This window comes from Aotus nancymaae, unplaced genomic scaffold (assembly GCF_030222135.1).
Source record: "Aotus nancymaae isolate 86718 unplaced genomic scaffold, 86718_ANA_hifiasm-v0.15.2.pri h1tg000021l, whole genome shotgun sequence".
Classification (NCBI taxonomy): Eukaryota; Metazoa; Chordata; class Mammalia; order Primates; family Aotidae; genus Aotus; species Aotus nancymaae.
In genome coordinates this window covers 12549877-12607477 of record NW_026988433.1, presented here as the reverse complement: position 1 = coordinate 12607477, position 57601 = coordinate 12549877, and the positions used below count along the sequence as shown (strand labels likewise).

Genomic DNA, 57601 nt, shown 5'->3' with positions numbered 1-57601 from the left:
CAGCGGCTGGACCGTCGCAGCCCCCAGCCTCAGGTCAGTAGCCCCTTGGGCCACCATGTCTCCATTTTACAGTTGCTCAGAATTGACGGTGTGAGCATGAGATGGACTCCATAGCTTGGCCTTGAGTTTTTCCGAATCGGGGGAAGTAAGACTCATAATGACTATCACAGCGATCACTATAGAGTGCATCCAACTTCGCTTTTCATCCTCTCCCGGGAGGAGACTGAGGTCACAGAGAGGTCAGGATTGGAACCCAGAGCCATGCTCTTACCCTAAGTACCTAGTCCGTCGGAGCTCAGGTAGACACACCCCTTGGCATTTACTTTTCCACATTCACATCCCAGAGTGCGGAGCATTGAACCCAGGGACCTTACAGTGAGGCTTTGCACCAGAAGACCTTTTTTTTTTTTTTTTGATACAGGGTCTTACTCTGTTGCTCAGGCTGGAGTGCAGTGGCGCAAACACAGCTCACTACAGCCTTGATCTCGCTGGACTCAGGTGATTCTCCCACCTCGGAGCACTGTGAGGGGTCTACGCTGCGCCCGGCTAGTTTATTTTCTATTTTTTTTAAAGAGAGCCTGGTTTCGAACTCCTGGGCTCAAGTGATCCTCTAGCCTTGGCCTCCCAAAGTGTTGGATTACAGGCGTGAGCCCTGCACCCGGCTGGAAAACTCCTAATCTAAAGATTTTTCAGGCTGAGTGCGGTAGTTCATACCTGTAATCCCAGCACTTTAGGAGGCCAAGGTGGGCAGATCACTTGAGGTCAGGAGTTCAAGACCAGCCTGGCCAACATGGTGAAACCCCGTCTCTACTAAAAATACAAAAATTAGCCAGGCGTGGTGGTATGTTTCTATAATCCCAGCTACGTGGGAGGCTGAGGCAGGAGAATTGCTTGAACCGGGGACGCAGAGGTTTCAGTGAGCTGAAATCACGCCACTGCACTTCAGCCTGGGTGACAGAACGACAGAGTGAGACTGTCTCAAAAATAAATATTTTTCTTGTTAAAAATGAAACCTGAGGCCGGGCGCGGTGGCTCATGCCTATAATCCCAGCACTTTGGGAGGCCGAGGCGGGTGGATCACGAGGTCAAGAGATCGAGACCATCGTGGTCAACAAGGTGAAACGAAAACCCGTCTCTACTAAAAATAGAAAAATTAGCTGGGCATGGTGGCGCGCGCCTGTAGTCCCAGCTGCTCGGGAGGCTGAGGCAGGAGAATTGCTTGAACCCAGGAGGCAGAGGTTGCGGTGAGCCAAGATCGTGCCATTGCACTCCAGCCTGGGTAACGAGCAAAACTATGTCTCGAAAAAAAAAAAAAAAAAAATGAAACTTGGCCAGGTGTGGTGGCTCTAACCTGTAATCCCAGCACTTTGGGAGGCTGAGGTGGACGGATCACTTGAGGCCAGGAGTTTGAGACCAGTCTGGCCAACATGTTAAGACCCCCATCTCTACTAAAAATACATATATATATATACACACACACACACATACACGTATATATATAAAATTAGCCTCGCGTGGTGGCACACCTGTAGTCCCAGCTGCTTGGGAGGCTGAGGCACGAGAATCGCTTGAACCTGGGAGGAAGAAGTTGCAGTGAGCCACGATTCTAATACTGCACTCCAGCCTGGGCAACAGAGGGAGACTCTGTTTCCAAAACAAAACAAAACGAAACAAAAACAAACAAAAAGGGACTAAAACCAAGCATTTAATCAGAAGGTAGTTGATTATCATTATACCATCTGAGAGTTTTAAAATCAAAACAAACCAAAAATTAGACTCCCACATATGCTATGAATATATGTTCTTTTTGGAATTCAAGTTGATAGTATACATCAGGCTTTCATAATACACCTATACTCTTTGATCTTGTAATTCTGCTTATAGGATTTTTATCATATGGAAATAAGCAAGAGATTCTCACAAATTACATGTATATATTCGTCATTGCATTCTGTACAATTAAAAAAATTAAACTTGATAAGGGTGTGGCTCAACACATTAACAACATTGAATGTTACACAATTATTGTCTTTTTTTTAAATATGACATTCAGGATGTTAAAGTCACACTAGTTAAAGTGAATTGAAAGTGATGTTTAATGTATACACATATATAGTATATTTGCTGCTTGTAACAAAGAAAAAATAGAAGAGAAAAGCTTTCCAAATGTTGTGGAGATATCTCGATGGCAATGATTTCTATATTTTTACTTATGCTTTTCTGTATTTCTCAAATTGTAATTAGCATGTGATATTATATATAACTGGAATAAAACACAATAAATGATTCCTAAAATAAAACAATTAGAACTGTCTGTTGTATTCTGGATTGTGTAAAACTTCTAGCTGTTCTCTCCTGGGCTTCAGAAGGCAAGCAGGAAAGAGCCCTGGCCAAATATGTGATCTGAAATCTAAGTATGCAGCCTTATAGGAGCTAACATATCCTAAAGGCATCCGAAAGTCCAGATGCCACCTCATTTTGGGTAGTGTGCTTAGGTGGATTAATACCATTCTCTGAATCCTACCACTCCTATGTGATTGTTGCCTGGAAAGACAAAAGAGAAAAAAAAAAAAACCAGTGCTGTTGGAGACAATTGGGCAGTCTCCTAGGGAGAGAGAAATAGTCAGCTAAGTGACTCAGGACTGTAGGTGGAGGACTGCTTGCAAAATAATAGTAATTCAGCTTTAATTGTACACAGTCCTGCAGCATGCAATCTCCAAAGGAGTTCAGTTACCCAACCTAGAAAATGTTGAGCCCAGATATGGGGTTGTGGTAAGTACAGGCTTCTTGGATTAGACAGAGCACAGCTAAATCATTAGGAGGCATTTATGATCATCGATGAAAACCCCTTTATTCCTGTACTGACTTGGCAGAGTAGAACACAAATGAGGCCACAATTATGACTTCCTGCTCAAAGGATTCATACGTTGCATTCTCTGCTAAGGCCACTGATTCTAGGCAGGGACACCCTTATCAATTTGCTGCTTATCTAGATATTCAACATCATTTGTGATTTAGGTCCTGTTTGAGGCCCAGGACATGCAATAATGCAGCTCCATCCTCAAGCTGTATATATAAGTTGGTATTCAGTCATGTAGAGTACAGCTGTGATAAGGATAAGCTGCTTGAGACTACATTGGAGGGCCATCTATCACAGTCTTAGAGGTTCTAAGGAAGGCTTCTGGAAGGAGATGTTTAGATAGAGTCTTGAAGAACCAGTAGGAGTTAACCAGGGTGAAGAGGGAAGGGCATTTCAGACAAAAAGGAAGGCATGACTGCTAGGTGCAGTGGCAGTAATCCCAGTACTTTGGGAGGCTAAGACAAGAGGATGGCTTGAGTCCAGGAGTTGGAGACCAGTCTAGGCAACATAATGATACCTCTATCTCTACAAAAAATTTAAAAATTACCAGGCCCAGTGCCTCATACCTGTAATCCCAGCACTTTGGGAGGCCAAAGTGGGTGGATCACTTGAGGTCAGGAGTTTGAGACCAGCCTGGTCAACATGGCAAAACCCATCTCTACTAAAAACACAAAAATTAGCCAGGTGTGGTGGCACACACCTGTAATCCCAGCTATTCAGGAGGCTGAGGCAGGAGAATTGCTTGAATCCAGGAGGGAAAAGTTGCAGTGAGCTGAGACTGCACCACTGCACTCCAGCCTGGGCAACAGCAACACTCTGTCTCAAAAAAAAAAAATTAAAAAATTATCTAGGCGCCAGGCACGGTGGCTCACGCCTGTAATCCCAGCACTTTGGGAGGCCGAGGCGGGTGGATCATGAGGTCAAGAGATCGAGACCATCCTGGTCAACATGGTGAAACCCCGTCTCTACTAAAAATACAAAAAATTAGCTGGGCATGGTGGCACGTGCCTGTAATCCCAGCTACTCGGGAGGCTGAGGCAGGAGAATTACCTGAACCCAGGAGGCAGAGGTTGTGGTGAGCCGAGATTGCACCATTGCACTCCAGCCTGGGTAACAAGAGCGAAACTCCGTCTCAAAAAAAAAAAAAAAAAAATTATCTAGGCATGGTAGAGTATCTGTGGTCTCAGCTACTTGATCTCGAACTCCTGAGCTCAAGTGATCCACCCATCTCGGCCTCCCAAAGTGCTGGGATTACAGGCATGAGCCACTGCATCCGATGGCCCCAGCTATTAAGAGGCTGAGGTGGGAGGATTGCTTGAGCCTGGGAGGTTGAAGCTGTAGTTAGCCATGATTGCACCACTACACTCCAGCCTGGGCAACAGAGTGAGACTGTCTCAAAACATAAAAAAGGCCACCATGGGCCAGGCGTGGTAGCTCATGCCTGTAATCCTAGCACTTTGGGAGGCTGAGGCAGGTAGATCACAAGGTCAGGAGATCAAGACCATCCTGGCCAACATGGTAAAACCCCGTCTCTACTAAAAATACAAAAAAATTAGCTGAGCATGGTGGCGCACATCTGTAGTCCCAGCTACTCAGGAGGCTGAGGCAGGAGAATTGCTTGAACCCAGGAGGCGGAGATTGCAGTGAGCCGATATGGTGCCACTGCACTACAGCCTGGGTGACAGTGTGAGACTCGGTCTGAAAAAAAAAAAAAAAAAACCACCATGAGAGATCACCCAAATAGGAGAGAATGTGGCAGACCAGGGGATGTCCCTACCAGTGTGACTGGGGCAAGGAGTTCACATAGGGAAGAAAGAAGGAGCTGAGGCTGGGGTGAGTAAGGCCTAGTGGAGCATATTATGGAATTTAGACTCTACTGAGGGTTTTAGGAGTTATAATTGGCTGATACCCTCTCAGTTGGAACTAGAAGCAGAAAAGATTGGAGAAATGGGGTAGGAGAGGAGAAAGAGCTAATTTGACTAGAGGGCAGCTGCAGGATAGGGGAAGGAACTGGACTGAGGGAGAGATGTGGCAACAGATGCTATTGTCGGGGTAATTTGGGGAAAGGGGAGCCTCAACTAAAGGGACAGTGTAAGAAGTATCACTGTGTAATTGCAGTGTAAGCGTCCTTCTGTGACTTCACAGATCCTTTTATTAAAAATTTACATTATCCATGAGTGATTTTGGAGTTGAATTCTTATTGTTTCAAGGGAATGTGCCATTGTGCTCAGATTAGTCTAAAAATGAGTACAGGGTAAGGGCTAGCCCCACATGGCCCATTGACTAGCAGGCTACAGGGGAAAGGAATGGGGTCGTGGAAGGCACGGGAGTGAGTGCAGGAAGACCACTGAGAGACTGCCAGCCCACTGCCTGATGTAGGGTGATGAAGATGCAGAGACACTGAGGAGATAAGAGATCCCAAGGAGATGAAATCACAGGACTTGGAGGTGGATTGGACGTGGGAGCTGAGGAAGGAGGAAGAGTCCATGTTGATCCCAGGTTCCCGCCCTGAGGAACTGGTTGGTCAATAGTATCAGTCTGAGATATAAAGCAGAAGAACTGACCTGCAGGGGATGGACAATGATGAGTTCAGCTGCCTGTCGACTTAAGAAGGAAGGACAGGATGTACGATGGCCCTAGCTCTATGTACCTTCTCCACTGAAAACAGAACTCTAGGTGCATGACGTGATGAGGTAAATCTGCATTGCAGTCCTCAGCTCCTTGGGACAGGACTGCCTTTGCTATGAGGAGAAGCTTTCACTTAAAATACATAGAAGCTCAATAATATTCATCCTTATATGATTATAAGAAAGGCACAACCAGCCGGGGCAACATGTCAAAACCCTGTCTCTACAAAAAATACAAAAATTAGCTGGGCGTGGTGGTACACACCCATTGTCCCAGCTACTTGGGAGGCTGAGATGGAAGAATCACTTAAGCCCGAGAGGCAGGGGTTGCAGTGAGCTGAAATTGCGCCACTGTACTCCAGCCTGGACGACAAAGTGAGATCCTGTCACAGAAATGAGCTTGTCCTTCTTTTCACCAAATCGAAAAGAAACCTTTGATGTTGGCAGACTATTAAGAATTAATGCAGTTCCCACACCAAGCCATTTATTCTCCACTAGAGAGTAGCACAGTGCCCAGATGAAAAAAAACACCCCCCTCAAAAAAAAAACCCCAAACCAACAACAGCTTGGGTGATGGGTGCACCAAAATCTCAGAAATCACTACTAAAGAACTTAAAGAACTTATCCATGTAACCAAACTACCTGTTCCCCAAAAACCTACTGAAATAAAACTTTAAAACAAACAAAACCAACAATGCCAGGCATAAAACATGCTGCAAACCTGCCCATCTGGTTTTCTCCTTTTCCCTATGACATCAGTCCCCTCTGGCATCCCAGCAAAATATTTTCCTCTCTGTCAGGCTCAGTCATGAGCTCCTCCCAGACGCTGGCCCTAGGTATCAGTGGGCAGAGAGGAAGTGATGGGGGAGTAGACCATCCGTGAGAAAATGAGGAACTGGTCCAGCCTGGCAGGAGAGCTATGGGTTGAGTCACTGGAAACATGTTCATGGTCACAGCACCCTGGGAGCTTTCTCTCTGTCATTCTCTACCACTGTACTTGTGTGATGGAGTAAAATAAAACATATTCTGGAAAGCTACATAATAAAGAACTGAGCCATGCAGGGGAGGAAGAGAAACAGCAGCAGAACTAGGAGGCTGGAAGAGAGTTTGGAATGGGGGTGAGCCTTAGGAAAGCAAGTGTCAAGTGTGGGAGGATGAGAAGAGAAAGATGGGAAAGATAATTCAAGATGTGCAGTGTACTGTGAATATAATTCCCCTCTAGTGTTTTTTTTTTTCAGAGATTGCAGAAAATCTTCAACATTATTTTTCAATTACTTTCGGATAATGAACTGGTGTTTTCTTTGAATACGGCCAAACAGGTGGGACAAGGGCCTGATTTTACATGAAATTACTTAAAGTGAGCATACCGTATTTGTAGCAGCTCGGTTGCTGTGTTTTTACTAACTTGTTAAATTCTGAGATGGAGTCTTCAAACAGCTGTTTATATCATGGCTTCCTTTTCTTGGACTAATGGGCTTCTGGACTTAGTAACTACTGCCTCCCTGCACACTCATCCTCCACCTTCTGACCCTGATCCTGCAAAGTTGTAACAGTTGTATGCAAAACATTGTATGTGAGCAGAAAAGTGTTTTTATTCTGGAAAGAACATCCATGCAGCACTGTCCCACAGAACTTTCTAGGATGATGAAAACATTCTATATTTGAGTTCTACTTGGTAGCCATTGGTTACATGTAGCTACTGAGCACTTAAAATGTGGCTACTGCAACTGAGAAACTGAATTTTAAAATTATGTTTAACAATAATTAATTTTAATTATAATAGCCAAATGTGGCTAGTGGCTCCCATACAGGGCAGCGTAGACGTTTATCATTCTCAAAAGTCTGTAAGCCATACCCCCACTTTCTCCCCAAAAAGGCCAAGAATCACTGAAACCAATCACTTCCCTTTACAGCCCTACAGTACTGGCACATAGTAAGTGCTTAATAAATACCTGTTGATTTTATTAACTAGTATATAAAGAAGAGTTACTCTAGCTCCAGAAAAGTGGAACTGAAGTACAAAATGGCAAATAAGCTCATCAGGTTCACCAAATTTCACTTCCTAAGCCCTAAATTTTTTACCCTCAACCCAGAACTTTGTCCAAAATGTTTTCCACTGTAACATACCTTGAAACTTTATTTATAGCAGAGTAAATCAGAAACATAAGCAAAGGGTAGGGAGGTATGAAAAGATTAATTTAAACAGTCTTTTTCAATGCAACAAAAAAGGACATATTTATTTAGTAGACTCTTAAACATTTTAGACCTAAGTCAGTTTTATAGTAAGAAGATTTTTAATGAACTGTGTTAATATAATTCAGTAATGGCACCTCCAAGGCAAGTACATTCCTTAAAGGTAAAAAACAAATATGGAAATTATCTGGAGATTTTTTTTCTTTTTCTGAGATATAGTTTCCCTCTTGTTGCCCAGGCTAGAGTGCAGTGGCATGACCTCAGGTCACTGCAACCTCCGCCTCTCAGGTTGAAGCGATTCTCCTGCTTCAGCTGCCTCAGTAGCTGGGATTATAGGCACACACCACCGCGCCCAGATAATTTTTGTATTTTTAGTAGAGATGGGGTTTCAGCATGTTGGTCAGGCTGGTCTCGAACTCCTGACTTTGTGATCTGCCCACCTTGGCCTCCCAAAGTGCTGGAATTACAGGCATGAGCCACTGCACCAGTCTATTTGAGATTTTTTTTTTAAGTTAAAACAAAAATTAACTGAGCCGGGAAGCTTCTAGGCTATACATCCCCCCATGCTAACACATACACAGTGGCTGAACTTCTTTCTGTCTGCCTGAGGCTGGCTCTCCCCCTCAGCCAGCACATGTGCAGGGCTTCTGTGAATGTCACACTGACAGACATTCCTTGCTAGGCAGCTGAGGACCAGTTTCTTTTGTAATTTCATCCTTCTTGTGGGCTGCCAGTTTGTCTTGTTGTGGCACACTCCTTGAAAGTGCTAGAAGGACAGCAGATTTTGGGGTTTTTTTTTTTTTTGAGATGGAGTCTCGCTCTGTTGCCCAGGCTGGAGGGCAGTGGTGTGATCTTGGCTCACTGCAACCTCTGTCTCCCAGGTTCAAGCAATTCTGCCTCAACATCCCAAGTAACGGAATTATAGGCGCCCACCACCACACCTGGCTAATTTTGTATTTTTAGTAGAGACAGGGTTTCACCATGTTGGCCAAGCTGGTCTTGAACTCCTGACCTTAAGTGATCCACCTGCCTCGCTCGGCCTCCCAAAGTGTTGATATTACAGGTGTGAGCCACTGCGCCCGGCCAAGAGCAGTTTTTTTGTTTTGTTTTGTTTTTTTAAAGATGGGGTTTCACCACAATGGCCAGGCTGGTCTTGAACTCCTGACCTCAGGTGATCCACCCACCTCAGCCTCCCAAAGTGCTAGGATTACAGGCGTGAGCCACCACGCCCAGCCAAGCAGTTTTTTTTTTTTATCTGGAGGTATGCTTGGACCCCATCTCTGAAAAATAAAATATTTTTTTTTCTGAGATAGAGTTTCGCTCTTGTTGCCCAGGCTGGAGTGCAATGGCGCGATCTCGGCTCACCGCAACCTCCGCCTCCTGGGTTCAGGCAATTCTCCTGCCTCAGCCTCCCGAGTAGCTGGGATTACAGGCACGCGCCACCATGCCCAGCTAATTTTTTGTATTTTTAGTAGAGACAGGGTTTCACCATGTTGACCAGGATGGTCTCGATCTCTTGACCTCGTGATCCACCCGCCTCGGCCTCCCAAAGTGCTGGGATTACAGGCGTGAGCCACCGCGCCCGGCCTTTTTTTGTATTTTTAGTAGAGATGGGGTTTCACCATGTTGGCCAGGCTGGTCTTGAACTCCTGACCTCAGGTGATCCGCCCACCTCAGCCTCCCAAAGTGGGGGGATGACAGGCGTGAGCCACCACACCCAGCCATTTTTTTTTTAAACAGAGACAGGGTCTCACTACATTGCCCAGGCTGGTCTCAAACTCCTGAGCTCAAGTGATCCTCCTGCTTCAGCCTCCCAAAGTGCTAGTATTACAGGCATTAAGCCACCATGCCTGGCCTGAAAAATAAAAAGGCAATTACAGGCTGGGCGCATGCCTGTAATCCCAGCACTTAGGGAGGCTGAGATGGGCAGATCACCTGAGGTCAGGAGTTCAAGACCAGCCTGGCCAAACCATGTCTCTTTTCTTTTGTTTGGGAGAGTTTTGCTCTGTTGCCCAGGCTGGAGTTTAATGGCACAATCCTGCTCTCTGCAACATCCACATCCCGAATTCAAGCGATTCTCCTGCCTCAGCCTCCCGAGTAGCTGGTATTACAGGCGCCAGCCACCACGACCAGCTGATTTTTGTATTTTTAGTAGAGATGGGATTTCACCATGTTGGCCAGGCTGGTCTTGAACTGCCAACCTCAAGTGATCCACCCACCTCGGCCTCCCAAAGTGCTGGAATTATAGGTGTGAGCCACTGCGCCCAGCTGCGAAACTGTATCTCTACTAAAAATACAAAAATTAAGGCCAGGCACAGTGGCTCATACCTGTAATTAATCACAGCACTGTGGGAGGCCGAGGCAGCCAGATCACCTGACGTTGGGAGTTCGACACCAGCCTGACCAACATGGAGAAACACCATCTCTACTAAAAATACAAAATTAGCTGGGTGTGGTGGCACATGCCTGTAATCCCGGCTAATCAGGAGGCTGAGGCAGAAGAACAGCTTGAACCCAGGAGGTGGAAGTTGCAGTGAGCCAAGATTGTGCCACTGTACTCCAGACTGGGCAACAAGAGCAGAAAAAAAAATTAGCTGGGCATGGTGGCATGCACCTGTAGTCCCAGGTACTTTGGATGCTAAGGCAGGAGAATTGCTTGAACCTGGGAGGCAGAGGTTGCAGAGTCTGGAGATCACGCCACTGCACAGCAGCCTGGGTGATGGAGCAAGACTCCGTCTAAAAAATTATAGCAATAAAGTAAAAAAAAAAAATTTTTTAATTTAAACAGGCAATTATAACAAAATGAGATATGTGCTATAAGAAATTCAGGCTGCTCCTGTAGCTCTTAACTCAGGCTGGAGGGGACTGTTCAGGGAAGACTTCCTGGAGGGAGTGGCTTCTAAACTGAGACCCGAAGGACCAGATGGTGCTAGGCAGGTAAATGAGAGAAGAAGAAAAGCATTCCAGACAGAAGGAAAGCACTGCAAAGAAAGCTGGGAGGACAGAGGCGAGCTTGAGGCTTTCAGGAAGCTAAATAGTTCAGCACAGTTAGAGCACGGGGTGGAGGTGAGGGCTGTTCTTCCTTGCACTAGAGCCACAAGCTACTTACAGTGAGATGCCCTAATGTAAATCAGAGCCTGGCTGGGTTAGATTACACATGTCAGTCCTAAGTATTTCAGATGCTCAGTGGCAATCGGTATGAGTTGCCTTTATCATACAAATGTTTATTGTATATCCCTGAATAGGATGATTGTAAAGGGGTGGCATGACCAGTCCGAGGGCAGGGGCCCTGAGGGGAGTATGGTCTCACAGTGCCCAAAGGAGAGCTGTGAATAGCAAAAGGGTACTTGTTTGGAAGGCAGAGGAAGAGCAGAATGGGACAAAGCAAAACTATTATCATCCCTCCTCATGTGAGGAAGATGGGCCTCAGCGGGAGCGGGATTCAAAATGTGAGGATGTTTATTAATACCTATGATTTCCCCCCAAAATTAGAGGTTGGTCTCAAACTCCCAACCTCAGGTGATCTGGCCGTCTCAATCTGCACCTAGAGGGGGCTGGTTAAGCAGGAAATGTGCAGTTCTAGTTCTGAATACTAAGCAGACATTAGAAAAACCAAATCCATATGCGCACATATGAAAAGATCTCCAAGATATTGACATCTACAGTGTGTACTGTGCTAGATGCTAGGGACACAGCAGAGGGGATGGAGTGTCTGCCCCCTGGAGACAGCACCATCTCCACACACTTACCTTGGCCTTCAGGATGTGCCTGCAGCAGCTTCTCCTCCTCTCCCGCTACTCCTGGCAGCTTCTCTAGCATCTGCAGTCTGGAAGCCTGTGCCGCTTTCTTTTCTCCAGGTCTTTGCATGGGCTGCCTCCTCTCCTTGGACACTGTTTCGCTCCATCCACCTCTGCCTCCAGTCTTTGCCCCACCAAGCCTTCCTCGGCCTTCAGGTCCTTGTTAGTAAGGTGCCCAGACCTGTGTGAACCAATCTAGAACTTTCCTTTGAGTTTATACCTCTGAAAGGCCTCGTTGTCTCCCATTACTTCTTTTGTTCCTCCTCAAAGCATTTTTCTCTAGAAACATTCTAGAATCATTTTGTCAAGTTCTGTATGGCATCCTGTAGTATTTTCATTGGAATCGTGTTACATCTCTAAATTTACATGGGAATTTAAAAAATTTTTCTCTGTTTGGCCTTCCCATCCAGAAGCTTATCACTTTTCATCTATTCACATATTTTTAAATTTCTTTTTTCCTATTTGTAGTTTATGATTCTTATATTTTTTGAAATCTGTATATGTAACACTGTGCTAATACCCAGTGACTTCCTGTGATGTCTTGTCTTTGACAGTATTTCTGACACCGAATGTGTGGTCTTTTTCTCTGACACCAGATACGTGTTATTTTTCCACATCAATTATTCAATTCTCTGATATCAACTGGGCCTCTGAAAATTTGATTCAGGCCGGGCGTGGTGGCTCATGCCTGTAATCCAAGCACTTTGGAGGCCAAGGCAGGCGGATCACCTGAGGTTGGGAGTTCAGGACCAGCCTGACCAACATGGTGAAACCCCGTCTTGAAAAAAAAAAAAGAAAGAAAATTTGATTTAGTTCTGACACTAACTACCCAGAGTTAGCACAGACCCCGAACGAAGGTTAAGAACTGAATCCCGCAAGACCGCCCCCACTTCAGATGCCTGCACAAACGAGGTACCCCAGCCACCCGCATTTTTGTTGGGCCAACTACAAATTCAGAGGTTCTCACACCCCCTTCAGGTTCAGTAATTTACTAGAGTGACTCACAGAACTCAGGACATTACCTTTTTTACATTTTCCAGTTTATTATAAAGGATACTAATAAACAAATTTCCACCATAAGAGCAGCAAAAAAAAAAAAAAAAAGAAGAAGAAGAAGAAGAAAATAAAAGGATACAACTCAGGATCAGCCAAATGGAAGCGATGCATAGGGCAAGGCATGGGGCAGGGCACAGTGGGAGGAGGTGGGAACAGAGCTTCCGTGTCCTTTCCAGGTGCACCTCCTTCCCAACACATCAATGTGTTCATCATTCCAGACTCTCTGAACCTCCTGTTCAAGAGTGTTTGGAACTCAGTCTCTAGCTCCACTCCCCTGCCTGGAGGTTGGGGGACAGAGCTGAAAGTTCCCATCTCTAATAATGTGGATGGTCTTTCTGGTGAACTCCCATATGCATGTTAATAAAATAAATGATTTTCTCTTTTCTTCTTTTTGTTTGTTTTAGAGACAGGGGTGTTGCTCTGTTGCCCAGGAGGCAGTACAGTGGCATGATCCTAGCTTATTGCAGCCTCGACCTCCTGGACTCAAGTGATCCTCCTGCCCCAGCCTCCCAAAGTGTTGGGATTACAGGTGTGAGCCACCATGCCTGGCCTTTTCTTGTTAATATATCTTTTCTCTGTTTTTTTTTTTTTTTTTCAGAGGGAGCAGAGGCCTTTATTGGGGGCCATGGGCTGGCTGGTTTCAGTCAAAGGCCACACACTTGATCTTGAAGTCACTGTCAGCTGCCATGTAGTTGATGGCCTCCAGGTTGAGGTGGTTGGGGAACTTGAATTCATATCCATCTGGCAGCTTGATGGTCAGGTCTGCCTGGTCGAAGCTGATACACACCTCTGCGACACTCCCAGGCTGGAAGGGAAGGGCAGCCTCCCGCTGCTCGGCCCCCCAGGCGCCGCCGTCCTCGCTGTTGCACACGATGGTGTTGGCGTCCCCGTGGGCGTTGAAGCGAGGGTTGAAGTGTAGGCACAAGTTGTTGCTGTCTTTGCCCAGGTTCAGCACGAAGCTCTTGGCGTCAGGGGCCACCTCACCCCGCACTCGGAGGCACTCCCCAGGTTTGAGATTCAGGTTGCTGGCCTCGAGACCACAAGCCATGATTGAGGGCAGGAGGATGTTCGCAGGACAGGCGCACCAGCTATCTGAAGGCTCCACCGGAGAGAGAATCTTTTCTCTGTTTAATTCACAGGCCCCCAAAGACTACACCTGAGGGTAGGTAAAAAGTGCTTCCTCCCAGACACTGTCCACAAACTGATTCTAAAATTTACACAGAAGCCATGGCACTGTGTTGTACACCTGTAGTCCCAGTTGCACACTCGGGAGCTACTTGGGAGGCTGAGGCAGGAAGATCAGTGGAGGCCAGGATTTTGAGGCTATCATATACCACGATCATGCCTATGAGTAGCCAGTGCACTCCAGCCTGGGCAACAGAGAAAGGCAAAGGTACTAGATTCACCAAAACAATTCTGGAAAAAAAAATAGAGGACTCACATACTCACATTACCCAACTTCAAGACTCACTATAAAGTTACAGTATTGAAAAAAAAAAAAAGTTACAGTATTCAGCCTGGAAAATAGAGCAAGCCTCATCTCTTAAAGCTGCTCACTGCAACTTCTGCCTCCTAGATTCAAGCGATTCTCGTGCCTCAGCCTCCCAAGTAGCTGGGATTACAGGCACCCGCCACCACGCCTGGCTAATGTTTTTTTCTATTTTCAGTAGAGACAGGGTTTCACCATGTTGGCCAGCTGGTCTCCAACTCCTGGCCTCAGGTGATCCACCTACCTCAGCCGCCCAAAGTGCTGGGATTATAGGCGTGAGCCACCATGCCCAACCTTACTTGAGTTTTTTAATTTATCTTTTGTTTGACTGGAATTTTAAAAAGCTTGCTATGGTCACTTGGTGAAGAATAGTCTGTAGCCCAGCAAAGGTGGACACAGAAAGACCCATTGGATGCTACTGCAATTGTCTATATGGAAAACAACAGTAGCTTGAACTAAAATGAGAAGAGTGGCCAGGCGAGGTGGCTCATGCCTGTAATCCTAGCACTTTGGGAGGCTGAGGCAGGTGGATCACTTGAGGTCAGGAGTTTGAGACCAGCCTGGCCAACATGGCAAACTCTGTCTTTACTAAAAATAAAAATATTAGCTGAGTGTGGTGATACATGCCTGTAATACCAACTACTCGGGAGGCCAAGGCAGGAGAATTGCTTGAACCTGGGAGGCGGAGGTTGCAGTGAGCTGAGATTGTGCCACTGTACTCCAGCCTCGATGACAGAGCGAAACTCTTGTTTCAAAAAACAGATCAGCAAGAAAAGACAAACAAAAAAAAGACCAGCAGAGTGAAGGTAGTGAGATATGTTTTCAAGATTAAGCTTAAAGAATTTGTTGGCCGGGTGCGGTGGCTCACACCTGTAATCCCAGCACTTTGGGAGGCCTAGATGGGCGGATCATGAGGTCAGGAGTTCGAGACCAGCCTGGCCAACATGGTGAAACTCCGTCTGTAAATTAAAAAAAAAAAAAAAAAAAAAAAAGAATTTGTTGATGGATTAGATGTGAGGTGTAAGGAATATACACAAGTCAAGGAAAACTTCTAGATCTTTCTCCTGAGCACCTGGAAAAATGCAGTGGCTATTTATAGTGATGAGGAAGCCTGCAGGATAGGCAGGCAGGTTTGGGAGTAAAGCAGGTCTGTCGTGGATGTGTTAGGTTTGAGACAGGTGCCTGTTAGACATCCTAGAGCTATTTCAAGTAGGACTTAGAGATATGGGATGGGCATTCAGGGGCAAAGTTTGGGGTGAAAATACAAATTTGGGAGTTGTGAGCACAGAGATGGTATTTAAAGCCATGAAAATGGAGACTCCCAAAGGAGTTTAAATAGAGAAGTGGCCCAATAGAGAAGGCCTGGGTCACTCCTTCCTTCAGACATCAGGGAGAAAAAGAGAAACAGAGGAGCCTGAGGTGGAGCAGCCAATGAGACGGGAGGAGAGCTGAGAGAGTGTGGGGTCCTGGAAGCCAAGGGAGGACTCAGAGGAAGAGAGCAACTGTGACAAGTATGGCCATGAAGGCACTGAGAATTGGCCACTGCGTTTAGCAGCATGGTGGTCACCGGTGACCTTGGTGAGCTGTCTCGGTGCAGTCGATTAAAGAGAGAATGGGAGGCAAGGAATCCGAGACAGAGAGTACAGACGACTCTTGGAGGAGAGCCAAGATGGGGTGGTCGCTAGAGGAGAATGTGTAGGCAAGGGAAGCATTTTTAAAAGAATATTACAGCATGTTTGCATGCTGATGAATAATCCAGCAGACAGGGAAAAGCAATGATGCAGGAGAGGGAGAAGAGACCATCATAGGAATGAGAGGAGAGGGCCTCAGATAGGAGCATGAACGGTTCACACAGGGTAATGGCAAGGGAGGCAGAATGTGTGTATACAGATGTGGGTGGGCGGGTGGGGACAGGTGGTGGAAACGTATGGAAGTTTATGAAAAGAATAAAGTAGATTTATATATCATGACAGGGAAAACTCAGAATCATTCCATTTTGGTAAAAAGGAAAAAAGCCTGTTATATGCAGGGGAAAAAAATCAAATTTTAACATTACCTTTGAGTTGTAAGAGCACAAATCTTACAAAGGAACTGTCTTTTTCAGATTCTAAATTTCTACAGTGTTTCACTTTCATACAATGAGTTCCTATTACTTCTGAAAGTAGAATTTAAAAGATTATTTTTATCTTTGAAAGATACTCATCAGAACAAAGCACTGTTACAATACTGAAAAACTGGAGGCCAGACGTCGAGGCTCACGCCTTTAATCCCAGCACTTTTGGAGGCCAAGACGGGAGGATCACCTCAGGTTGGGAGTTTGAGACCAGCCTGACCAACCTGGAGAAACCCCGTCTCTACTAAAAATAAAAAATTAGCTGGGCATCGTGGCGCACACCTGTAATCCCAGCTACTCAGGAGGCTGAGGCAGGAGAATCACTTGAACCCGGGAGGCGGAGGTTGCAGTGAACAGAGATCAAACCACTACACGCCATCTGGAGTGCAGTGGCGTGACCTCGGCTCACTGCAACCTCCGACTCCCAGGTTCAAGCAATTCTCCTGCCTCAGCCTCCCGAGTAGCTGGGACTACAGGAACGCGCCACCACGCCCATCTACTTTTTTTGTATTTTTAGTAGAGACGGGGTTTCACCATGTTGGCCAGGATGGTCTCGATCTCTTGACCTCGTGATCCACCCGCCTCGGCCTCCCAAAGTGCTGGGATTACAGGCGTGAGCCACCGTGCCCGGCCTTTTTTTGTATTTTTAATAGAGACGAGGTTTCTCCAAGTTGGTCAGGCTGGTCTCGAACTCCTGACCTCAGATGATCCACCCACTTCAGCCTCCCAAGGTAGCTGGGATTACAAAAAGCAGGTAACAAAAATGATACATTGGTCGGGTTCAGTGGCTCATGCCTATAATACCAGCACTTTGGGAGGCTAAGGCAGGAGGATTACTTGAGCCCAGGAGTTTGAAACCAGCCTGGGCAACATAGTGATACCTCATCCCTACTAAAAATCAAAAGAATTAGCCAGGTGTGGTGCTGTGCACCTGTGATCCCAGCTACTTGGGAGAGGCAGTTGGATCACTTGAGCCTGGGAGGTTGAGGCTGTAGTTAGCTATGATTGCCTCTCTGCACTCCAGCCTATTTGACAGAGCAAGACTCCATCTCAAAAAAAAAGATACATATAGTGTGATAGGTATCATGTGATACGAATGTGTATTTATATGTAGAAAAAAGACTAGGCCGGGCATGGTGGCTCATGCCTGTAATCCAAGCACTTTGGAGGCCAAGGTGGGAGGATCACCTGGGGTCGGGAGTTCAAGACCAGCCTGACCAATATGGTGAAACCCCGTCTTTAAAAAAGAAAAAAAATTAAAAAACAAAAAGACTAGATGTATTTAGGACAAAATATTGACAATGGTTATCTCTGTACAGTTAACATAATTTATTCCTTGTGTTCTTCTGTATCTTCTACCAGGTGCATTTATTATTTTTGTAACTTTTAATAAAAAATGGGTGTCAGGAAAGAAAACTGATTAAAACCACTATAAATATTTCACATGTGTAATGGCCGTGACACTGAGTTTGAGAACAGCTGCAGTTGGCTGCACTAATTACATTATTTTACTTTATAGCTTGGCAGTAAAGGACCCATAAATTCAGGTAGGCTGATTTATATGAGCTGAAATGGAATATGGTCATAGAGAAAAGAGTTGCAGAGGCTCTGGCCAAAACTACCTGGCACCCCTGCTGATGAAATAATACCTTTGGAGCTTCTTGGGGGAAGTGGCTCGTATAATAAACAAATTTTTATGTACAGCCTTAAGCTCTGGCTTTGTGATCCCCAGATGATAAGTTTGGGGAACCAAGGGTTCTGCTCTTACTGACAGAGAACAACAGCCTTTTTGTATCCCCCTCTCTGTCCCCTGAGAGAACCAGAGCTTTGCAAACAGATGTTTCTGTTTTTGTTTTTGAGACAAGGTCTCGCTCTGTTGCCCAGGGTGAAGTGCAGTGGTGCAATCATAGCTCACTGTACCCTTGAACACTTGGGCTCAAGTGATCTTTCCGCCTCAGCCTCCTGAGTAGCTCCAAGTACAGGCACACCCCACTATACTAGCTAATTTTTTGTTTTATTTTTTTGTAGAGATGGGGTCTTGCCATATTGCCCGGGCTGGTCTCCAACTCCTGGGTAAGCCATCCTCCTGCCTTAGCCGAAACCAAGAGCCTAAAGCAAAGAGGCAACAATTAGTAACTTTCTCACTGGTGTCCTGGCTGCTCCACTAACCCACCTACCTCAGTGGCCCTCTGATCATGTGAATCCCTACCACTACCTTTCAGAGCTACTAGTGGCCACAGAATACAGTCCAGTGTCTTAAGCAGGCTCACAAGACTCCAAAGGTCCGGCTGCTGCCCACCCCTACTCCTTGACTTGTCTCTCCCACACTCCCCCAACAGCTTCTCTGGAGGCAAGTCAGCCTCTTTCCAGATTCAGGCCTTAGAACATGCTGTTCCTTCCACCTAAAAAGCTCCCTGCACTTCCCCCAGCCCAGTTCCCTGCTTGGATAGATTGTTCTTCTAATGTGACTCCTGGAAATGCCTTCCTTGCCTCCCAGGCTAGAGCAGAGCCCCCATTAACAGCTCTCACACCAGCCTATCTTTCTCCTCCACTGCATTTGTCACATCCTGTGTGTGCATCCTGTTCAATGTCTGCCTCCACACATAAAATGTAAACTCCAAGAGGATAGGAACTGTGTCTGACTCGCTTCCTTTCATGTCCCTCGTGCCTAGATGGGGGCCTTGTATCAAACAGGTGCTCAACAAATGTCTGTTGAAAAAATGAGGCCAGCGGCGGTGGCTCACACCTGTAATCCCAGCACTTTGGGTGGCCAAGGTGGGTGGATCTCCTGGGGTCAGGAGTTCGAGACCAACTTGAGCAACATGGAGAAACCCTACCTCTAGTAACAATTAAAAAATTGGCCAGGCACGGTGACTCTTGCCTGTAATCCCAGCACTTTTGAAGGCCAAGGCGGGTGGATCACGAAGTCAGGATATCAAAACCATCCTGGACAACATGGTGGAACTCCGTCTCTACTAAAATACAGAAAATTAGCCGGGCATGGTGGCGCGTGCCTGTAGTCCCAGTTACTTGAGAGGCTGAGGCAGGAGAATCATTTAAACCCAGGAGGTGGAGGTTGAGGTGAGCTGAGGTTGTGCCATTGCTCTTCAGCCAGGGTGACAAGAGCGAAACTCCATCTCAAAGAAGAAGAAATGAATAAGTGACTAAGAGGCGGGGTAGGAACTCAAGGCTCATCCTCTACATGGCCAAAGCACTTAGGCAGGAAAAATTAAGTAAGTAATAGAGTTTCTTTTGGGCAGGTGCCAAGGGAAGTCCATCTCTGTACCTAGCACCTAGCTCAGGGCCTGGACCATGGTAAATGCTCAGAGAATGTTGCTAGCTGAATAAGCATTACTTCCACATACACGTACTCTGCCCTCAGTGGTGATCTCATCCAGTCCCATGGCTTTAAATGTCATCTATAAGCTGATGACTCTCCAAATTATAGCTCAAGACTGGCCCTCTTCCCAGACTCATATATCCAACTGCATATTTGACATCTCCACTTGGAATATCTAATGGGCATCTCAAACTTCACATGGCCACAACCGAATTTTTGTTTCCTCTGCCAGACTCCCCCATCTCAGTCTATTCTTCTCATTGTTCACCCACAAGTCCGGAGTCATCCTTGACTGCCCCTGGCTTCCTCCTAGTCTGCATCCAATTCCTCAGCAAATCTCAACTCTACCTTCAGATTACATCTGGAATCTGGCCATCTCTGCCCCGTTTCTGCCACTACCTCCTTGTCCAAGCCATCATTCCTTCTTACCTGGACTGCTGTAATAGCCTCTAACTGCTCCTACCTCTCTTCTTGTTCCCATCAGCTTCTCCACATTCCATCCTCCATGCGAGAGCCAGGTCTTCAAGTCTTGGCTCAAACGGTCCCTTCTCAGAGAGGTCTTCCCAGAAAACTCTTTAAAACAAGACCCCTCGGGCCGGATGTGGTGGCTTATGCTTGTAATCCGAGCACTTTGGGAGGCTGAGGTGGGCGGATCACCTGAGGTCGGGAGTTCAAGACCAGCCTGACCAACATAGAGAAACTCTGTCTCTACTAAAAGTACAAAAAATTAGCTGGGCATGGTGCACATGCCTGTAATCCCAGCTACTCTGGAGGCTGAGTCAGCAGAATCACATGAACCCAGGAGGCGGAGGTTGTGGTGAGCCAAGATTGTGCCATTGTACTCCAGCACCTAGGCAACAAGAGTAAAACTCTGTCTTAAAAAAAAGAAAAAGAGGCCGGGCGCGGTGGCTCACGCCTGTAATCCCAGCACTTTGGGAAGCCGAGGCGGGTGGATCACGAGGTCAAGAGATCGAGACCATCCTGGTCAACAAGGTGAAACCCCATCTCTACTAAAGATACAAAAATTAGCTGGGCATGGTGGTGCATGCCTGTAATCCCAGCTACTCGGGAGGCTGAGGCAGGAGAATTGCCTGAACCCAGGAGGCGGAGGTTGCGGTGAGCCGAGATCGCGCCATTGCACTCCAGCCTGGGTAACAAGAGCGAAACTCCGTCTCAAAAAAAAAAAAAAAGAAAAGAAAGAAAGAAAAGCAAACACAAGACCCCTCGCCTAGTCTAGTCATGCTTTGGTTCTCTTATTCTACTTTTCTTTTTTTTTTTTTTGAGAAAGTCTCGCTCTGTTGCCCAGGCTAAAGTGCAGTGGCACGATCCACAACCTCCACCTCCCAGGTTCAAGCAATTCTTCTGCCTCAGCCTCTCAAGTAGCTGAGACTATAGGCACACGCTGCCACACCCGTCTAATTTTTTGTATTTTAGTATAGATGGGGTTTTACTGTGTTGCCTGGGCTGGTCTCGAACTCCTGAACTCATGCAATCCACCTATTTCGGCTTCCCAAAGTGCTAGAATTGCAGGCGTGAGCCACCATTCCTGGCCTATTCTACTTTATTTTTATCCATTGCCTTTATCAGGCTCTAAGTATTTTTGCTTGTTTTTATCTTTTTTCTCCTGTTAGAAGTTCCATAAAGAAGAACCTTTGCCTATTATTTTTTCTTCTTTTTCAGGAGAGAGCTGGAGTAGAACCTTTGCCTATTTTGTTCTCTTGTGCATCCCCAGCACCTAGAAAAGGGCCTGACACCTAATTCTCGCTCAGAAATCTCCTCATAGTCATAAACAAAGGGCTAAATGAACTCTAAAAGAGTTTTGGAGAGTCAGATATTCTCCCAGTGAATCAGAATCCAGGTGCCAAAAATCAGATACCAACTACCTATTCTCTTGCTTGGAGCCCTAGAATAATTGAGAGTTAACTCAAGACCACTTTGCATATAATTAAAGAGTGACACTGAGGTCACCTATTGAGTCACAGAGGCCTTGTTAGCTCTTAGACCAGACTACAGATCCTGCCTTTTAGTCTACAGGGGAGCTAGCCAGCTTGACCTGTAATTGTTGCTCTTTCCAATCCTTCATCTGTAAGTAGGCCAGCCTGCCTTGTGGCCTTTACATGGAACTGTGAGCTTGGGATCTGTGACATTCAAACTCAGTCCAGACTGTTTAGGGTGGTGGTTTTCAACTGCTGGGGAGTGATTTCACCCTCCAGAAGACATTCGGCACCATCTGCAGACATTTGTGGTTGTTGAAACTGGGGGTGTAGTGTGATTGGCATCTAGTGGGTAGAGGCCAGGGGTGCTGTCAAACATCCTCAAATGCATAGGACAGCTCCCCACAACAAAAAACCTTTCCGGCCCAAAAGGTGAATAGTGCCAAGGTTAAGAAGTTCTGGTCTATAGGAACACTAATGATAAGTGGTAGCTGGCCGGGTGCGGTGGCTCAAGCCTGTAATCCCAGCACTTTGGGAGGCTGAGGCGGGTGGATCACGAGGTCAAGAGATCAAGACCATCCTGGTCAACATGGTGAAACCCCGTCTCTACTAAAAATACAAAAAATTAGCTGGGCGTGGTGGCACGTGCCTGTAATCCCAGCTACTCAGGAGGCTGAGGCAGGAGAATTGCCTGAACTCAGGAGGCGGAGGTTGCGGTGAGCCGAGATCGCACCATTGCACTCCAGCCTGGGTAACAAGAGTGAAACTCCGTCTCAAAAAAAAAAAAAAAAATGATAAGTGGTAGCTAGCATCATTGATCTTTGCCATGTGCCCAGTACTGAACTACATTCTCAATATGCACCATCTCACTTAATCTGCACACTGTCCCTGAGAAACAAGGACTCTTACAATCCCCATTTTACAGATGAGGAACCTGAGGCTCAGTAAGGTGGACTCACTTGCCTGATGTCACATGCCTTAGTAGGGACAGATGTACATCCAAGGTGCCTAACCTCAATGTCCGTTCTGGATTGCTCTGCCCACTGACTAGGAGCTGAGGGGGCCTGTTAGTCCTCTCTGGATGTGTCTTTTATCTGCTGCCCCTGTGGACAGGAGTGTCAGTCCACTTGGGAGATGCTTGGCTATTAGCCAGAAGGGAGGTTTTCCTTCCCTGAGTTGTCTGAGCCTGTCTGGCTTCACTCTCCCTGCACTGCAGTACAGTCCTTGGCTCCAAAGCTTAGCTCTCCTGCCAGCCCCAGGCTGATGCCAGCCCTTCTCCATGGGGCAGAAGCTTCCAGATTCAGACCTAGGCCTTGCATTCCCTCCTACAGGGTGCCTCCTTTCTGGATGGGGGTCTTCAATCAACTCTGGGGCCTGCAAGGTCACCTCACACTTCCTTTCAGATAAGGGAGGGTTAGAGCTGCTAGGATGGTCACAGGACTCATGGTCCAAGAAACTACTCAAGGTCCCAGAAATCTAGACAAGTGATTGCTGGACTGGGCTGGGAACAGAATGATCCTGGGGTAGCAGTGAGGCACAGGCCACTGTCCTATTTGTGGATGAGGTGAGGAGAGCTACAGGCCCTGCAAGGGATCCCTCAGTCTGCCTGTGAATAACAACTCTGAAGGGCTTTCTGAGGGCCCTTGGAAAGTCTGATGACTGGAGTTGAAAGATGATTCTGTCCAAGGAAGATCACGACAGTCAAGGACCAATCTAGGGTCAAGTTTGAGGTATTTGTTGTTGAGGAATCAATGCTGAATTAGTCTGAACTATACATCCTTTCTTCTATCCATCCATCCATCCATCCACCCACCTAACATATATTTAGGGAGCTCCTGCCGGGGGCCGAGGATGCTTAGCGTCTCCAGGCACGTCACTTTGTTCTGAGGCATCGGGTCCCTTTGTTTAGGGTATAGCTCAGAGGTTCCATCTACCATGTGGGACTGTGGAGTCAGACAGATCAAGATTCAAATCCCAGCTCTGTCACTTCCTATAACTGTGACTTTAGGTAAGGGACTTTATCTCTTTGAACCTCATTTGCTTCATCTGTGTAATAAAGAGACGAACAGTTCTTACCTTGTAGAATTGTTATGAGAAGCCAATGAGATAATGTGTCCAAAATGTCTGGCACATGGTAGAGTCTCAATATATAGTGACAATAGCTACCAATTATTATACCATGGCTAGGTCTTCAGATGCATTATTTAATATAATCCCGCCACCAACCTATAACGAAGATGTGATCTCCATTTAAAAATCAGGAACTAGGCCGGGCATGGTGGCTCACGCCTGTAATCCAAGCACTTTGGAAGCCAAGGCAGGTGGATCACCTGAGGTTGGGAGTTCAAGACCAGCCTGACCAACATGGTGAAACCCCATCTTTATTTATTAAAAAAAAAAAAAAAATCAGGAACTAAAGAGGTGGGTGGATCACCTGAGGTCTGGAGTTTGAGGCCAGCCTGGCCAACATGGTGAAACTCTGTCTCTACTAAAAATATGAAAATTAGCCAGGCATGGTGGTGTGTGCCTGTAATCCTAGCTACTCGGGAGGCTGAGGCAGGAGAATGCCTTGAACCCGAGAGGCAGAGGTTGTAGTGAGCCGAGATCGCACCACTGCACTCCAGCCTGGGTGACAAGAGTGAGATTCCATCTCAAAAATAAATAAATAAATAAATAAATAAATTTAATTAAATAAAAATAAAAATAAAAAATAAAAATCAGGAACCCGTACCTTGGAGAGGTTAATTAATTTGAAGGAGCTCATAGCTTAGGTTGATTCCAAAGTCTGCGCTCTTAGAAACATTAACAAGCCCTAGTTATAATTTCCTGTGGCAAGAATGAGAAATGCAGGTTTTCAGGCTTAGAAGGATTTTTAAGCAAGTTTACCAGGCAGGAGTAGATAGTGTAAGTTGCCAAAATGTGTGATGCTACAGAACCCCATATGGGCCACTTCAGGGGGAAGGAATCTCACATTCATTCTAGGAGTTTGGGTTATCCTAGAACAGTTTTTTTTTTTTTTTTTTTTTTTTTAATCCTCCTTAGGTTCTGAATCCCTTTGTGAATTTGATGGACGCGAAGGATCCTCTGTTTGGAAAAATGCCCGTAAGCACTACATACATTTTTGTGCACAAATGCAGAGGGCTTGTGAAACCTTTGAAATCCAGCCGTGGATACCTAAAGAACCCTCCTTTAGGGCAGCATTTTCCAAGTGCAGGACACAGATCACTAGTAGTGTCCAAGATCAGTTTAACAATGCAAAGACCAATGTTTTATACTCTAATATTTATATTTTATAGTTACCTTCTATTTATGGCAAATGAGACTGGCTTTCCATTTATGGTAATGATATAAATTTGTCTTTTAAAAGCATACTTATTAGGCTGGGAGCGATGGCTCACGCCTGTAATCCCAGAACTTTGGGAGGCCAAGGCAGGTGGATCAGGAGTTCAAGACTAGCCCGGCCAACATGGTGAGACCCCGTCTCTACAAAAATAGAAAAATTAGCTGGGCATGGTGGCATGAGCCTGTATCCCAGCTACTCAGTAGGCCAAGGCAGGAGAGTTGCTTGAACCTGGATCACGCCACTGCACTCCAATCCGAGTGACAGAGCGAGACTCCATCTCAAAAAAATAAAATAAAATAAAAAGTATACTTATTTAAAAAATAGCTGGGAGGGGTGGCTCATGCCTGTATTCCCATCACTTTGGGAGGCCAAAGCAGGTGGATTACCTGAGGTCAGGAGTTCAAGACCAGCCTGACCAACATGGAGAAACCCTGTCTCTGCTAAAAATACAATAAATAAATAAAGGGATTTCAAAGAAAAATATTAAACAATATATTCTATAAAGTATTATTAGTGAACAATTATGCTATTATATATAATGGTATCCTATATAGAGAGTGGAATCCTATATTATATACAATAGTATCCTATATAGAGAGAGGTATCCTATATATAATGATAGTTTTTTTTTGTTTTTTTTTTTTGTTTTTTTTTGAGACAGTCTCGCCCTATTGCCCAGGCTGGAGTGCAATGGCACGATCTTGGCTCACTGCAACCTCTGCCTCCCGGGTTCAAGAGATTCTCCTGCCTCAGCCTCCCGAGTAGCTGGGATTATAGGGGTGTGCCACCATGCCCCGCTAATTTTTTGTATCTTTAGTAGAGACAGGGTTTCACCATGTTGGCCAGGCTGGTCTCGAACTCCTGACCTCGACCCACCTGCCTCAGCCTCCTAAAGTGCTGGGATTACAGCCATAAGCCACTGTGCCCGGCCTCTAATTTTTTGTATTTTTAGTAGAGATGGGGTTTCACTGTGTCAGCCAGGATGGTCTTGATCTCCTGACCTCCTGATCTGCCTGCCTTGGCCTCCCAAAGTGCTGGGATTACAGGCATGAGCCACCACGCCCAGCCAATGATAATAAAAATTAAATAAATAATAATAGAGGTAGTGTAGACGTGGAAAAAAAAACACATGAGGATGATTTAGGAAATTTCTTTGGGGTTTCTACCTAGTGGAGTCACCGTGGCTTTACTTTAGTGTCATCTGCATTTCTAGGGTCCTCACTTGTCGTTATCCTACTTCTTCCTCAAGAGAGATACTATATAGGAATATTATAACTCTTAAAACCCCAAATCTCACCATTAGAAATATGGAATTGGAAAAAGCTGTTGACTTAATTGATATGCATAGGTTGAACCTGAAGAGGTTCTAATTATTCCCATTTTTTTCTTTTTTTTTTTTTTTTTTTTTTTTGAGACAGAGTCTTACTCTTTCACCCAGGCTGGAGTGCACGGGCACGATCTCAGAATCTCCACCTCCTGGATTCAAGCAGTTCTCCTGCCTCAGCCTCCTGAGTAGGTGAGATTACAGGCATGCACCACCGTGCCCAGCTAACTTTTTGTATTTTTAGTAGACACGGGGCTTCACCATGCTGGCCAGGCTGGTCTTGAACTCCTCACCTCAAGATACTCCCACCTCGGCCTGCTAAAGTGCTGGGGTTACAGGTGTGAGCCAGCGTGCCTGGCCTATTCCCATCTTTTTCTTTCTGGAGTTGTGTACCTCTGCTCAAATTGTTTTATTTTTATTTTTTGAGATGGGGTTTAGCCATGTTGCCCAGGCTGGTCTCCAACTCCTGAGCTCAAGCAATTCCCTCGACTCAGCTTCCCAAAGTGCTTAGATTACAGGTGTGAGCCACCATGCCCAGCCACAAATTGTTTAAAGGGGTAATGAGAGTAGGGGGTCAAGAGGAAAATGCAGAAATGTAAATAGGAAGCTTCCAGTTACATGATTAACCTGATAACTTATTTATGCAGATTCAAAAATAATTATAGGCATTTCAGAGTTGGTTGTTCAAAACCTTGCTGTGGCCTGTGGGATAGTTCTACAAACTGACAATTATTAATTATTGATAAGATTCATTGATCATTTACTATGTGCCACGCATTGTGCTGAGAACTTCAAATGTTTAACACTCCTAACATGCATATGAAGTGGTTTCCTTTTACAATTAGTCCCCCTTTAATTAAATAAAGACGACGTTCAAATAGCTAGTAAATGACAGTGCTGGGATTTAAATCCAGATCTGATTCGTCCCTCAACTCCCCCAAGATCTTGCTTTTTTAACCAATTCGTGTCTCCTCCCTAAGCTGGAGGGGACATCATCTCTCTTAATAGTCGCTTTTTCGTCCGTTAGAATACCTCCTCCTCTGAGATAAAACCCAACCAAGAATCTCTGCCTCACCTGAGCAACAAGCCTCACCCTGGACAAAAACCCCAGGGCTCAACACTCCCCAATCCACCCGGATCCCCATCCCCACCCGCTTAAAGGATTTCTACATTGCTTGGCTGAGACCCCACTCTTGGGGATAATCCCTTAATTCTTAAGGAAACATCCTCCCTCCTTGAAGCCCTCACTCAATCCTGAGGATGTTCTCTCCCAAATATTTCAGAGCGGGACCGACTACAAATGGGGCCCTATGCAAAATGAAACCGTAAGGGCCCCTCCTGTGCAACTGCCCTGTTGGTTTGCCCACGAAGCCGGCCCTGCTTCACAGATACCCTTTCCGTAAAGGGAGAGGCCACCTTTGTCATAATCCTGCTGACCTAGAGTGGGAGATCTTGCGACCTGACGTGGGGGCGGGGGGGTGGGGCAGTGGTAGCCACCAACTTCTAGAGACTTTCGTTCGAGAGCACACCCTAGGACAACCTCCGTGAATTTGGGATCACTTCCCTTGGCCCCGGCAGAAGCTCCCTTCCTACCTCTCCAGACAGCTGGGTGGTCCTCGCAACCGGGCCGGGGCTCCACCTTCTGGGTGTGTGGGCCTCGCCGCGTGGGGCCTATTGCCTGGGCAACCGACGCCGTGAGAGGTGCATTGTGGTCTGCAACAAAATGCTGGAGAAAGATCCTGAGGGAACCATGGAGTCCATGGACCAATGGAAGAATGCCGTGGACTGCGTCAAGCCAATAGGGACGAGCGGCGAGGGGCGGGGTCGGCGGGAGCAGGGCGGGGCCTGAGCACTAGGCGGCGGCGACTGGCGTGGGGCGGCTTAGATGCGCCACGGCTTCGGTAGCGACAGCAGCTCAATCTCTGAGCAGTGCTAGCACCTCCTCCAGGAGACTGTTGCTGTCAGCCAGCCCCCTTCTCCACGGTGAGAAACTCTAGGGGCCGGGGGTGTCCTCGCTGCCTCATTTCGCTCCCTCCGGACTTAGCCCGCCGCGTAGCCCGCGCTTCCTGAGAAGTGGGGTGGGGGGCGTCGTCCCGTGGTGGCGCGGGCCGCGGGGAGGGTGCGCAGCTAGTGCCTGGGGGGCGCGGCCCAACTCCTCCACCCCTTACCCGGGGCCTTGCCCACTAGGTAACCATGTGCGACCGAAAGGCCGTGATCAAAAATGCGGACATGTCGGAAGAGATGCAACAGGACTCGGTGGAGTGCGCTACTCAGGCGCTGGAGAAATACAACATAGAGAAGGACATTGCGGCTCATATCAAGAAGGTGAGGACGGGCACGGGGGCCGAGGCGCAGCCGGGAGCAGGGGGTTCCTTCCCCTTCCCCGATCCTGCGTTCTTAGGGCGCCTGACAGGTCCCGGGAGCACCCCGGGCGTCTCGGGGCGTAGAAGCTTCCAGAAAGGACGCAGATGCGTTTTGCGCTCCTCCGGAGAAGACCAGACCCTAGGCGTCCGAAGTTTTTTTTTTTTTTTTTTTTTTTTTTTTAATTACCCAGCTCGGCGGGGGGAAAGCGCCACCTAGCAACGGTATCTAAGATCAGGGAGCAGCGGTTCCCCCTTCTGTGTGGTTCCTGCGCCGAGGATCCATCTGGGTGTTCCGGAGGGGGGAGCTGCGTGGGTGTTTCCAGCCGGGCCGGGAGGAGATCTTGCCAGCCTTCCAGTAGGGAGTTAGTCGGCAGTTGAGGGAAAGTGGGTGGTGGCGGGGCTGGGGACTGGGGTGGGGGCTTGGTAAATGGCAGTCTGTAGAAAGCTGGCAGGACTGCCAACTTCTCTAGCAATGTTTGCTGGAAGGGAAGAAAGCTGGCAGCCTAAGCCGTGGGAGGGTTCCAGTCGAGAATGGAAGGATGAAAGACTTTAGATGGAACAGAAATAAATGCCTTTTTTGACAAACGCAGCAGTGCGTGCGTCTAGCTTGCAAGAGCGTTACTCCTCTTCATATCTTTAAAAGAGGTTTTCGCACTGCGTGCAGTTAGAGTAGCTAAATCTTGTGTGACTCTCCGCAAACATTTGTAAGAATTTTGTAGAGAAAGATTACCTTTGCTGCCCTCTGCCCCCCACAGGCATTCTACTCCCAGTACCTCTTAGGGTGGGGGAAATAGTAAAGAGTTGTTCCTACAACTTGCTAACCTAATGGACAGGGTAGTAGGTTAGCATCATCCGGATAGTTGTGGAGAGGACGGCTGTTTGGATAATAATTAAGGATAAAATTGAGCCAGTTGACTGTCAGATTCTGTTTACAGCAATGGTGGAGTGCTTAAGTATTGTGTCCCTGAAAATTCAATTTTGATCTGCAATCATTTAGTATACAATGCTGTTTGAAGTTTTATCCTTTTGGAAGTCTTGTTTGAGTGTTGCAGGGGTGCAGTTAAGATCTTTGTGATGAGGAATTGGAAGGGCTAATTTTTTTTTTTTTTTTTTTTTTTAACCATTTTCTTGGATGGTGGGGCATGGCAAATACAGTAGATAGTTTAGTTCTTTACACGGAACATGATAAACTACACCTGTTGATGTCACCTTCTGTCAATGAGTAAGAATACTATAGAAGGTATGAAGGTGTAATTACTGGAATAACAAAGCATTCCGTCTTTAAGGCTGACCTTTCTTCCTTTGACCTCCTCAGCCTCCATTCCCATCTTAGCTCAGACTGCAAGTATGTTTGTATTAATGCACTATGTAGGCGACTTGGAGCTGCGGAACATTCTTTCATTAGAAGAATTTGCAGATGCTAACGTTCTTCCTTTCTGCCCCTACAGGCTCTGGCTTATCCGGGAGGCAAACACCTCTGGTAATTAAAATTCTACTTTTTTTCTTTTTTTCCCCCAGGAATTTGATAAGAAGTACAATCCTACCTGGCATTGCATCGTGGGGAGGAACTTCGGTAGTTACGTGACACATGAAACCAAACACTTCATCTACTTCTACCTGGGCCAGGTGGCCATTCTTCTATTCAAATCTGGTTAAAAGCATGGACTGAAAAGGCTGGGCGTGGTGGCTCACGCCTGTAATCCCAGCACTTTGGGAGGCCGAGGTGGGTGGATCACCTGAGGTCAGGCGTTCAAGACCAGCCTGGCCAACATGGTGAAACCCCATCTCTACTAAAAATACAAAAATTAGCCGGGCGTGGTGGTGCACACCTGTAATCCCAGCTACTCGGGAGGCTGAGGCAGGAGAATCACTTGAACCTGGGAGGTGGAGGTTGCATTGAGCTGAGATCAGGCCATTGTACTCCAACCTGGGCAACAGAGTGAGACTCCATCTCATTTAAAAAAAAAAGCATGGACTGTTGTGCCACACACCCAGTGATCCATCCAAAAACAAGGACTGCAGCCTAAATTCCAAATACCAGAGACTGAAATTTTCAGCCTTGCTAAGGGAACACCTTGATGTTTGAACCTTTGTGTTTTGTACAGGGCATTCTCTGTACTAGTTTGTTGTGGTTATAAAACAATTAGCAAAATGCCTACATTTGTATTTATTTTCTATTCCATATTTCTGCGCCACATTGTTTTCTCTCAAAATCCATTCCTTTTAAAAAATAAATGTTGCAGATGTGTATGTGTGTGAATTACAATTTTTTCAAATAACATAGTGTTGAAGATGGTCACTTGATGAGATCTCCAGGTTGGTTGGGATGAGTCCGTCCTTACAGAAGTAAGTTTCTGTGGGGTATTTCAGTACTCTTAGTCACATTCTCACCCATCCTGCAACTGTTGTGCATGTTGAGAAATGCAATGCATGGCAGAGAAACATTTAAATCTTAGTCCTAATCTGAAAAAAATCAGTGTTTAAGGATATTTGTTAAGACATTGCTACAGAATGTTCTGGGCCTTTGGGCTTGGGTGGTGGTGATGGATGTGTAGTAGTACTTTAAGCTTTCTATGGCTATAAAATGGAAGTAAACTCAAAGTTGGAATAATGAAATGGATTCAAGGACCCTTGGCTAGTCCCCTCCCCTGCCTAGAAAGAAGGGGGCCTTAAAAGGGAAAGTGAATGTTTTTGAGCAGCAGTCTTCATGCTCTCTCTTCTAATAAAGTCTTGGCAGGAATTTATCTAAACAGCGTGCTGTGCTTTGCTTTGCTGTGGTCAGGAACAAGTGTGAATTGATGCCTTTTCCTGAAAAGACCCAATTAAGCTGGGGACACGTAGCCATCAAAGGTTTTCTGCTATCAATTTTAGAGGACTACAGTTTTAGAAAAGCAAATAGGGCGGACCTATAGGTAGAAAGGAAATACGACAGGCTGAAACAACCCACACCCATCTTGGGAAACCGTTCCCATGGATCTCTAAGATGCCATTGGGATTTTTCAGCAGCCAGGCAACTGCTATACGGAAGAGGGCAACAGATTGGAGTTGATGGGTGGTAACTCCCATCGTAAGAGCATTAGGTCAGTAACCTCTTTGGAAGTTTATTTTTCTTCAGAATGTGTGGCTTTAAGAATCCTAGTGAAGTTGTGCTACTTTAGGACTGGAAGGGTTTCAGGGTAGAGGTGCAAAATTTTGAGAGTGTGTGTGTGTGTGATGGAGTTTCACTCTTGTTGCCCAGGCTGGAGTGCAATGGTGCAATCTTGGCTCACCGCAACCTCCACCTCCCAGATTCAAACAATTCTGCCTCAGCCTCCCAGGTAGCTGGGATTGCAGGCATGCGCCACCACACCCAGCTAATTTTGTATTTTTAGTAGAGATGGGGTTTTTCCATGTTGGTCAGGCTGGTCTCGAACTCCCAACCTCAGGTGATCTGCCTGCCTCAGCCTCCCAAAGTACTGGGATTGCAGGTATGAGACACCACGCCTGGCAATTTTGACTTATTTATTGTAGCAGTTTTTTCCCTGCTGTCTGCAAAAAAGGATGAGGTACTATGGAATAAACAGGAGATTGCAATTGGGGTAATTTATGTTTGTTCTTACATAAACAACTGAAAATGTTCCCGTAATTCCATCTTTTTTCTAACTTTCATTTTTTTTTTTGAGACAAGGTCACCTGTTGCCCAGGCTAGAGTGCAGTGTGCAATCACAGCCCACTGCAGCTTCGACCTCCTGGGCCCAAGTGATCCTGTCACCTTAGTTTCCAAAGTAACTGGGACTACAAGTGTGTGCCACCATGCCCAGCTAACTTTTGAATTTTTTGTAGAGCTGGAGTCTCCCTGTGTTGCCCAGGCTGGGTTCAAGCGATCCTCCCAAGGTGTTGGGATTACAGGTATGAGCCACCACACCTGGTTTAATTCATATCTTTTCTATCCCTTTTCCCTCTTTAGTGACCTGGCTCTATTTCTGTTTGAAGCCCACAAATTCCACAAGGAATTTGGCCTCCAAAGCTTTAGCTTGTCCAGTTAAGCCCTAGTCTGAACAGATGATCTGTCTCTAGCTATAGACCCAAAAGCTGATTCAAGACGGATAGTGGGTTTCACCATGTTGGCCAGGCTGGTCTTGAACTCCTGACCTCAGGTGAGCCGCCAAAAAAAAAAAAGACTGCTAGCTAGACATTGACAGTTTTAGTTGAATTTGATCTGTCCCATATTTACTGTCAAGAAGTTGGCAGCTTTTTTGTTTTTTTATTCAGATGTGAGAAAACCACGTTGCTATGGAGATAAGACAGGGTTGATGGTTTATGAAGTTCCTTCCAATGCCTGTTCCTTCCTGTTAATTTCAAAAGCCAATAGGCTCCAGCTGGCTGAAAAGCAAATGTAAGCTGAGTTTTTCTAAGCATTTATCAAATGCTCTTAGCTGCTGTTCTTTGAGAGAGTTGTATATAGCTAGCTGTATCTGGAAGCTTTTCAGTGACAGGGCAAGATCTTGTAAGTGAAGGTACATAAATGATCCTAACTGTGCTGGGCCAGGAAGCAACATATCTGAAGCCCTTTCCCATACCTTTGAACTAAGTTACCCACAAACTGTTAGCCAAGTCACAAACTGATTTTTCTTTTTTGAGACAGGGTCTCATCTCACTCTGTCACCAAGACTAGAGTGCAGTGGCATGATCTTGGCTCACTGCAACCTCTGCCTCCTGGGCTCAGGTGATCCTCCCACCTCAGCCTTCCAAATAGCTGGGACCACAGGTGTGCACCACCACACCTGGCTAATTTTTTAAAATTTTTTGTAGAGATGGGGTTTCACCATCTTGCCCAGGGTGGTCTCAAACTCCTGGATTCAAGCAATCTGCCCTCCTTGGCCTCCCAAAGTGCTGGGATTACAGGTGTAGGCCACTGTGCCGGGCTGATTTCTGCAGTTTCTTAGCAAGGCCCCTTTAAAACCTTAAGATTCATCCACACTCAAAATAGTTAATGGCTGGGTGCAGTGGCTCATGTCTTTAATCCCAGCAATTTGGGAGGCCAAGGTGGGAGGATCACTTGAGCCCAGGAGTTAGCCTGGGCAACACAGGGAGACCCTGTCTCTATAAAGAAAAAAAAGTTATAGCAGCCAGGTACAGTGGCTCACACCTGTAATCCCAACACTTTGGGAGGCTGAAGTGGGCGGATCACCTGACATCAGGATTTCAAGACCAGCCTGACCAACATGGTGAAACCCCATTTCTACTAAACATACAAAAATGAGCCGGGCGTGGTGGTAGGTGCCTGTAATCCCAGCTACGTGGGAGGCCGAGGCAGGAGAATCGCTTGAGCCTGGGAGGCAGAGGTTGCAGTGAGTTGAGATCGCACCACTGCACTCCAGCCTAGATGACAGAGGGAGACCCAGTCTCAAAATAAATAAATAAATTAATTAATTAAAATTAAAATAAAAAAATTAACCAGGCACTATGGTGTAACCCAGCTATTTTGAGAGGCTGAGGTGGGAGGATTGCTTGAGCCCAGGAGTTTAGGCTGCAGTGGGCCATGATCTTGGAGTGATCACAAGTGATCTTGGCTCACTCCAGCCTGAGTGACAGAGCAAGACTCTGTCTCTTAAAAAAATTTATGGCCTCGGCTGGACGTGGTGGCTCATGCCTGTAATCCTAGCACTTTGGGAGGCTGAGGTGGGTGGATCACCTGAGGTCAGGAGTTCAAGACCTGCCTGGCCAACATGGTGAAACCCCATCTTTAAAAAAAAAAAAATTTATGGCCTCATTTTAACATCAGTGGACTGCATTCATGGAGAAGTTTGAAAAATGACAAAAAATGAAAAAGAAAACAGTGGACTATAATGAGACAAGAAGTCATCCCAGCTCCACCTCTGAGTACTGAAGGAGGTTAGCTTATACAGTTTTCAAACTTTTTTTTTGCTATAAAACAAGCTTATGCTTACAAAAAATTTCCTATAAGAGTTTGCTGGTACATTTATTTTCCAACAAGAACTTAGTGAACAGTTTTCTTTCTTTCTTTTTTTTTTTTTTTGAGACAAGTCTCCCTCTGTTGCCCAGGCTGGAGTGCAGTGGCACGATCTTGGCTCACTGTAACCTCTGCCTCCCAGGCTCAAGCAAATCTCCTGCCTCAGCCTCCCAAGTAGCTGGGATTACAGGCACCTACCACCATGCCCAGCTATTTTTGTATTTTTAGTAGAAATGGGGTTTCACCATGTTGGCCAGGCTGGGATTACAGGTGTGAGCCACCGTGCCCAGCCTAGTGAACAGTTTTCTATATGACAAGTACTGGGTCGCATAATAGCTTTTCTTTTTGAGACGGAGGCTTGCTATATTGCCCAGGCTGAAGTGCAGTGGCATGATCTTGGCTCACTGCAACCACTGCCTCCCAGATTCAAGTGATTCCCCTGCCTCAGCCTCCCAAGTAGCTGGGATTTATAAGCCCATGCCACAACGCCCAGCTAATTTTTGTATCCTTTCAGAGATGGGGTTTTTCCATGTTGGACAGGTTGGTCTTGAATTCCTGACCTCAAGTGATCCACCTGCCTCAGCCTGCCAAAGTGCTGGGATTACAGGTGTGAGCCACCACACCCAACCCACAGAGTAGCTTTTTGTGGAGGAGGACTGAAAGAATAATGAAAAATATATTTTCCTTACCCCCTTCAAGAAAAAATGACAAGTATCATCAAAAGGCAAATTCCTTTACTGGTTCAGCACACAACTGTCATGATCATTAGTCCTCTGACTTGGGCCTAGACTCAGTCCTAGTAGGCTGAAAGGTTGATTCAGGTACAATTAAGTTTTCTGGTTAAAGTCATCATTGGGTTCAAATGATCTATCACCCACTCTGGAAGGCAGCACCAGCAGAGAAGCTATAAATACACTTCAAAACTGAGCCTTAGTGCTGGTTGTACCTTAACCACACACTCTACAGCCAAGAGAAATTAGCGGTTGAGCAAAAATACAGACCAAATGCCTCTGGGAGATGGACTGAAGCAACTCCAAAGAAACCTGTAAAAAAGTGACAGGAATTTGTTCTTCTACTTGGAGAGTGTTTGATTCAAACATGATTCCAAGGTATGTATCCTTAAGAGGAGATGCTCTGCTGTTGTCTCATTTGCCAGAATATCCTTCAGTTCCAGGCTTTCAACAGGGTGTGATTGGTTCATGCTCCATGATAGGAAAGGAATTAAAGTTTGAAGGCAGAATGAATGGCCACTATGCCTGACGTTAGACCTTCATAAGTGACCTTGTGAAAGCCTGCATCTTCTATCATCTCCTTGAACTCTTCCTAAAACACAAGGAAAGATACAGCCAGGGTAGCTTGGATTTCAACTGTAGGGCCTTTGTTTTAAGCTAGAGAAGTTTCATACCTGAGATGGGAACCTTCGGATACTCTCTACAAGGTACTGATAGGACTTCCAGTCTCCAGCAATGACCTCTCCCAGGACAGGGATGACCTGGAAGCTATATAGATCATAAAGCCTAAGCAAACAAAAAGGTCAAAGATTAAGATTAGAACATTCCCCTCATTTCTTCCCGAGATAAGAAGAAGGAAGGACTAAACCTGGGGTCACAAACTCAAATGCCTATAGGGATCAAGAAGAACCTGAATTAAGTGGGCCAGGTACGAGACGAGTAGGAGTAGTGACAGGTACAGTTAGAAAGTACTATAAAGTGGAGAAGGGACACTTACTACCCAGCCTTTTCTGTGGCATGTGGGGTTATGGGCCTACCCAGGGCTGCCATGTATCTAATTTCTCAAGTGAAGCTGGAAATCCAGATTTTTATATAAAATTTAAATTCGTTTTTGTTTGTTTGTTTGTAGAGATACGGTCTCACTGTGTTGCACAGGCTGGTCTTGAACTCCTGGGCTCAAGCGATCCTCCCCGCTCAGGCTCCCAAAGTGCTGGGATTACAAGCATGAGCCACTGCACTTGGCCCAAATTTCCTGATTTTCTTTTTAAGCCAGTCAAATTTAGCAGTGGGGGTTCAGTAGCAACGTGAGTGCTAGTAGTAAGTTCTGATAACCCACTACCATTGGACCAGCCATTTCCTGATTTTTAAATATGGGCCTCTAAGTCAATTTCTTAAAATATATATGTAAGTCAACTTGGATCTAGGTTGAGACCCTTCTGGCCTAGGTATAGTCATTCAGAACTGGCTGATCTCTGGTACTCTGAACTACAAAGTTCATGCTTATAGCTTACTGGCTATTTTCAATCCATTTTGGGGTGGGAAACCTGGGCTATCCAATGAAGATAAAGTCCTGTTAACAATGCCAACCTGGATATGAGGGGATTGTTCACTTGGCTAAATTCCAGACACAGAAACCGTCCTCCTGGTTTCAGCACCCGATGGGCTTCCTGGAGTGCCTGAGCAAGACAAGGAACAACAGGACACACTCCTCAGTAGACTCACTCAGTTCCATGAGGCCAAGACAGCTTTAGCTTCTGTAGGCATTACAAAAGGTATCATGGCCCACACACCTCGTTTGTTCTCACTTGGGAAGCTGTAACAGCAGCAATAACCCCACATATCCCAAATACTACAGGCATTCTGCTGCCCGTGACTATACAAAGTTAGCTGGGGTCATCTACACTGACTACAGATTGGTACAACTCCATGAAAGGCAAGTTTAGAGTTACCTATCAAAATTGCAATGGATATTCTCTCTGATAAAGCAATTTTACTTCAAGGAAACTATCTTACAGAAATGCTTCTACTGTGGAAATGACATGTATGTGGGTTATTCACTTTTATTTTATTTTTTTTGAGATGGTGTCTTGCTCTGTCACCCAGAGTGGTGGGCAGTGCCATGATCTTGGCTCACTGCAACCTCCGCCTCCCAGGTTCAAGTGATTCTCCTGCTTCAGGCTCCCAAGTAGCTGAACTATAGATGTCTGCCACCAGGCCCAGCTAATTTTTTTTTTTTTGAGACGGAGTTTTGCTCTTGTTGCCCAGGCTGGCTAATTTTTTGTTTTGTTTTGTTTTGTTTTTAGATGGAGTTTCGCTCTTGTTGCCTACGCTGGAGTCCAATGGCACAATTTCAGCTCACTGCAACCTCCATCTCCCAGGTTTAAGCACTTCTCCTGCCTCACCCTCCCAAGTAGCTGGGATTACAGGCATGCACCACCAAGCCCAACTAATTTTATAGTTTTAGTAGAGACGGGGTTTCACCATGTTAGCCAGGATGGTCTCAATCTCCTGACCTCAAGTGATCCACTCACCTCGGCCTCCCAACGTGCTGGGTCTACTGGTGTGAGCCACTGCACCTAGCTGGTTATTCACTTGTTTTTTTCTCTTTTTTCTTTTCTATTGGAACAGACAAGTGCTGCACTGCTGTTCCAGGTTATTCACTCTTAAATAAAATTATAGGAAGCCATTGTTTTGGACTAAGTTTCTGCACTGGGTTCCAACAGACCAGACTAAGCATCAAAATGGAGTCACCGTCTTGTGACTCCACAAGTTCCATGCCACCAAACCCAAACTAAGCTGTCAGCTGACCTTCTGAGAGATCAGGAGAAAGAGATACAGCCAATTTCTCTAACACTCCTGTTTAAATTTGTAATTCACATGGTAATGAAGTTCCTTCCGCTTTAATCCTTACACAAAAAAGATGCCTGAGGTAGCCTGATAAAAATAAAAAACTACTTCATTTTTTATTTTTATTTTTTAGAGACAAGGTCTCCCTGTTATGTTGCCCAGCTTGGAGTATAGTGGCTATTCACAGGTGTGATCATACTACAGCCTTGAACTCCTGGGCTCAAGCAGTCCTTCCGCCTCAGCCTCCCATGTAGCTCAGACTACAGGCATGTGCCACTGAACTTGATCAATCACTTATCTATCTATCTATCTATCTATCTATTTGAGGTGGGGTCTCATGTTGCCCAGGCTGTTCTCTGACTCCTGGGCTCAGGTAGTCCTCCTGCCCCAGCCTCCCAAAGTGCTGGAATTATAGGCAACAGCCATCAAACCTGACCCCATCAGTTACTTATTTATTTATTTTATATATTTACTTATTTTTGAGACAGAGTATCACTCTGTCACCCAGGCTGGAGTGCAGTGGCATGATCTCTGCTCACTGCAACCTCTGCACCAGGTCAAAAAAAAATTTTTTTAATTCAATGAAATAATAAATGGCTACTGACATAGGAAAGGTGACACAAACAAAACTGAAGAACACCATAAAGAACATACCACATGGCCAAGCTCAGTGGCTCACGCCTGTAATCCTAGCACTTTGGGAGGCCAAGGCGGATGGATCACAAGGTCAGGAGTTTGAGACCAGCCTGCCAACGTGGTGAAACCCCGTCTCTACTAAAAATACAAAAATTAGCTGGGCATAGTAGCGCACGCCTATAATCCCAACTACTAGGGAGGCTGAGGCAGGCGAATCGCTTGAATTTGGGAAGCAAAGGTTGCAGTGAGCCAAAATCACACTACTGCACTCCAGCTTGGGCAACAGAGCGAGACTCTGTCAAAAAAAAAAAAAAAAAACCATACCACTCAACCAGAGGACCCAGGCAGCTGGAGACCACGTTGCTGAAATGAAACTCTTTGCCTTGCACATGGTCTTCAAGTGTTTTGAACAGAAGATATTAAAGTTGGAATAAAGGCCAGGCATAGTGGCTCAAGCCTGTAATCCCAGCATTTTGGGAGGCTGAGGCGAGAGGATTGCTTGAGCTCAGGAGTTTGACATCAGCCAAGGCAACATGGTGAAAAAAAATAAAAATCAAAAATTAAGTAGGAACAGTGGCCCAGTGTGGTGGCTCACGCCTGTAAACCCAACACTTTGGGAGGCCCAGGCAGGCAGATCATGAGGTAAGGAGTTCGAGACAAGCCTGACCAACATGGTGAAACCCTGTCTCTACTAAAAACACAAAAATTAGCCAGGCAAGGTGGTGAGCGCCTGTAATCCCAGCTACTCAGGAGGCTGAGGCAAGAGAATCGCTTGCACCTGGGAGGCAAAGGTTGCAGTGAGCCGAGATCGCCACTGCACTCCAGCCTGGGCGACAGATTGAGACTCCGTCTCCAAAAACACAAAAACCAAACAAAAATAGAGTAGGAACAAAGAAGAGCTCCATCAGATTAAGAGCTGAACATTCCCCTTTTCCTGTAGAAAAGCCATGAATCCAGCTCTCTTTTGTCAAAATAGTGTTTGAGGGCCCTTGTCTTTGTCAGCCTCTGACAGTCTCTGATCTTCTGCAAATTCACAGGGTCAGAGAGCTTCACAAGTATGAGGAAATACACAAAAGGCCAGAGCATGACTAGAAATCCCAAAGACGTGAATACCAATCCAAGACAGACAGACTTCTCTGGAGATCAGCTGTGTGGTGTTAGTCTCTCACTGGGTGGTGTGGTGGTGGGTATCTGTAATCCCAGTTACTTGGCAGGCAGATGTGGAAGGACTGCTTGAGCCCAGGAGATTGAGACCAGCCTGGGCAACACAGCAAGACCCCATCTTAAAAAATAAAACTTGGCCAGGCGTGGTGGCTCATGCCTGTAGTCCCAGCACTTTGGAGGGCCAAGGCGGGTAGATCACGAGGTCAAGAGATCGAGACCATCCTGGCCAACATAGTGAAACCCTGTCTCTACTAAAAATACAAAAATTAGCTGGGCATGGTAGCGGGTACCTGTAATCCCAGCTACTTGGGAGGCTGAGGCAGAAGAAACACTTGAACCCAGGAGTCAGAGGTTGCGGTGAGCCAACATCACGTCACTGTGTTCCAACCTGGGCAACAGAGTGAGATTCTGTCTCAAAAATAAAATAAAATAAAATAGAGGCAACAGAGCGAGACTCCATCCCAAAAATAAAATAAATAAAACTCTCCTTCTTTCCTCACTCACTGTAGCTCTACAACGGAGGTAATTTCCTGAGAATCACGCAAGCTCTGGATGCGGCCATTGGTACCTGATCAATGTGTGTGACATTCCGAATCCCAAAGGCAATGGTGTAAATATCAAACTTGTCATCATCAAAGGGCAGTTCTTCAGCATCTCCTAATACCCATGCAAGTCCTGAAAGAGAAAATGAGTTTGAGGTCTCAGTCTGGGCAGCTGTCTTTCCTGTACCCAGTGAATGTACTTCATGTAGAGCACTGTGCTTGAGAGCCTAAGTCCTGGGTGTTAGGCTTCCTGGAGTCAAATCTCAGGTTTACCATTTATTAGCTGCATATTCCTTATGTATACATATTTTCCCTTTTATATTTTTAATTATTATTTTTTAGACATGGGGGGGTGGTCTTGCTTTCTCACCCAGGCTGGAGAACAGTGGCACAGTCACAGCTCACTGCATCCTCAAACACCTAGACTCAAAGGATCCTCCTGCCTTAGCATCCCTAGTAGTTGGGACTATAGGCACACACCACCCTGTCCAGCTAATTTTTAAAAATTTCTTCTGGAGAGATGAGGTCTCGTCATCTTGCCCAAGCTGATCTCAATCTCCTGAGCTCAAGCAATCCTCCCACTTCAGCCTCCCAAAATGCTGGGATTACAGATGTGAGCCACTGTGCCTGGCCTGTATATTCTTTTTTTTTTTTTTTGAGACGGAGTTTTGCTCTTGTTACCCAGGCTGCAGTGCAATGGCGCGATCTCGGCTCACTGCAACCTCCGCCTCCCAGGTTCAAGCAATTCTGCCTCAGCCTCCTGAGTAGCTGGGACTACAGGCACATGCCACCACGCCCAGCTAATTTTTGTATTTTTAGTAGAGACGGGGTTTCACCATGTTGGCCAGGATGGTGTCGATCTCTTGACCTCATGATCTGCCCGCCTCGGTCTCCCAAAGTGCTGGGATTACAGGAGTGAGCCACCGTGCACAGCCCTGTATATTCTTGAATAAACTACTTTGTCTCAGTTTCCTCATCTGTAAAATGGAGTTTAAAACTAGTGCCTACAGCTGGTCTGAAGGTAATGAGTTATCTCAATTGATTGTTCACAGTCAGTTACAGATCGAACTCCTTGTTCTACTCTTACCCCCTTCTCACTACTGCACTTGACTAGTCTAAAAATAAAAATAAAAAAAAGAAAAAAAGAAAAACGAATGCCTACTTTATAGGGTTACTGGAAGTATTAAGTGAGTTACTCTAAGTATGGAATTTAGCATAGTCATCCTGGTTTTATTGGAATCACAGAGCATCAAAGCGTCCAGGTCTGAGGCCAGGTCATAAATTCAGGGATCACCAGAGGGCCCCCTATCAGGGTTGCTATGTCCTCCAAGGATCTTGATTTAGCTTTAACATCAAGATCTACAGCAAATTAGATGTAAAATACAAAAAGAAGACTCTACAGAGGAAGGTAAATGAAAATAACCCTTCTGGAAAGTAAATTAGCAGTATCTAACAAGGGCTTTAAAAACAAGTATACCTTTTGACCCAATGATTTCATTTTTAGGAAAAGGACACTGACATCACCATCATAGCTACTGCTTATGGGGCCCTTATCAAGTACAGGGTCTGAGTTATTTATGTACATCTTTAGATAGGTGATCTTAGTACACCCTCATATCAACTCTACGAGATAGTTGTTACTATTATCCTCATGTTTCAGGTCAGCAAAATGAATATCAGAAAGGTTAAAGTCTGAGCTGAGCCCAGTGGCATGCACCTGTAATCCCAGAGACTCAGGAGGCTGGGGCAGGAGGAGAGCTTGAGCCCAGGAGTTGGAAGACCAACCTGGGTAACACAGCAAGACTGTATCTTGAAACAATAAAAAGCAAAAAGAGAAACGTTAAAGTTGCTTGCCCAAGGACACAGATGGACTGGAACCAGAGTCTATGTTTTTAACAGCTATTGTATATCACCTCTTACTATGAAGTAGTTTAATTAGAGTTTAAACACCTAAGGTTATACAGTCAGTAAATGTATGAATCCATGCAAAAATTACAAATAAAGATGTCACAAAGCTGTGCTATATGGAAAACATTGGGGAAAAAAAAGAATTATCAATTGGTTATTGATTATGTGAATTGGTTATGTGAATCATGAAATACCCACATGGAAGAATAGCATAAAAAATAATGATTTCAAGGAATTTCAAATGACATGGAAAAATCTTTTGATACAATACTGAATTAAAGCAGGATTACTAAATTATATATATAGGATGTTCTCAGCTTTATAAAAAGGGAATGATTAGGAAAAAGGAAGGAAACATTACCATATTGAGGGGCATCTCTGAATGCCGTAATTAAGGTTAACATTTACTTTCTTCTTTCCAGGCCAGGAGCGATAGCCCACACCTGCAATCCTAGCACTTTGGGAGGCCGAGGAGGGCAGCCCATTTGGGCCAGGAGTTCGAGAGTAGCCTGGCCAACAGGGCGAAACCCTGTCTCTACTAAAGATACAAAACTTAGCTGGGTGTGGTGGCGTACACCTGTAAACCTAGCTATTCAGGTGGCTGAGGTGTGAGACTCACTTGAACCTGAGAGGCGGACGTTGCAGTGAGCCGAAATTATACCACTGGACTCCCACCTGGATAACAAAGCATGACTCTGTCTCAAAAAAAAATTTCCAAAACGTCTCAAACATTTCATTTTTCTAATCCATCATACACACACACACACACACACACACACACACACACACATATACACACATATATATATTTGAGACAGACTCGCTCTGTCGCGCAAGCTAGAGTGCAGTGGCATGATCTTGACTCACTGCAACCTCTACCTCCTGGGTTCAAGCAGTTCTCCTGCCGCAGCCTCCTGAGCAGCTGAGATTACAGGCGCCTACCACCATGCCTGGCTAATTTTTTTTGCATTTTTAGTACATAGATATATATATACACACTTTTTTTTTTTTTGAGCTGGAGTTTTGCTCTTGTTGCTCAAGTTGGAGTGCAATGGCACGATCTCGGCTCACCGCAACCTCAGCCTCCCAGGTTCAAGCGATTATACTGCATCAGCCTCCGAGTACCTGGGATTACAGCCTTACGCCACCACGCCTGGCTAATTTTGTATATTTAGTAGAAATGGGGTTCCTCCATGTTGATCAGGCTGGTCTCGAACTCCCAATCTCAGGTGATCCACCCGCCTCAGTCTCCCAAAGTGCTGGGATTACAGGCATGAGCCACTGTGCCTGGCCATCAAATATATATTTTTTAAAGCTCCTGCCCCTAAGATCTTCCATTTGGTAAGAAAAGTCCTACGTAAAAAATATAAATAAAACACACAACCATGCTACACATTTTTTAAAAAGTAGTTAAGTTACACATTAACTTTTTTTTTGAGATAGAGCCTTGCTTTGTCACCCAGGCTGGAGTGCAATGGTACAATCTCGGCTCACTGCAACCTTCACCTCCTGGGTTCATGCAATTCTCGTGCTTCAGCCTCCCAAGTAGCTGGGATTACAGGTGCATACCACCACGCCTGGTTAACTTTTGTATTTTTAGTAGAGATGGGGTTTCACCATGCTGGCCAGGCTGATCTCCAACTTTGGATCTTAGGTGATCCACCTGCCTCAGCCTCCTAAAGTGTTGGGATTACAGGCATGAGCCACTGCACCCAAGCACACATTAACTTTTATATTTCTCTTCTTTTGTTTTTGAGACAGAGTCTCACTCTGTTGCCCAGACTGCAGTGCAATCGTGCAATCTTGGCTCACTGCAACCTTCGCCTCCCAGGTTCAAGTGATTCTCCTGCCTCAGCCTCCTGAGTAGCTGGGATTACCGGCACCCACCACCATGCCTGGCTAACTTTTGTATTTTTAGTAGAAGTGGGGTTTGGCCAGGCTGGTCTCTCAAACTCCTGACCTCAGATGATCCACCTATCTCGGCCTCCCAAAGTGCTTGGATTACAGGCGTGAGCCAGCGTGCCCAGCCTAACTTTTATATTTATTAAATAATTTCTAGGGTCCTCCTACTTAGTTTCTACTTTTTTTCATGATGTTTTTGCAAAGGTATGATTATTGGAAACTGATAGAGCAAGGATAAAAGATAAAACTGTACTATGGGGCACTTAATAATTCTTACACAGTCAGGGGGCTGTGGGTCAGGAGATGAGGTCAGGAGATTAGGAGATCGAGACCATACTGGCCAACATGGTAAAACCCTCTCTCTACTAAAATACAAAAAAATTAGCTGGGCATGGTGGTGCATGCCTGGAATCCCAGCTACTCAGAAGGCTGAGGCAGGAGAATTGCTTGACCCCAGGAGGCGGAGATTGCAGTGAACCGAGATCACACTACTGCACTCCAGCCTGGCGACAGAGCTAGACTCTGTCTCAAAAAAAAAACAATAATAATAAATAATTGCTAAGCACATGCATTTGTCTTGGTGGTTAGGAAAGCTTGAAGGGCAGCTATGCAACAGAAGAGATGGTTCCAGAAATGGAACACTGCCTATCATTTCAGTATCTTTGTTTTCCATTCTTTATGGCTGAGTACCAGAGAGAAGGGAAACACGTTTGTCAGTAGGAGTAGGAAATATAGTGCCTTTGTCTAAAAACACTAGTGACTCTCTGCCTTCTGACCAGTATTGATGGTTAACAAAGGAGCCCTTCAGCTTGCGGGCCAAGTGGGCTGCAGTTCATCTAGGCAGCTCCTTCTGGGGGTGGGAGGAGGAGAAAGAGGAAGAATTGAGCTAAAATAACCATAGACACTCTTGATAGGGGAGGAGAAGGAGAGAAATGCTGAAGTAGACCTGAGGGACATTCTTTGTTGTATACCACTGCCCCTCACAGTGGCCATCTGTGGCGCCTGGCCAGCGTGGAAGAGGGCAGAGTAGCAGCTCCACAAAGCCGGGCTGGGCGCAGTGCCTCATGCCTGTAATCGTAATACTTTGGGAGGCAGAGGTGGGTGGATCACATGAGGCCAGGAGTTCCAGACTAGTCTAGCCAACATGGTAAAACTCCATCTCTACTAAAAACACAAAAAAATGGCTGGGCACAGTGGCTCATGCCTGTATTCCTAGCTACCTACACTCCTTGTGGCTGAAGGGCAAGTTATTTCTTTTTCTATTTTTTAAATTTCTTTAGAGACAGGGTCTCACTCTGTCACTCAGGCTGGAGTACAGAGGTGCAATCATAGCTTACTGCAGCCTGGAACTCTTGGGCTGAAGTAATCCTTCCATCTTGGCCTCCCAAAGTTCTGGGATTACAGGTGTGAACCATGGGCCCACCTATAATATGGGCCCAGCCTCGAGTTCTTCCTTTACAGGAAATGAGAGGTCCAGTTGCACAGCAATCAAACTATCCTTGGACAGGAGTATAGAATGGACAGGAGACTAGAATGGTTCAAGAATGGGAATGATATACCAAGGTCACCCTGAAGCTGCTGGGAAATAACAGCAAAACTTTTCTCAGGGTCTGAGAGCTGAGATCTGAAGATTCAACTCCAATTTGGGATGTGTCACTGAGAAGTTGTGTGACTTGGTTAAGATTCTTGACTTCTTTGGGCTCTGGTGATCTCCCCAGTCACATGGGGCTGGGTAAGCTCACTCAATGGGTTACTATGCATAAATAATGCATATAACACCACACAAACGAGATTCAGCCATGCAAATGATCTTCAACCTGCCCATCTGTAAGTTTCTGAAAGCCAGAAGATAAAGCATCTCAGTATTTCACACACTCCACCTTACTCTATAAAAATACAAACATTTCGCCTATGTCTGCCTTCTGCAGGACTCACCAGCTCTGTATCCTTGAGCCAAGGCTTTCTGCTTTCCAACCTTTAGCATCTCCTTGTTGATGTCACACACCATGACATGAGACCCGCCCAAGGAATCTTCTTCATTCTGGTACTCTTTGGCAATTTCTTCCCAGGATAAACTTTGTTGGGCCCTTAACTGCCTCTTCTGTTTTCTTTGATGCTGGGACTGAACATAATTAAGGAACCGGAATGCAATGTCACCTGTGAGAAGCCAACATGAGGAAAGATGCAGACTAAAACAAAAATAAAAAAGGAAGAAACAGCATTTCCTAAAACCAAAAGGGGTAACAGAGGCACAGGAGTACCTGTGTTAGCTAACTGCACTCAGTGTGGCTGAAAGGCAAGTCCTTTCTTCTTTCTGTTAGAGATAGGGTCATACTCCGTCACCCTGGCTGGAGTGTAGAGGCACAATCATAGCTGAGTATGTGAACATGAAAGTTTCTACTCATTTCAACACTAACTTTTTATTTAATTAAAAAAATTGGACCAGGCACAGTGGCACAGGCCTGTAATCCCAGCTACTTGGGAGGCTGAGCCAGGAGAATCGCTTGACCCCAGGAGGCGGAGGTTACAGGGAGCTGAGATCGCACCACTGCACTTCAGCCTGGGAACAGAGCGAGACTCTGTCTCAAAAAAAAAAAAAATTTTTTTTGGTAGAATCAGGGTCTCACTATGTTGCTGAGGCTGTCCTACAACTTCTGGGCTCAAGCAATCATCCTGCCTCAGCCTCCCAAGCAGCTGGGACGATAGGCATATACCACCCTTACTGACTAGTCTCTTATTTATATATATATTTTTTTGAGACAAGGTCTTGCTCTGTCTCCCAGGCTGTAGTGCAGTGGCACAATTATGGCTCACTGCAGCCTTGACTTCCTGGGCTCAAGAGATCCTCCCACTTCAGCCTCCTGAGTAGCTGGGACTATAGGCGTGTGCCACTGGATTCGGCAATTTTTAAAAACCTTTTGTAGATGGCCGGGCGCAGTGGCTCATGCCTGTAATCCCAACACTTTGGGAGGCTGCGGCATGCAGATCACCTGAGGTCAGGAGTTCTAGACCAGCCTGGCCAACATGGTGAAACCCCATCTCTACTAAAAATACAAAAATTAGCTGGGTGTGGTGGCGGGCGCCTGTAATCCCAGCTACTCAAGGAGGCTGAGGCAGGAGAATTGCTTGAACCTGAGAGGTGTAGGTTGCAGTGAGTGAAGATCCCACCACTGTACTCCAGCCTGGGTGAAAGAGCGAGACTCCATCTCAAAAAAACAAAAAACATAACTTTTTGTAGAGATGGGGTCATACTATGCTGCCCAGGCTGGTCTTGAACTCCTGGGCTCAAGGGATTCTCCCACCTCAGCCTCCCAAAGTGCTGGAATTACAGGCATAAGCCACCGTGCCCAGCCTCTGGCTAGTATTTTTCTTTTTTTCTTTTTTTGAGATAAGGTCTGGCTCTATCACCTAGGCTGGAGTGCAGTGGAGCAATCTTGGCTCACTGCAACCTCCATCTCCCAGACTCAAGCCATCGTCCCACTTCTGTCTCAAAAAAAAAAAAAAAAAAGAAAAAGAAAAAGAAAAAGATATCAGGAGAGCGAGATCAAACTAAACAGGCCAGTTTAAATCTTCAGTTGGCATGAGAGTAAAGTTTCTTCTGCCTTAAGCCTTACATGAAAAAGGTAACCTAAAGTGATATATAAACTAAACAGTTTTGTTTTGTTTTTTTTGACACAGCGTCTCCCTCTGTCGCCCAGGCTGGATAGAGTGCAATGGTGTGGTCTCAGCTCACTGCAACCTCCTCCTCCTGGGTTCAAGCAGTTCTCCTGCCTGAGCCTTCCAATAGCTGGGATTACAGGCATGAACCACCACGTCCGGCCAATTTTTTGTATTTTTAGTAGAGATGGAGTTTCATTATGTTGGCCAGGCTTGTCTTGAACTCCTGACCTTAGGTGATCCACCCACCTTGGCTTCCCAAAGTGCTGTGAGTACAGGTGTGAACCACTGCACCCAGCCAATCCTGTGTATTTTAGAAACGTGTGACAGGCACAAAACTGATATTCTATGCTTTTGACTGATATTCAGTCAAAAAGAGAAGTGAATGCCTTTCTCAGAAGTAATAAATATGCTGATTCTCAATGACCATCTTCAGCCTGTTAGGTGAGCTAGCTAATTACAAGACAAACTAATTTCTGTAAAACATGCTCAATGGTAGTGAAGGATACCAAACTTGATTATTACCTGTGCCTCCAGCAACATCAAGCAGCTGCGTCCCAGGAAGCGGACGCATCTTCCAGAGCAGCAAATCCTTCCAAAGACGATGGATACCAAGACTCATCATATCATTCATCACATCATACTTCTTAGCCACACTTTCAAACACCTGATAGACTGACATGGGAGAAACACACATAATTGTGCTATTAACAGTATTCACTTAGAAAAATCCTAAACAGGCCAGGCACAGTGGCTCACGCCTGTAATCCCAGCACTATGGAAGGCAAAGGTGGGCAGATCACAAGGTCAGGAGTTTGAGACCATCTGGCCAACATGGTGAAACCCCATCTCTACTAACAATACAAGAATAAGCCGGTGTGGTGGCTTGCGTCAGTAATCCCAGCTACTCAGAAGGCTGAGGCAGGAGAATCGCTTGAACCTGGGAGGCAGAGGTTGCAGTGAGCTGAGATTGTGCCACTGCACTCCAGCCTAGGCGACAGAGCGAGACTCAGTCTCAAAAAAAAAAAGGAAAATCCTAAACAAAAAAGGAGTAAGTTTTTTTCCCCTGAAATGGCCTGTCTTTGCAAGATGAAACTAAGTCATAATGTTTGATGTCCAAATCTACACTTTAACATTACCTCTTTATTTATTTTTCCTGCCTGAGGTTTATACAAATAGCACAGGAGGATCCCAGCCCCATACAGACAGCAGTGGGCGGGGTCACACCAGTCCTTCTGTCCTCATGTTAAAAGACAAGAGACATCTACTCTGAAGACTTTGTAGGGGCCTGAGCTGGAAGTGAAGCTGGAGCTGCAGCCTGGGCCTTGGTTTGATCCTTGGCCTTGGCCTTTGGCAGGCACATCCTGAGCCCCTTGGCAATGAGGGCACGAGCACACTTTCTAAGCTTGGGGTGGGCAACGGAGGCCAGTTGATCGAGCTTGCAGCTGACACCCTTTGGGATCTTGGGCTTAACCTCCTTGGGCTTTACGAGGGCCCTGATAACCTTGGCACGTGCACTCGTGGCCTTATCACTGTTAGCCTTCATCTTCTTTAGACTCTTTTTGTTGTGCTTCCTGGCAAAGCGTACATTCCTCAGGAACTTGGGGTCCACTCCCTTAAGAGATTTGTATCTTTGTGATTGGGGTTTCTCTGCCATTTTTGGGACTGGTTGTTATGGGGTGTGGTTCTTGGACTTGGCCATGTCTGCACCTGTCCTCTCTGCAGCCTGTGCCCCACCGTCATCCATAAATCACGAATGGCATCACATTAGCTCTTTAATAAGAGGCTTAGCAGGGCCAAGCACGGTGGCTCACGCCTGTAATCCCAGCACTTTGGGAGGCCGAGGCGGGTGGATCACAAGGTCAAATGATCGAGACCATCCTGGTCAACATGGTGAAACCCCGTCTCTACTAAAAATACAAAAAATTAGCTGGGCATGGTGGCGCGTGCCTGTAATCCCAGCTACTCAGGAGGCTGAGACAGGAGAATTGCCTGAACCCAGGAGGCGGAGGTTGCGGTGAGCCGAGATCGCGCCATTGCACTCCAGTCTGGGTAACAAGAGTGAAACTCTGTCTCAAAAAAAAAAAAAAAAAAAAAAGAGGGTTAGCAGGCATGGTAGCTCACACCAGCATTTTGGGAGGCTGAGGCGGGTGGATCACAAAGTCAGGAGCTCGAGACCAGTCTGGCCAAGATGGTGAAATCCTGTCTCTACTAAAAATACAAAAATTAGCCAGGCACGGTGGCAAGCGCTTGTAATCCCAGCTACTCGGGAGGCTGAGGCAGGAGATTTGCTTAAACCCAGGAGACAGAGGTTGTAGTGATCTCGACTCACAAATAAGAGGCTTAAATATACTTCATGGAAGAAATTACTCTCTTTTCTACTGTCTTAATTATCGTTACTTAGGACTACTACTTTGTAATAATGCCATCCATATACCTAGTACTAAACAGATATTTCTCTTAAAGGATAGGGTGGGGGAAATTGGAATTTTTCTCATGGTTATTATAATAAAAGACAAGATCCATTAGAAAGATGCATGATGGGCTGGGTGCAGTGGCTCTTGCCTGTGATCGTAGCACTTTGGGAGGCCAAAGTGGGTGGTTCACTTGAGGCCAGGAGTTCAAGACTAGCCTGGCCAACATGGCAAAAACCCTGTCTCTACTAAAAACACAAAAATTAGCTAGACATGGTTGCGCACACCTGTAATCCCAGCTACTCGGGTAGCTGAGGCAGGAGAATCAGTTGAACCTGGGAAGTGGAGGTTGCAGTGAGCTGAAATTGGACCACTGCATTCCAGCATGGGCGACTGAGAGAGACTCTGTTTCAAAAAAAAAGATGAAAGATGCATGATTAATGGATGGGAAGACCTCAGCTCATGTCTGCCTGTATCACTGAGAAGAACCTTAGGTACAATTTGATGGGCACCTAGATGCCAAGCTGTGAATCAAGGCTAAGTCACAATTTAGAGGTCTCTCATGAGTCTTCTCCATAGGATCAATGCAGACTGTGGAATCTGGGATAGGGATAGCTAAAGAGAGAAAGAGACTACTATCCAAGACTCTCAGAAGTGTTTCCTTTTGAAGTCACATTTAGCTGTTTTGCATCTTAGCTTCTCTCCCCATAAGATGACTATATCAGTGCCAGCTCCCAACTCCCTGCCAGAAGGCTGAATTGGATAATGAAGAGGAGATGCTTTGAGTTCCTCAGATGAAATGTGCTGCACAGATCCAAATATGACTCTCCTCTGCTGAATCAGACTACAGAGCCCGCCTTTAACTCAATCTTCAATGCCTATTCTCAAGCTTGGGATTTCCAAGTGCGCTCTTTTTTCGTTTGTGGTGTTTTCTTTTTTTTTGAGATGCAGTCTAGTTCTGTCACCCAAGCTGGAGTACAGTGGCACAATCTCGGCTCACTGCAACCTCTGCCTCCTGTGTTCAAGCAATTCTCCTGCCTCAGCCTCCTGAGTAGCTGCAATTATAGGTGCTTGCCACCATGCCTGGCTAATTGTTGTATTTTAGTAGAGACAGGGTTTCACCATGTTGGCCAGGCTGGTCTTGTACTCCTGACCTCATGATCAGCCCACCTCGGCCTCCCAAAGTGCTAGGATTACAGGCATGAACCACCTCGTCCAGCCTGCTCTTTTCTTTTGAGCATCTTTTGGGGTATCTAAGGGACACTAAAGCTAACTCACTGAGTATAAACAGTCCTTGCTGGCATGGTGGCATACACCTGGAGTGCCAGCTACTTGGGGGTCCATGGCGGAGACTGCTTGAACCCAGGAGTTCAAGGCTGCAGTGTGCTATGACTGTGCCTATAGCCATTGCACTCCAGCCTGGGCAGCATAGTGAGACCTTGTGTCAAAAATAAACAAATAGTCCTTGCTTTGCATGTTCCAATATACATGAATTTCAGTTACTGTGGATTAGCTAAATAACACCAGTTCCCCAACACCACAATTCAAGTACAATGGTATATCAAATGTGAGTAATTACATAAAGTACATTCTTTTTTTTGAGACGGAGTTTCGCTGTTGTTGCCCAGGCTGGAGTGCAATGGCATGATCTTGGCTCACTGCAACCTCCACCTCCTGGGTTCAAGTGATTCTCCTGTCTCAGCCTCCTGAGTAGCTGGGATTACAGGCATCCGACACCACCTGGCTAATTTTTTTTTTTGAACATAAACTCAAGATTTTACTGTCTTCATAAAAGACAACACTTAGAACTGGTTCACTTGGCCCTTTCTCTTCTTATCTCCTCCCAGTTCAAAACGCTTGCATCTTTTAGTAGCCAGCATTCTCTTAGATCTGCAGTTGGGCTCAACGCACTCAAGCCTTAGCACAATCTTCTTTGTAGTTTTAGCCTTTTTCCGGAAAATCGGCTTAGTTTGCCCACCATAGCCACTCTGCTTCCTGTCATAATGCCGCTTTCCCTGGGCATACAGAGAATCCTTGCCCTTCTTGTACTGTGTTACTTTGTGGGGTTGGTGCTTGCCACACTTCTTACAGCAAGTCCAGGTTTTAGGAACATTCACCATTTTTGCGTGAGTGCTACCAGCACGGAAAGCACCTGGCTAATTTTGTATTTTTTACTAGAGAAGGGGTTTCTCCGTGTTGGCTGGGCTGGTCTCGAACTCCCAGCCTCAGGTGATCCTCCCGCCTCAGCCTCCCAAAGTGCTGGGATTACAGGCGTGAGCCACTGCACCCGGCCCTAAAGTACATTCTTTAGTCTACAAATCATTATGTAAATAACAGATACACAGCATGATCAGCATCCAATCACATACTTCTTTCACAGACTTCAGGTGACTGGTCACTGTACCAGTTACTCAGTTCACAGACAGTGGCAATTTGCCAAGGCATAGAAAAGCTATTACATATGACAAGAAGGTAGCAAATCATGATCAAACTACTCTTGGCAAATTTTTGACAAGGAAATAAAACAAATTCTCAAGGTTTCTAATTTTTTATTCGAATTTTTTTCTTTCTTTTGACAATCTTGCTCTGTTGCCTAGACTAGAGTACACTGGCACAAACTTGGCTCACTGCAAACTCCACTCCCAGATTCAAACAATCCACCTACCTCAGCCTCCTAATTAGCTGTAATTACAGGCATGTACCACCACGCCCAGCTAATTTTTTTTGTATTTTTAGTAGAGATGAGGTTTCACCATGTTAGCCAGGCTGGTCTCAAACTCCTGACTTCAATTGATCTGCCCACCTCAGCCTCCCAAAGTGCTGGGATTACAAGTGTGAGCCATCGTGCCCAGCCATAAATAAATATTAGCTTTAATATACATTCAGGATATTTTTTCATTTCCCTATACATTTATAACTGACAGGGTTTTAATTATATTAGATATAATATTATATCTAATAATATAATTATTAGAACAATTATAATTTTTCCCATTAAGGTCATTGTGCATAACTTCAGCTTGCACATTTTCTTTTTCTTTTTTTTTTTTTGAGATGGAGTCTCACTCTTGCTGCCAGGCTGGAGTGCAGTGGTGCAATCTTGGCTCACTGCAACCTCCACCACCCGGGTTCAAGCCATTCTCTTGCCTCAGCCTCCCAAGTAGCTGGGACTACAGGCATCTGCCACCACGCCCAGCTAACTTTTTGTATTTTTAGTAGAGATGGTGTTTCACCATGTTAGCCAGGATGGTCTCAATATCTTGACCTCATGATCTGTCCGTCTTGGCCTCCCAAAGTGTTGGGATTACAGGTGTGAGCCACCATGCCCCATCTTTTTTTTTTTTTTTGAGACAGTCTCGCTTAGCTGCCCAGGCTGGAGTGCAGTGGTGCAATCTTGGCTCACTGCAACCACTATCTTCCAGGTTCAAGCAATTCTCCCATCTCAGCCTCCTGAGTAGCTGGGACTACAGGAACCTGCCATCATGTCTGGCTAATTGTTGTATTTTAGTAGAGATGGGGTTTTCACTGTATTGGCCAGGCTGGTCTTGAACTCCTGACCTCAGGTGATCCTCCCATTTTGGAGTCCCAAAGTGCTAGGATTACAGGCTTGAGCCACCGCGCCCAGCCGGCTTGCACATTTTCAGTCTTGCATTACTGTGCAAGACAAGGACTTTCTATACTGCAATCTCAGTCCCCAATCTGGAACTAATGTTTAGTTCAGTAGGTAACTTCTTCCCTGCTTGCAACTGTGTGAAATGTTGATTATACTTTGTAAAGCACAATACGGAAATTAGGCATTATTATTATTATTCCTAATTACTGGGTAAGAATATATACTTTGTGAGTAACCCACCTGAATTCAAATCTCAGCTCTGCCACTTATTAGGAGAATCTTGGGCAAGTGATTTAACATATTTGTTTCACATTTTCTTCATTTATAAAACTGGGCTAAGGTGGGCATGGTGGCTCATGCCTGTAATCCCGGAACTTTGGAGGCTGAGGCAGGCGGATCACTTGAGGTCAGGAGTTCGAGACCAACCTGGCTAACACGATGAAACCCTGTCTCTACTAAAAATACAAAAATTAGCAGGGCATAGTGGCAGATGCCTGTAATCCCAGCTACTGGGGAGGCTGAGGCAGGAGAATTGCTTGAACCTGGGAGGCGGAGGTTGCAGTGAACCAAGATTGAGCCACTGGACTCCAGCCTGGGTGACAGAGGGAGACTCAATGCCCCCTAAAAAAACTGGACTAATAATTCTTATCTTACAGTTTTAGTTATAAGAATTAATGTGTCACTGTGAACATGAGAAAGATAAATTAAAATATTTAAAAAATAAATATATAAGAATTAATGTGAAATTATTTTAGAAGGTTTCAGACCCTTAGTAAGTGCTTGCTACTACACTTGACTAGTCTTAAAAATAAAAAATAAGATAAAAAATAAAATGCTTGGTATTATCATACTTGGCTCTGCTTATTTCATTCCATAAGCAGTTACCAAGCTCCTAATGTGCTTCAAGCACTGAGGAAATAGGAATGAATGAGCCTGGCTTTCTGGGTATTCTGGTCCTGTGAAACAAATACTAATTTGAATTTGATGTTCAAAGTGTTAAAGTAGAGCTATGTATTAGCAAGGTTGAGGTGGGCAGTCTTTAAGGGGATGGGAAATTCCACTGTGGGCACTTTCCCTTATTTCCTGGGTAACTCAGTAAAGAAACCTCTCAGAACCTCACCTTATACATCTGTAAAATGGGCCAATACCTTCATCATTATAAATACTACTGGTAGAGTTTAAAAGAGTCCTGATCTTTTCATTCATAAACCCACTTGTTGAAGTTTCCTTGAGCCTCCTCTTACTTGAAAAAAAAAAAAAATCCTTTTCTTTTCCTATGCCTGTGGCACAGTGCTGACAAAAAGAAACTGCTCAACAATATCTAACATTATTGAACAATTACTAAGTGCCAGAGGCTGTTTAAAGTGTTTTCACGTATCAAATATTTTGATACTCACAAGAACTCCAAGAGAAGAAGGGTTACGGTTAGTCCTACTTGGCAAATTTGGAAGTTGAGGTTCACAGAAGATAATTTCCCTCATTTCTTAAAAAAAAAAAAAAAAAAAAAAAAAGACCTATTTTTCTCAAGAGGTAAAGAACGTGGGCTTCGGACTCAGATTAAACTGGGTTTGAATACTGGTTCGGTCACTTACTAAATATGTTAAATTGGGCAACTTCTCGCTTAATCTTTAAGTCTCAATTTCCTCACGTGTAATACGGTAGTAACAATATCCACTACCGGAATATTGAAATGAGAATTGAAAATAATGTCTGTACATTGCCTGGCACATCACAAACGCTCAATTGACGGCATTTAGTTAACATTATTCTGCTTTAAAAAAGTGGGCGTCTAAGCGCCGCCAGGTCAGGCAGGGGGCACTCCTTAGAAATCAGAACTGCAGCCAGGTGCGGTGGCTCAAGCCTGTAATCCCAGCACTTTCGGAGGCCGAGGCGGGCGGACCACCTGAGGTCGGGAGTTAGAGACCAGCATGACCAACATGGAGAAACCCTGACTCTACTAAAAATACAAAATTAGACGGGCGTGGTGCCGCATGCCTGTAATCCCAGCCACTTAGAAAGCTGAGACAGGAGAATCGCTTGAACCCGGCAGGGGGAGGTTACGATCAGCCGAGATCGCATCATTGCACTCCAGCCTGGGCAACAAGAACGAAACTCCGTCTCAAAAACAACAACAAAAAGAAATCAGAACTGCACAGACAACAACACTGGAACTAACTGGATGTTAAATCAACCTTAACTGGCCAGAAGAAACTAGACTACGGACGGTCAGATCCTTCCATCCACCCTCTCGCCCCTTTCACCTTTGCCCCCTTTCTCCTCTTCCGACACAGTCTCAAACCCGAAGTGCGTTTCCGTTGCCCGCTTCTCTTGGGACAAGAGCCGCGCACTTAGTGAGGCCCCGGGCCAAGAGCTACGAAGCCCGAGTTGCTGACAGCCCCGCATCGCCCGCGACCACCTACGACCGCAATAGTTCCATAGAGCCAAGTTTCTGGGGGCCGCCATCTTGATACTCGAGTTACAAGGGCCAGAAGGTACGCCGTGTTGCGTCACCAGACGAACGACGGCGGCTGGTTGGAAACATTATTAGCCGAACGCGCCCTGAAATCTGATACTGAGGTCTGCATGCAAAATCTCTAGGATACGGATCCTTTCCTCTCTCTCTTCTCAAATTGAATTTACAATTCACCAGGAATGAGGGGACCTCTGGGGGAACCCTGGATCACCTCTTAGCGGCCATGTCTCTGAATCCTGCTAGGCAGAAGAGTACTAACTCGTAAGATATCCAGGAACTCTTGTTTTCTGTTGCAGAAGGGGGAAATTGAGGCATGGTGTGGTTTAAAACCCAAGATCACGGGCCAATTCCTGCACACTTTGTTGAGCGTAAGAATCACCTGGTTTAAGTTTTAAAATGCAGATTCCTGGGTCTCCAACAACCAGAGATTTTGAATCAATACATCTAGCATATATCCCTTTAATCTCTGTTTAAACAAACTGGCGATTCTCATGCAAGAGATTTGCAGGCAATTCTTAAGAAACATATGCCAGACTACTCTCAAAAATAAACATAGGAAAGACTTCTTTGGTCTGTCCATTTTATGAACTTAGGAAGCTCATAAATGGGAACGAAAGCTCTGGTCCACTTAGCAAGCCAAAACCAAACACCACTCACTTGATCTGCTGACACAAAGCTACATTCCTAGCTCCAACTGGCATGTTATGAGTGTTTTACTTCAGCCCCAGATTTTCACTCTTTTTTTAATGGAAAGGGTAATGTGGACCATCTTGTGCAAAAGAAAGAATAGATGTCGCTGAGTTTCGCTTGGATTACTGTATGTTTCTGCTTTCATTCCATTTTAAATGTATGTTTCCTGTAAATATTTCAAGAGGAGAAAGCGCCAATAGGAGAAACTATTTTGAAATGAAAATTCTCTTCTTGGTTTAATATAGCCTGACAGATGGACACCTACCTCTCTCGTTTGGGAAGTACTGCACTGAGATTTCTGTTTCTTTCTCTTTTATTTTAAGAATGATAGAAGATCCTCGTTGGTATAGTAATAAGAAAAAAAAAGGAATAATACAAGGGAGAAATGATTCATCCATGTACTCATAGTTCTCATGTCTTTGTTAAAAGAAATAAAGTGGCTGGGCGCAGTGGCTCATGCCTGTAATCACAGCACTTTGAGAGGCTGAGATGGGCAGATCATCTGAGGTCAGGAGTTCAAGATCAGCCTGGACAACAAGGTGAAACCCCGTCTCTACTAAAAATACAAAAATTAGCCAGGTGTGGTGGTGCACACCTGTAGTCCCAGCTATTTGGGAAGCTGAAGCAGAAGA

The 57601-nt window shown here is 45.6% G+C and overlaps 4 protein-coding genes across 4 annotated transcripts; 1 reads left to right on the top strand and 3 right to left on the bottom strand.

Moving 5' to 3' along the window:
* Nucleotides 1–12252: 12252 nt before the first annotated feature.
* LOC135276221 (galectin-1-like) lies at nucleotides 12253–15864 on the bottom strand. The gene has a single exon (XM_064379483.1). It carries the CDS (start codon nucleotides 13579–13581, stop codon nucleotides 13174–13176), a length of 408 nt encoding a protein of 135 aa, XP_064235553.1. The 5' UTR covers nucleotides 13582–15864; the 3' UTR covers nucleotides 12253–13173.
* A 12071-nt stretch (nucleotides 15865–27935) lies between these two features.
* On the top strand, nucleotides 27936–30687 carry DYNLL1 (dynein light chain LC8-type 1). Its single transcript, XM_064379482.1, has 3 exons — nucleotides 27936–28059; nucleotides 28264–28401; nucleotides 29958–30687. Exons 2-3 carry the CDS (start codon nucleotides 28270–28272, stop codon nucleotides 30093–30095), a joined length of 270 nt encoding a protein of 89 aa, XP_064235552.1. The 5' UTR covers nucleotides 27936–28059; nucleotides 28264–28269; the 3' UTR covers nucleotides 30096–30687.
* A 4422-nt stretch (nucleotides 30688–35109) lies between these two features.
* Nucleotides 35110–56297, bottom strand: COQ5 (coenzyme Q5, methyltransferase). Its single transcript, XM_012468958.2, has 7 exons — nucleotides 56068–56297; nucleotides 48305–48454; nucleotides 46058–46279; nucleotides 40339–40445; nucleotides 36711–36799; nucleotides 35798–35909; nucleotides 35110–35715 (listed from the first exon to the last, which is right to left on the bottom strand). Exons 1-7 carry the CDS (start codon nucleotides 56267–56269, stop codon nucleotides 35614–35616), a joined length of 984 nt encoding a protein of 327 aa, XP_012324381.2. The 5' UTR covers nucleotides 56270–56297; the 3' UTR covers nucleotides 35110–35613.
* Nucleotides 51873–52415, bottom strand: LOC135276253 (large ribosomal subunit protein eL42-like). Its single transcript, XM_064379715.1, has one exon. It carries the CDS (start codon nucleotides 52311–52313, stop codon nucleotides 51996–51998), a length of 318 nt encoding a protein of 105 aa, XP_064235785.1. The 5' UTR covers nucleotides 52314–52415; the 3' UTR covers nucleotides 51873–51995.
* Nucleotides 56298–57601: the final 1304 nt, after the last annotated feature.

Bases quoted from the DNA above. Each gene is read 5' to 3' on its own strand.
- LOC135276253 (XM_064379715.1), bottom strand. From the start codon at position 52,313: ATGGTGAATGTTCCTAAAACCTGGACTTGCTGTAAGAAGTGTGGCAAG.
- COQ5 (XM_012468958.2), bottom strand. From the start codon at position 56,269: ATGGCGGCCCCCAGAAACTTGGCTCTATGGAACTATTGCGGTCGTAGG. The intron at 48,455-56,067 runs GTGAAAGGGGCG...CTCCCATGTCAG, and splicing joins AGAGGAGAAAGGGGGCAAAG to TCTATCAGGTGTTTGAAAGT. The intron at 40,446-46,057 runs GTGAGTCCTGCA...TTTCTCTTTCAG, and splicing joins GGCTCAAGGATACAGAGCTG to GACTTGCATGGGTATTAGGA.
- LOC135276221 (XM_064379483.1), bottom strand. From the start codon at position 13,581: ATGGCTTGTGGTCTCGAGGCCAGCAACCTGAATCTCAAACCTGGGGAG.
- DYNLL1 (XM_064379482.1), top strand. From the start codon at position 28,270: ATGTGCGACCGAAAGGCCGTGATCAAAAATGCGGACATGTCGGAAGAG. The intron at 28,402-29,957 runs GTGAGGACGGGC...TTTTTCCCCCAG, and splicing joins TTGCGGCTCATATCAAGAAG to GAATTTGATAAGAAGTACAA.